The 72,089-nt window shown below is 43.4% G+C and overlaps 1 protein-coding gene across 1 annotated transcript; it reads right to left on the bottom strand.

The window, feature by feature from the left end:
• Positions 1–36,654: 36,654 nt before the first annotated feature.
• PTPN20 (protein tyrosine phosphatase, non-receptor type 20) lies at positions 36,655–54,211 on the bottom strand. Its single transcript, XM_004681046.1, has 7 exons — positions 54,073–54,211; positions 51,119–51,267; positions 48,327–48,417; positions 43,514–43,848; positions 39,753–39,968; positions 37,852–37,914; positions 36,655–36,763 (listed from the first exon to the last, which is right to left on the bottom strand). Exons 1-7 carry the CDS (start codon positions 54,209–54,211, stop codon positions 36,698–36,700), a joined length of 1,059 nt encoding a protein of 352 aa, XP_004681103.1. The 3' UTR covers positions 36,655–36,697.
• Between the last annotated feature and the right edge of the window lie 17,878 nt (positions 54,212–72,089).

Genomic DNA, 72,089 nt, shown 5'->3' with positions numbered 1-72,089 from the left:
ATAATGCAGTCTCCATTGGCCAGGAAATTCTCGGGTCCCTGTCCCACAGAAAAAGACTTCCAGAGAGCAGGAAGGGGAAGAGAGGTCCTGTAGGAGTTCAGTCCTGCACCAGAGAGAGGGGAAGCCCTGGCGCAGGTCAGGAAGCCCAGGGCACAGGGCACTTCAGAAGCCATCAGGTGGGAAGCAGGCCCCCTGAACTGGAAGCCTGAATACAATGTAGCCTGCAGACCCCACCCTCCCACAGCCTCCACACCCACACTTTCCAGCTTTCATACTAAGTGGCTTTCTATGTCTCCCAAGGGACACCGGGGGGCACAGAAATGAGGTGGTACAAACCCTAACCCTATCTGGGGCCTCTGAGTTTTTCTTCTTGCATAACAGGTAAAGACACACAGGACATCTGTGTCCCAGAAGCACTGGGTGCAGCTGTCAAGGTCACTTGGGAGAATATCAGAGTCAGAGAATGATCAACATCTTGGAGAAGCTGGGGAAACTGAGATCCATGAGCCAGGCATAACTCAGGAAAGTCTCAGCTGGCCAAGCTGCGTCTGGAAGCAGGCAGAAAACCACACTGTGAATAACCCTCGCAGAGCTTCTGCCACAAGTCCCTGGGCATGTTCCCCCCACATGGCACGTTCAGAGGTTTACAAATCATCCCAGCTCCCATGCCAGCCTCTGATGAAATGCCCTGAGCGGCACCTCTATCTCGAGCAGCCTCAGGAGCCCCTCGGTCCAGGCCACACGCCTGCGGGAGCGCCACCCCAGCTGTATGAAGCCAGTCTGCTGTGAGATGCCGGGAAATGGTCTGCGAAGCGTTGATATTTATTACTTTCCAAATTTACCACGGCTCCGTCTTCCAACACAGGAAAATATGGTTTTGATTTTATCGCCCAGGCTTCCTGAGCCTCGGGCTGCGGGTCCTTGAGGACAGGCCCCGCAGTGGGCAGGACTGAGGCTCAGACAGGGCCCGAGCCTTGCTGCACTGCCCTGTTGCCGAGGAAGATGCTAGCCTCACCCCCTCACCCGCTTCTCACTGGCGGAGTGCAGAAGGCCCCCCCCCAACCTCCAGCCACAGTGGCCCTTTCTCAGCACCTCCCCAGGCTGGCTGGGACCTTCCCGGTGTGCTTCAGCTGGTAAATGGGGAGCCACGGGTGTCGGTCATGGGGAGGGTCCTGAGCTCATATATGTGCCAGCACCGGTAGACCAGCGCCAGCCAGGAGCCAGGAGAGGCAGGTCCTAGCAGGTGGTGGTAGTGACCAGGTCAGGTCTGCAGGGGGAGGGGTGGGCACCCAGGTGGTCCTCCTTCCGCCTAGAAACCCGAGGCCACCGGGAGCCCAGCTGCATGCATCACAGCCACCCAGCTTCCCTCTCTCTCTGGTTCCCTCTCTGTCTCTCTCCTGTCTCCCCTCCCTGTTTCTTCCTTCTTTCTGTTCTCTCCCTCTCCCTGTCCTCTCTCCCCCTTCTCCTCCCCACCCTGTCACCTCCAGGCTCATCTCCCCCACAGGAGTTGCCCCGTGCCCCAGGCTATCCTGACCCTTGCTCAGCCATACGTGAGCCAATGCTCACCCCTAGTTCTCCCACCTCCAGGGCGCATCCTAGGTCACCTAGAGCCAAGCATGCTCCTCTCAGAGTGTGCCCGCTCCTTGTCCCTGCGGGCTGCACACTCCATCCTCCAGCTCCATCTTCTGCCTCCCAGCAGCGTGGGGCACAGAACAGTTGCTTAGATATCTGATATCTGTCCTGGAAGCTACAGTCTATCTGGAAGCTTCCGGAGCATTCAGGACCCTCATCTTTCCCTTTCTCTTCATCCCGCTGGGCAGATGGCCCGTCTCAGTGCTGGCAACATGTGGGGCAGGTCAGCTCTGGACAAGTCTGCTAGCTCCCGGAGTAAGAGACACCAGAGCCCAAGCCACCTGGGGGCCCTGGGGGCTGCTTCCTCCAGATTCCTGAGGAAACCCACTGAACGCTCGTCCTGGGTTTGGGAGAACCTCTCGTCCTGTTCTTCATGCTCAGTCCTGAGTCTACTGCCAGACCGCAGAGACCTGGGGGCCGGTCATGTCCCCTGTGTTCCTCTCAAGAGCCATGGCAACATTAAGGGTCATGAGCGAGGGGCAAAGGGCTCATGTTACCAGGGAGGCTTAGAGAGCCAGACCGCGAATGTACGCCGTGAAAGGGACCGCCATGGAGGGCGGTGGCGTCCAGGGTGACTCTTCCTCCAGCTAGACTTGCCACCAGGTGCCCTTTCACACAGTGTAGCCAGATCTTCCAGTTTTATAAAAGAAATTACAAATCTGTGTTTTTATATAAAAATATAGGAACATAATTCAGAAATTTGAGAAGCCAAGTAAAATACATTGACAGGATGGATCTGGCTGCATGCCACATTTATGACCTCAGCCTGGTGGCTCCCAATGCCCACCCTAACTTCCGACTACCTGAAGACAGCAGGGAGCTGCTTACAGGTACTACACTCCTACCAGCATCATGAGCTCTGCCCCACCCCAGAGCTCCGGGGATACTCGGGTCGTCCCCATGTAGGCACTCACTGCCATCGGCAACCTCCAGGCTTTTCAGCCTACTGGACACCTGCAGCCCCCTGGGCCACCCCCCTCTTGTTAGCCTGGTGGTCACAAAGCAGAGGCTTTATCTCCGGCAGCCAGGGCAGCATGCCCCTTGTGGGGATGAGCCCCAGCACCCCTAGGGAGGCTCCTCCCTGCACACTACTTTGTGCACCCATGAGGCTGCCTCTGGGACACAAGAGAAGCGTGTGTCAGGGCCAGTAACCTTCTCCATCCATGGAAACATTACTTCAAATGGCCCTCCCTGGTGGCACAACCGGGTAGGGCGCAGCACTGCAAGCTGGCTGCAGCTGCTTCAGTGTGAGTTCGATCCCCCCATCCCCGCCAGAGGTGACCCACATGGTGGCAGACCTCTCCTGTCTTACCCACTGCTCCCCTCAGCAGTGTACTTCGTTGTTACGCCTGTTCTGCTCCACACTCTGATTATGGTGAATCCTTTTACTGCCCCTGCACCTCTGGCCTATACCCCAGTTCTGTATGTATAAATAAATCTTAAAAAGAAAGAAAGGAACATGACTTCAAGCTGCATTAAAAGCACACAATCAGATAACTTGCTTAAATTCCCTCCAGCTTTCCCACCTGCAGAAATCCTGGAATAAGAATGGTTAATATTTATTGAGCTCGATTCTGAAAAAGGCACTTTATAAGGGTTTACAAATGTCACCCCTGACAGCTGTCACAACTACCCTGTGAGGGTTGTCACCCTCCCCCCACTTTCCCACTTGACAAATGGAATACCCCAAGCTCAAGACTATTCATCCCGAGAAATCCAGTTTCAAGAGTTTGTTTTGTTTTGATGTTGTATCTAGAAACACAAAATCAGGCCACCCTGGCGGGTCCCCTTTAGCCACTTCTCTCCTGCTCTAGAACTAACCCCAAACCTCCCAGGTCCTTCATGATGAGCACAACTGCTTAACACTCTATGAGGGCTGACATGAGCCTATGGGTCTGCCACCACCTGCTCCAACCAGCTCCCATTTCATGTATGCAACTCTGTCTGCTGGTGCAGCCAACTCCTATTCATCCTTCAGAACCCTGTTTAGATATACTGTCTACTCCAAGTGGTATCTGGCATCTCCCCCAAGTCTCCATGCTGATTTGAACCTTCCTGAGCTGTTCCCACACCCTTTCTTGTCTTAACAGAGACTTCTCTGGGTTCAAGTTTACAACACTGTGAGTTGTCTCTGGCCTGGGGCCTCTGCCTTGACCTGAGGCTCCCAGTAGCTGTTCCCAAGATACTCATTGGATCTGATGCTGCTGAAGTTGCTTTTCTGTCTCCTAAGTAAACTATAACCTACTGGGAGTCCCTGGGGCTACATAGTCTGTGAGGATGGAGGCCATGGTCTGGGCGGAGCATCTTGCCTTGGACACTGGGAAAAGCCCCCAGATCAAGTCCCCGGGTCTCCACATTCCGTTCAGCTCTTCCTGTGTAGACTGAGACACCTCCCTTCCCTCTGGCTTTATTTTTTCACATGGCTTCTTATCAGGGATGATGTTCCCCTTTCTCAGGACTGAGCAGGACCGAGGCGTCCAACAGCCCCAAGCTGCCCTGGGCGTGACATCCTGTGGTATTATTAGCACAGGAGGTGATGAGGTGAAGATGGTTTGTCAGCTTGGGCCAGGCCTAAATTACTATCTAAGAAATGCCAGAAATGGGCATGCACTCAAACATGTCAAAATATCTATTCCAGCTGTTGGAAGAGTTTTTGGGAGGGAGGGATGGGGGGATGGGGGTCGCTTGGTGGCACGGCGCCCCCTGCTGGCCATCTTAATGATGCAGCATCACTCCTGGACATCTGGCCAGGAAAACCGGATACGAGATGTACACGCACACAGCTTTTTTTCTTTCTGTCACACACGCGCACACATACACACACAGATGCCTCGCTTAGGGACTTTGTATGACCACTGACACCACCTCACGTGTAACCACACCGCTTGCCTCTCCCACAAGACCCCCACACCTGGAAAGACCCACTGCCCTGACTGCCATGCCGGCCCTCACCCTGGGCTCTGGGCTCTGCAGAGGCGTGTGAAGCTCACAGGCCCCACTGCCCAGTTTCCCAGGAAGAGCCTTTCAAAGGGATTGCATTCACAGGGGGCTCTGGTCCAGAAGGGCAGCGCCAGCCGCCAGGGCCACATGTCCGGGGGCAAGATGGGGCAGCCAGCAGGACCATTGTTCATGCCTGGGCTGCTGGAGCCGGACAGGTCCTACCCCAGTGCCACTGCTCCATTTGAAGAGGCAGCAGGAAAACAAGGCCTCAGATCGAGGGGCCCAGTGCCCATTTGAGCAGCTCCCCTCAAGCAGAAGATTCCCACATCGCCTTCCAGCCGGGCCACTGCACCCAGGCTTTCTGCCTCCACAGCAACGGCAGCCTCCTTGGCACCGTGTCCCTGCCCAGAGTGCAGGGGAAGGCCGCGGGGAGGGGGGTGGGGGACTCTGTAGGCGCAGCCTTCCCCTGAGGGCTACTCTGGACCTCAGATCATCTCCCTCCACCACCAGAAGGCCGGGGCCTGCGTGGGGCTAAGTCCCCTGGGCTTATTCCAAACAGCTGTGAAGGAACTTTTCTACCTCGTCTCTTCATGCCCTCATTGCTAAATCAAACTTGGAGGGCCCATGTGGAGACAGAGAGAATACAAGAATATGCCTGACAGGCCCAGTACCAGTGCCTGGTACAAGTGAGTTTCCTCTATTATGTCATCTTCTATTGTTTCCACCCAAAGTCTGTTTGCCTCAAATTTTAAATTCTTTAGGACTCAAAGCTCCCCAGTTGGTGTGGATGATGTCTCCCCTTCCCAGGGGCGGGCTATGTTTGGCCCATGAGGGCCTGCTCTCTCATCCTAATGCCCAACTCTCAGCGGCCTCAGGTATCCCACGGTGTGTCTCCTGAAGGGCATTTTGGGTAGTGTTTCCTCCTCCCCTGTCTACTACTGGCCCAGCACACCCGCTTTCCGAGTCCCACCTCTTAGCTCCACTCTCCCCAGCTAGGATTTGCAGCCTCTTTTCTACTGACAGATTCTGCTCCAAGTCCCAGTTCTCACCTTCCCATGTCTGGCCAGTAAGCAGGGCCAAGTCACCTCAGCAGACACTCTGACAGTGGGGTCTGTGTAGAACACCTAGGTACCCTCCAGCATGCACTTTAGGAGAGGACAGAGACAGCCTAGCAATCTGGGCTTCTTCTCTTCCTGTCTCCTGCCAACTGTGACCTCTCCCAGCCTGTTCTACTCCTGCTGTAACCTGCTTCCTCCTTCTGACTCTAAGAGCCCACAATCATGAGTGACCCCTGCCACTCACAAAACTCAGCCCTTGGAACCTCCCAGACAGGGGCTAAGAGCTCGGTGCCACCTGCTGCAGTCCCCTAGGAAGGGTCCCTCCCGTCGGGCCTGGACACACAGGTGGCCTAGCATGCACGGTGCATGCTGGGGTACGCAGGTCCCAGGATCTCTGAGCCCACTCCCACTGTCCATAGAGCCACTCCCTGCTAACAAAAGGAAGCAAAGCCCGTCACCAGGTTCCTCCACCCTCACGCTTGTCACCCTGATGTGACCTTGTTCCAGCTCTCTCTCTAACTTTTTTTTAAAGATGCATTTATTTATTTGTGCATACAGAACTGGGGTACAGGCCAGAGATGCAGGGGCAGTGAGAGGCTTCAACAGAGACAGAGTGGGGAGCAGAACAGGCAGATCAACGAAGTCCACTGTTGAGGGGAGCAGCGGGTGGGTCAGGAGAAGTCTGCTGTGCCATGTGGGTCACCTCCTGGGGCAGGCAGGGATCAAACTCGTGCTGAATGCTGAAGTGGCTTTAGCTTCTTAGTGCTATGGTTTAACCCGTTGCACCGCCAGCCCCTTCCTCCACTGAACTCAGTCTGGGGGTTTGAAAATCGTGACCTCCAACTCCCCTCGGGACTGTACGTTAGAGCTGACCCTTTGGCCTTTCTGCCCAGCGCATGCTCGGATGGTCTGCTCAGAGGCCGTTTGAACTCTCAAGGTCCCTTCCCCTTGGTATCTATGCTCTGGACAGAGGACTGTTCTAGCAAAAAACAGAAGTTCCAGACTCAAACACTGAGTCTGGCACCTGACCCTTGGCAGGGCCTCTAGCCAGACTCCATCTGTCTGCAGACTTTCAGGGGTCCCAGTTTCTGACAGAGGCAGGGAGACTCCACGCAGGTGCAGGTAGAGCTTCCCACACACACTGCAGAGAGTTATAAGGAGGATCTAGCCTGGGGTTGTTCCTGGTCATCATGGAAGCTGAGCATCGGGAGGGCAGATCCTGACAAGTGGAGGGTTACCCGGCAGAGGGCTAGAGGAGCAGGAGGAGGGGGCAGAAAGGCCTGGGAGGGAGCAGTGGGCCTGGGAGGCCACTATACAAAACCGAGAAGCGAGACAGAAAAAAGAAGACAGAGGACAGCGTGAGACATAGGATTGAGCAGGTTCTAGAAAATGCTGTGCAGTGCTGTGCTGTGCCTCATGGTTGTTGTCTCTCAAGAGGTGGAGAAAAAAGCCACAGATCATTACAACCAGAGTATCAGGCAGGACCTGGAAAGGCAGCAGAGGGTGGCTCTGGCGAGGTGAAGTAGAGAACTGCAATGGGTCCCCAATTTCTTGGAGCCTGCATGTACTCTGGGGGAGCCTGCATGTACCCACTTCCTGGGGGAGGTGGGAGGCCAAGCCCAGTAGCTTTGTGCCCCCTAGCATGCTGAAGGCACTGAGAATGGGGTGTGTGAGCCCTCCAGTCACAGGACTCTACCCTACTCTACCACCTTCCCCACATCACTCAGATAAGGTCGCCGTGCTCCTTCCATGGAGCCCAGTGCTTCCGTGGAAATCCTGTGTGCACGTGCTGCAGGGGCACAGGGTGATTCTAAGCTGTGGCACCAAGAAGCCTCCCAGCCCAGCCCCGTGCCGGCCCAGCCCCCTTGGAGCAGGACCGTTTCCACAGGCTTGTCACTCCAGTTCCGACTCGGGCAGGAGCTAGGAGCTGATGTGGGGCATCGGAACTGCCTGTGAGCCTGTGTTCAGCTCAGACAAGGCAGGGTGCCCTGCAGTCCCATGAGTCCTGGCCCTGCCCTAGAGTCACCCCCTTGTGGATCTTGATTGGCAGCTTCAGTTTACTCCAAGAGTCTGACAGCTCGCTCCTCTCTGAACACAGCTGGAGGGACACATTCTCACCAGCGGGGAAGCTAAAGGCAGGTACTGCTACAGGAAGGTCCAGGGATCCCCTGGAATCTTGAGAGGGGCACATGTGGGCCAGGGGTCTTGCCACAGGGTGCCCCCAGGGGCCATGTCCATTACAACACAGACTTCTGGCTGTTGTGTCCCCCCATCTCTGGGCCTGCTATGGGTTCAGGATCTCACCCTCACGGAGCCTCATGGGCAGAGGGAAGCAGAGGCAAGATTCTCCCATGGACAGTCTGCTGGAGGCTCCAGGATCCATGCCACCCAGGGATGCCCCATGCCACCCAGGGACACCCCTTCATGCCTACGGAAAGCACAGCAAACCCCAGGCAATGGCTATGGAGCCTAGAATATTTATTCCAATTTCCTCCAAAATGTGAACAGTATTTAATGTGACAGCTCAATTTCCGTCCAACAATGTGAAGTTTGGGGCACCCCCCTGACACCCAACCTCCAAGTAGAACAGTGAACATGCCTGTAGTCATCTGGATGGGCCCTAATATCTAGCTTCTACAGGAGCACCTTGGGCCCCCGAGCAGGAAGGGCCCCAGAGTAATGTCTGCCTCCTCCAGGCGAGTGTGCCCGGAACTGTGCCCATGGCACAGGACTGGCCAGGCAGAACCAGGAGGCCCTAGGAGGGGGGGTGGGAACCTGAAAGCCCCTGTGCTCCTCCAGCGTCGCCCGTTACTGTCAGAAATGCCACCTGCGCATTGGCACTTAGCGGGTCCACTGTCGGAAAGTGTCCACTGGGTGAGGCCAGAGTGGGGAGCATGTCCACCCTGGTGGGCCCGATTCCCAGCTGTGCTGGGTCTCAGTGCAGCACCCACGCGTGTCCACCTCGTCAACAGGGAGGAAACTGCGTCGGGACAACTGAAAGCTTCTCCCCAGGCCTCAGCCAAGTGGGCTGGGCGCCAGAGCCGCGGTCCAGGGCACCCCTGCCAAGTATCCAGGCTCTTGTCATGCTTCACTCCTACCCCGGGTGGCGGGGGGGGGGGGAACTCCTGCACTTTCTCACTTCTTTTGAGACAGATCAATTTGAAGAGAGTTGGCATGCCTCTAACACTAGGCCTATTTTCCCTACACACATTTTTTGGAAGAGAGAACAAATTATTTTCCTTCTTTTCCATAGTATGCTGGTGATGGGCTCTGGAGAACTGCTCAAAGCCACCTGTCGCTAGTTCCCAGGGCTAAGCAGAGACATGCAGACGGCCAACAGCCACAGCCTCCGTCATCAGGGAGAGAGCGCCACTTGGGTTCTCTCAGTCCAGGGGCACCGTCTTGCAGGAAACACGTGGCAAGATGAGGTGGGAAGGACACATGTCGCCTCTCCCTGTCCACAGCAGCTGAGCCTCTGAGCACAGCCTGGACCAGTCTGGACCAGGGACAGGGCAGAGTGAGCTGTTGTCCGGGCAGCCAGCCTGCCTGTAGCCTGCAGGAGGCACGCCCCTTCAGATGGACCATTTGCTCCCTGGTGCAGAAAGCATCATTTGACTGTCTCCACAAGGAAAGCTCCATGCTGCAGGGCCAGCCCCACTCGGGGTCTCCTTAACACCCCAAAGCAAGAATCACCAGCTGGATAGACATTTACTCAGGTGCCAGGTCCAGAGAGAGCGTGACAAACGCCATGGTACACAGGCAGTGAGGAAGCCTTGACCCAGTGAGCCTCAGTAGACAGCCCGCAAGAACAGGGGAGGTTTATTCCTGGAGGTGTCCACACAGAGGTCATGAAAGAGTTGTGGGGTACAGGCTAAACATGGGAACGCCTACTGTTTTCATCTAAAAAGAAGAAAATCATGTAATTCAATGTTACAAACCAGATCACATTAGACAGAAGTGGAAATTATATGGGTGCACAGTCCCCAATTCCGGAACATTCTTGTCTCCCCCCTCTTTCAAGTCAGAGGTCTTCTTTGAACACATGCATGCACACACACACACTCAAACATATACTCCCCACCCCCTCTCTGCTCTGTCGTTTTTCTCTCTGTCAAGTTTCAGCACCGATTGCAGTGATCCATACTGTCAGTCCTCCTTCCAATAGCCAGTTTCTTGGGTGTTTCTTGGGTGATGCTGTGGGTCCAGGCTCTGCTTCAACTACTCTCCTCATATCAATTCATTTAATTTATTCAGCACCCTGGACACAGGCATTGCTAAGATTGGCCCAGACAAGCTAAGTGTCCTGCCCTGAGAGACCAGCTAGCAAATGGCAGAGCAAGAATCTGGTTAGCCTGCCTGGCCCCTGGGATGTTGTGTATCTACATATAAGTTACCTAAGGGCTGGGATTCTTGTCTGTGGACTACACTGCTGTATCCCAGGCTAAAATAGCAACTTCATAAATATTTGTCAAATGAATTGATATTGACAATTATCAATTTGATATTGACAAATATCAAACTCCCTTCTGGAGTTTACAACCCATTACACCCATGCAGTGCATCAGGAAAACTGGTCACCCAGGAAGCACTCATCACAGGCTGGGGGTCATCTGGGAAGTGTCCCCATTGGCTGCTTCAGAAGTCCCTGGAATCCATGAAAGTGGCAAACCCCACCCTACCATGGAGTAATGGTCAAAATATGAAACTAGGCCCTCCCTGGTGGCGCAGCGGGTTAAAGCACTGCACTAAGAAGCTGAAACCACTTCCGCATGAGTTCGATTCCCGCCTGCCCCGGAGGTGACCACATGGCGTGGCAGACCTCTCCTGATCCGCCCGCTCCTCCCCTCAGCAGTGTACTTCGTTGATCTGCCTGTTCTGCTCCCCACTTTCTGGTGAAGTCTTTCGCCACCCCTGAGTCTCTGGCTTGTACCCCAGTTCTGTAAGCACAAATAAATAAATCTTTAAAAAAAAAAATATGAAACTAAGATGCAGCGTGTGTGTCAGCAGCAAGGCCTGTGGGTCAAGCAGCAAAGCATCAGGCCAGGTACGATCCAGCTCGTAGTGCCCATTCCGCTCACAGCTTTCTCCTCTTCCTAGCACAGCTGAGAAGTCAGAGGTATCATTGGAGAGACAATAGTTTGTTATTAGAAACCTAGAAGCAGTGGAGAGTGTTGAAATGGCTAGGTGAATCCGCCACCCCTCTTCGAAGCTGTGTGCTCTTTGGCCAGTGACCAACCTCTCGGAGTCCAAAACCTCTGGACCTGTGGACTGGGCTTTGAAAATAGTTTTCAAACTAAAAATTCATCTAATTATGAAAGGGCTGTATGACTCCCTTTGGAAAACTCACCAGCTGGCTGTCAGTGGACTTTGGATGTGACTAGGGAGGGCTCTCATCTTGCTAAAGGTTTTCATATCTGGTTGCTGTCTCCATGGAAAAAAAAAAAAAAGAAAAAGAATTTCTGCCAACACTGGCTTTATAAGGAAGTCGGTGCCTGGGACGTGTCTTGATAATTAGAAATATTTTCAGCATAAAACCTGCTATCAAAAATTTGTTTAAAAAAAACCAACTATTTCTTCGTTTGTATCAATATCTCTTGACAACTTTCAACAACAAAAAAAAATGTGTCACAAAAAAAGTCATGTGTCATCAGGATATTAGTGAAGTCAATCTAAGTATTGATTTGCAAGTGAGTTTAGGTTTTTAAGTATACTTTAATCTATTTGTCAATAAGAAGTGCATTAACTCTTAAAAGTCAAATAAACACAAAATATAAGATGCGGTAAAGATTGTATAGGTAACAATTCCCATGGATGGAATCCTACAACTGTCTGCCAGTTGGGCCTGTGATCTTGTGGAAACTACCTGGCAGTCTTAGTTTCTTACTCTGCCAGTTAGGGAGGACAACACCTATCTCTCAAAGTTGTTCATTCATTCAGCAAACATCGTCAGGGCCTCCACATTCTGGGTGGGCCCGCTCAAGTACCTGTGTCACCCAGCCTGGACATCCTCCCAGGTCTGGGCATCCTTACCCCACCTGCTAAATGATGACACACTGTCCCTCCATCTTTGAGGACAGTCCTTCCTCTCTTGTTACAACAGCAGGCTGAGCATCTCATGTACACCAGGCTGGGGCCTTTACTAGAACAAGTGAGCTCTGAGAGGAAAGATATTAAATGAATACACACCCCACATGCTTAGAAAATTTCCAGAAGAAAATAAAAGCAGGGTGAGGGAATATTAAGCTGAGTCCTAAGTCTTTTCTGACTTTCCTCTTAGAAGAATCCCCTCTGCCCTGCACAATCCTCTCCTCCAGCCACATGGAGCCCAGCAAAGGGGCTGACCACATGGGACCTTCCTCCCTTTTCACTAGCCCAGATGAGGCCATTGAAAGAACTCAGCCGGGGGTCACCTAGAAGAGCAATCTCAGTGTCTTCCCTGCCTCACAGACCAGGTGAGGGATCCCTGTGGGGTCCAGGTGGATGCTTGCAGCCCCCTGTCTGAGTCCAGGCAGTTCAGTAGGCCTGAATAGCACCCACCATCACCTCCCACTCCAGTAGACAGAGCCACCCAAAGGAGGCTGGGTAGAGGGGAATAGGCCACATTTCCACAGTGTCCAGGTACATGGGTGGATGCAGGTGTCTAGAGTGACTGTGGGGCAGGGCTCCAAGAAAGGGGTGATGTGGGAAGGCGTGTGCCACAGCCTGACAGCGCAAAGCACTGCAGCATTGGGGAGGAGCGTACCTACAGGGGCTGGACAGCAGTGCAGTCTGGTTCCTGTTTGTCAGCTTTGAGTTCATGGACGCACGGAGACTGAGGCCAGCCCCACCTGCCACATGGGTTCACCCAGTGCAGCCAGGTGAGGACTGCCCAACATCCGTGGGCAGCAGGTCGGGCTATAGGAACAGTAGAGGAAGTGGGAATGAGGAGGACCCTGGGCCACCAACTCAGGTGAAGCTAACCTGTGGAACTTGGAGCAGCTGCGCCTCCAAGGGGGGCTGAAGCCGGAAGGTCTTAGGCTCGATCCCACTCTGCCCCTCTCAGTGTGTGGCCTGCAGCACAGTGCTCAGCCGCTCACAAGAAGGGTTCCTCATCAGTCACACGCCCCTCGCAAGGCTGTCTCGAGAACTGATGGCATGGTGGACCTTAAACTTCTCACCCTAGCGGCGTGACCTAGTGCGAGCTGGTCAGCGTGGCTGGGCTGTCCTCCCCAGGTGTCCATCTGGCAGGCCTGGTACAGAGCCTTCAGGACCGACACATTCTCATCCTGTCACCTACCGTGCGCTGTTTATGTTAATGTCACGGTTCTAAACATTATCACTGGAGGCCATGAGATTTTAAGAAGCGTTTCCTTTCCAAAGCCACAACGCTCTTTCTATAATTAGTGCAAGTTTCCATGAGTGTTTCAAAAAGGCCAGAGGAGCTGCCTGGCGGGCAAGGTTTGTTAGTGTAAGGCATTCCTGGGGCTTCTGTGCAACCCAGGCTGTGCTCCTGCAGCCTCCGCTTCCCTGGCCCCTGCCCTCTGCAGCCACCAGGCCCTCATTAAGGGATTATCGACGTCAGCCATGCAGTGCCTTGGCTGGGTTCTCTGCTCCATCACCTCTGACCCTTCTCAGTGACCCCGAGCGATGTTTGTGCTGGGGAAATCATAGCAAGCCTTGGGCGGAAATGATGGACCACAAGTGTCACTCGCTAATTACAGACTCTGGGGTCAAGCATCAGGGAGGGGACCAGACTTCCTCCATTCTCTATCTCTCCGCTAATGGGATGTGAAAAGGCACAGCTGGGGCTGCAGTCTGAGGAAACCCATGTTGCCAAGGCTCGTGAGGGTGAGAACAACGTGGCACAGTCCCCTGGGCTGCGGGGAGGATGACAAGTCTGCTCTTACCCAAGGGCAGAAGCAAGGCCTCCTGCTGAGCCAGAGCCTTGCACGGTCTTCCACCCCGATGGCCTTTGTGGAGGGGAGCAGGGAGAGAGGGAGGGAGGGAGGGGCCTTGGGATGAAAGTCTCATGCTGCTAGTAACACATTTATGACCTAATGACGCTGAGGAGAGTTCAAGGATGAGTCTGAATAATGGAAAATAGCCAAACATACTGGGACAAAAACATTTTCTGAAAAGCTACTATTTTTTTCTGGTTCCAGGCTCTCGGCCCACTAGATTGTGAGCTCTTTGAGGTAGCGGTTCTGTCAGCATGATAGAATGTATGACATGATTCATGATCTGATATGACCTGATATGGTACGGGTGATATATGATATGATCCTTCTCTATCCCCTGCAGGATAGAGGCAGGTGTGGGCCCGGGGCCACCTAAGTGGCCACCCTTGCACATGAGTCAAGAAAGCATGCCCAGGTCCCAAGTACTGCTCTATCTGCCCCCCACAATCACTCAAGTCCTTCTTGGGACCCCAAGAGTCCCAGCCAAACATCACGCCAGCTCCCAGCAATCCTCTTCAGCCACAGCCCAGCTCCCAGGCCTTACCCCAGCTCCTAGCCCTCCCACCCAGTCCCACCCCACTTCCCAGCTCTCACCCCAAGTTCCAAGCCCTCACCCCTAGCTCCTTGTCCTATTCCTCCTACCTCACCCAGCCCCAACTTCACGCCCTGTGTCACTCCAGTTCGAGTCCTCTTCCCCAGTCCTTACCCCCAACTCCCACTCCCAGAGAGCTAGAGACTCCTATTGCTGCCTCCAAATAAAAGGCTTTCTATTCGGACCCCTCTGAGACCTCAAAGGTCAAGGTCTGGCCTCCTGATGAGAGCTGGGTGTGGTTTCCTACAGAAAGTGCTCGTGTGCTCTGGGTCTGGCTCCAAAACTTCTCATGGACAAGATGAAAGGTGGCAAAATGACAAAGGCACAGCCCGCCTAAGCAAGCATGCCCTCTGCTACACTTATCCACCTCTGTCCTCCGGTCAGGACCCCCAGAGATGGCACCTGCATCCAGTTCGGAGTGATGGTCAGTCATGACCCGAGATAAGTGGTACCCTACATGGGGGCTCACAAGTGACCAGCTCCCCTTTAGTGCCCAGGACACACCCCAGCCTCCAACAGCAGACCTGCAGGCCTTCAACTGCTCAAGGCAGGCTTGTCCATGGCTGGGTGGCAGCCAATAATTCTCTCAGGAGGCCTTCTGAACCCCTCCATCTTCCTTCTACCTGTTCTCAATGCCCACTTTTGCTGAATAAGTTCCTCACTGTCTTTATCATCCAATTCAGCTTCCTCTGAAAGAAAGGACCTGACATTCATTGAGCCCCTATTATTTTCTAGGAAAGTTTCACTAACTAAGCCCAATAGGCAAAATCCAACTTACTGTTTGTCAATAAAGCTTTATTGGAACACACATCTGTCCATGTCTAGTCCATCACATTTCATCATTGCTGTTTTCAGCCCACAACAGCGAGCTGAGTAATGGCCACAGAGGCAGCATGGCCCACAAAGCCTTAAATACGCACCAGTCCTTTGCAGAGAGAGGCCAGCAGCTTCTGTTCTAGAGTTGGTGACCAGTGTTCTGCTGTATCCTCATAAAGTCCTTGCGCTCCTCTTTGGTTTCCATCTGAAGAGAAGCCACTGACACCTGGCCTAGCCGGAGGGGACTCGGGGACTCGCAGCTAGTGAGGAGGGGAGGCGGAGCCCGACCTGTGCTCTTAGCTTTTGTCACTTCCCGGCTCCCAGGGAACCAGCCAGCACGCACTCTCGCCAGACCGCACTCTAGTGCAGCTGAAACGACCGCTCCCCAGGCTGTAGGATGTCTACTAACTACTCCAACTTTCAATTCTGGCAAAAAGAAAGAGACAAATGACCTTCGTTTCTCCTGAGTTTCCCCAAATTAATCACTCGGCCATCTAGCTCCCTCCTCTTCTCCTTGTGTGTGACACAAAAATCAACCAGCCATTCAGGCTCTCCTTCCTCCCTTTGACCTTAGTGAGTGAGGCCTTTGGGATCAGAGCCAGGTGGGTGAAGACCACATGCCCCCCTCTCCTCGTTGGGAACAGCAGGGGTGCTCTCACCAGGCAGGGACACTCTGATGTGGAAGCTGATTGGGCCTTAGAGAAGAGGAACTGCTGTGCTGCCCCAGCTGTGGGGTGCCCTCTGGGCCTCGGGGACTCAACAGACCTAATCTTCGATTCCTAGGACTCCCAAGGAAGCAGATGCATCAGCAGGGGGCAGTTCAGCTTGTTCTCTTTGTCAGCTGCCACACACCGGAATGCCCTTCTGCACTTGGACAGTGACCACAGCAAGAGCCCTGGGGGACACAGGCCACCACATAAAACTGAGCAGGTGGGTGAGCTCAGCCCCCTCCTGGCCCCCATGCCACAGTGGGCCACAACCCTAAACTCCACCATCCAGCAGCCAATTCTGCCAGGGCTCAAGGGCCACAGTAGCATCCAGGGCAGAGGTCCCAGCAGAGCAGTGCCAGTGGGTGGAGGGCCTGGGTCCCACCTTCCCAGCTGAAGCAGCCACACCTGCCTGGTGCCTGTTGTTCCCCAGTGCTGTGCACCAGGTGCCTCTCTTCCAACAAATCACTTACATCCAGCAAATGCAGTTTCTACTGAAGCTGAGCGGGGCAGAAGAGCCTGGAGAGATTAGGTGGCACATCTAAAGGGAGACAAATCGTGGAAGGCAGGTCTGGGATTCATGCCAGCTCCTCTGGATCAGCACCGGGAGTGGTGTCTATGACAGTGCCCACTGCCTCTCTGGCAGCGACACCACTCGTTCTGGAACCCAGGAGCTGGCCAGCACGGAGCTGTCCTGACTCTACCCTCACTCCCCAGCTCCTCCAGAGACTTTGCTGCTCAGGTCCCAGGGCAGCGTTTTTCATGAAGTCCTGCCTCTTTGGGAAACAGGTTCAAAATCCTGGAGCATCAAGTAGCTTCCAGAAATGGAAGTGAAATTTTTCATCAGGTGTGGAAGTGAGGAAGGGAGGGGTGAGTTTAGAAGGTGCCTGGCAACTGGACGTGAGTGGCCTGATCCAGGGGACCAGGAAGGGAGGAGATGGGGAGCCCAGGCACTTGAGGGCCTGGAAGACACAAGGCCAAGTCAAGGAAGGGAGAAAGTGAGCTTGTGGGTCCCGGCTTTTGTCCGGGACAAAGAGCTGGATAAGCCACCAGGGTAAGGGGGTTCAGGGGAGCTGGCAGAGGCACAGCGGTGTGGGGCAGTACCTGGGGCCTGCACGCATGTCAGTCTGACGGGGTCTGGGCGAGGGGTCTCAGATGTTTTTCAATGCCTGAAGCTTGAATGTGAGCTTAAGGTTGTGTGGACAGGACAGGTCTGGACCTTACCTCCTCCCTCTTACCGGCTGTGGCATCCTCCTGACCTGGGCCGGACACTGGGAGTAAGATCTGGCTGCTTCATTGAGGAGTCCTGGGCCTGGGTTCAGTCATTCAAGTTCAAGTGTCTCTTCTGGGGCGACTGCTGGGTTCAGTGTGGATGCTCCCCCAAGAATGAGTGTTCCCACCCACTCTGGGGGGCGGAGTGCGGAGACAGGCATCCCGCCTGGGGGCAGCCCCTGCTAAGACCTTCTCACACTCCAGTTGTGGCCCCTCACACGTGTCAGACCATTAAATTAGACTTCACCACAGTGAAAACAAATGAGTTTTTAAAAAGGATGTGTTCGCCTTGCTTTTGAGGAGAAACTTAAGAAATGAAGTTGCACTTTCACAGGCTTCCAAGTTGCCTTCAAATTTCTGCTGAAAACTTGGTCAGGGATCTTGTAACATCCTTGTCGACTGTCCTTATTAACTCACCATTTTATTGAAATTGCACTTAGCACCTGCCTCCAATTACTCGGCCCTGGCGGAGAGCAGACTCCGATTAAATGCTTAGCTCTGCTGTAGCGCAGCATTACCCCAGGCGAAGGCCCAGCCCGCGCGGCCTCATCTGTCTTCATCAAGCCCCATCCTCCAGTGGTCTGACAGCAGCCGCTTGGGAGGTAATAAGGACAGTTAGTGCTGAGAGGCCCAGATGAGAACGACAGCCCCCTGCCCTGGTGCCCAGGGAGCGATTTGTATTCATTACTGTTCTCCCCAATCACTGTCCCCGGGCTTATACGGGCTACTGGCAAGCAGGCACGGATGGCCTGGCCAGGCTGTAAATCCAAGGAGGCGGGGAGGTTAATGATGGCGATGATGCCTATGACAGTGAGAATGAGATAAGGTGGCAGCTGATGCCCCTGGTGCTGATGAAGCTGCCACTCGGGAACACCTGCCCATGCCATGAACGTGAGCCGATCCTTTCCCTGTCTCTCCGATAATAGCTTTATGAGGCTGGCATTTTGGGACTCATTTTTTGCTCACTAGCTAAGGAAATGGAGATTGGTTCATGTACATGAACACAGAAAAACTCAACCATGTCGTTTTGGCTTAAACCCCACCTGTAACTCCTCAAATGCCTGAAGAGTGGTCCTGTATCTCACCTTTCCCTCCCTGGAGACTTCCGCTTGGTGGGGCTGGCTGCCTGGCCACAGAGTTTGTGCTGGGAGACTCTGGTCATGAGTGGACACTTCACCTGAGTCCCAGAATGATGGTCTCTTGAGTATTGAATGTATTAAATGTAGTGTGTGTGTGTGTGTGTGTGCAGCACACATGTGCCACATTTTAGAACTGGAACATGGGGAGGACTGTGATTCCGGGGGTCAGCGAGAGTGAGGTGGCAGCTGCAACTCTATACTCCCGTCCCTAACCCCGGGCAGGTCCCTCCATGGGCTAAATCCTGCCTCAGAGCCATCCCCTGGGAAGGAGCCCCAGAGCTCAGCTTCAGGCCGCTAATCTTCCAGGCCACTTCATTCACATGAGACACTTCCCCTTTCTAGTTCCGGGTCCTACTGGTCCAAAACCCTGGCTCCCTCTCCGGCCACCCCTTCCTCTCCAGCCATCCCCACTCCGGCTCAGCTGCACCCTCCTCATGCTTCTCCCAGACGCCACCATTGGAAAAGTCTTGCTGAATTGTATGACACTTCCTGCATAAAGTCATTTACCTCATGGTACCATGTGCCACATCCCCTTGACTTGACCCTAGCCTATTCCCAGACTCATCCTCACCGCTCCCCCGGGGCAATGCAGTCATGAGGCACCACTGGAAACTCTCCAGCCTGCCCTTGGCGCCGTCCACCTCCTTGTGTTTACACCATGTGTTCTCTGGCCTGGAAGGTTCTCTCCTCTTCGTTGCCAACCCCGCCAACTCTCAAAATGCACAGAGACAGCTGTCCCCATGTCTGCTTCTGTGCCCACCCAAAGCCCACACTGTCTGTCCGCTGTTCCAAGTGTCCATCTGCCCCTCGTCACCACTGGACCACAGGACCTGTGACACCCAACCCACTGGAGCCATGGGCTTTGCTGTCTGACCCGCCCATGCTTCCCCAATTCTCTTCCATCACTCCTCAAAGCCAGAATGAAGTCGCGCTGGTGATCCCAGGGGCTGTGCTTCTCCAGGCCTCCTGAGCCCACACCGCTTCTTCCCAGGCTCCCCGGGAGTCCTCCCACCCCTTCTACACCGCCAACTGGTCTTTCCTGGCACCAGAGCTGCATTTCAGACTGAAAGTTCGAGGGGAAGCTCAAACTCACCATGTCCCAAACTGAACTCATTATCATTTCCTCCAAACATGCTCCTCTTCTCATTCCCTGCTCCAAAGAAATGACATCACCACCAGCCTGTCCCCATGCCAGAAACCTGGGAATCATTTCAGATGTCGCTTCACCCCCATTTCATCAATTAGTTAGCCTCGTAGATGATGTTTGCCTGTTTCTCAAGTCCAGCCACAGCACCCCACCAGCCTTTCCCCAACCTGGACCTTCATGGTCTTTTGCCAGGACTCTAACTGCCCTGCATCCTAGCTGGCCTTTCTGATTCAAACTGGATGCCTGCCAGTCCACCCTCAACACAGTTCTCAAGATGATCTTTCTAAATGTCTAACACGATGTGTCATGCTGGCTTCAGATACATCAGTGGTTCCCCATCTGTTTCAAGGAAAGAAGCCTAACATGGCTCCTACCTGCTTCTTCACGTCCTGGCTTGTCCCTCCCACGTATCCAGCACCCTTTTCATTTCAGCACATCGGACCCTCATAGGCAGTGACTTTGTCCTCTGGCCCAGCAATGAATACTGCTGGGCCACTCGAGGGGCACTCGAGCTTGGGAGGGTCCATCCGAATCTGTAAGCCCAGTGCTGGGGCCCCGCTCCCCCCTGAGTCTGGGGTGGGGCCTATGAACTTGCATTTCCAACTTGAAAGTCTTGTGACGCTGCTGGTCTGCCCATACTTGGAAAACCTCTGCTACAGTTTCAATAGCTCTCAAAAAGGCCAGTGAACACTCAGTTACACCAGCTGAGTGGATGGATGAATGAATGAGAGCATATATTCTAAGCAACTGAACTTTGCAGGCAATCGTGACTCTGTTGCTCTGATACTTACATGTATAAGTAATCTTGCCTGGAATTTCTAGTAAATAAGAGACAAAGCTACCCATGTCCTTGCCACAGTCTAGAGGACTCGGTTGAGTCTCTCTCCATGATCCAGGTCTCGCTGTGTGCCTGGAGGAGTCAGGAACTTTGCCAGGTACAGTGGTAGGAATCGGGGCACAGGCTTGGGGTTGCAGAGTGTATCCCTATTACATCATTTGGACTTCTTTATAGACTAGAGAGTTTACAACATCACCAAGACACATGTTTTTGTGATTTTTCTAATAGCCTTGATTCCTGCTACCATGTCCTGTTCCCCGGCCACTGCCAAGCTCCAAAATCCAGCAAACATCTGAGCTCTCAGCAGCACACAGCATATGCCTTCCCAGGGTGGAGGGGGAGAGAAGGAAGGGTGGGGTTAGAGAGTGGAAAACAGACCATGAACGACCCAGGGCATGGAGAAACTGTTGTGGCGGGGCTGACCTGTTCCGGCCAAGTAGTCACTGTGGAGACCCACGCACTGCAAAGTTCTGGTCAGCATAAAGAGGACCCCGGAACCCGGTACTGCCACGCTGGCTCCTGGCACCTCTGCTTCAATGTCATGAGACCTGAGCCCCAGACTGGCCTGATCTTTGAAAAGGAGAAACAACCACAGCGCCACCCGTCATCCCGTTTCCTGGGCGATCTTAGCCCAGAGTGTCCACGTGACAGGACAGTGTGCAGGGACCCTATACCGTGTCTGGGTGTCCGGATGGACCCCACGCAGTGTCCGGATGATGGGGAAGAAGACAGGAGGTGAGGCCCGAGGAGGAGGCTGCCATGCCACTGCCGCCGGTGTCTACAGTTCAGTTCAGTTCTGGGACTAAACACCGAGTGCGAGCAGACCCCACAGGGTCAGAGCCACATCCCACAGGACTGTCCCCATCTCAGACACCAGCCATGTCTCAGCTGTCACCAATTTAGCCACACTCCTGGCCAGCAGACGATACATTTGATGGTTCCCAGGCCCCACACCCAACATTTGATACTAAGCTATAACTACTGCATTGTAGAAACACCATTGATCAGCTGATAAAGAACATAAGGTGTGGTCTCGGGCTGGACACTGAGCCCCCCCAGCCTTCTGCTGCTCCCCCCTGCCCAGCACAGTTACCACATGTTCAACGTACATTATCATACTCCAAGGCCCAATATTATATCTCTTCTCCAAAGAGAAATATAAAGGCCTTTCTTCCCTTCTTGACAGGACACTCAAGGAGGTTATTACTTACCTGTTCTGACCCCCCTCTCCTGCTGCCAGACTGTCCTGGTGAATAGGATGGAGCCCCTCCATGGCTGGTGGCTAGACACAGGCAGCCCAGGGGAGGCGCTGGGGTGAGGGCTCTCTGGGTTCGCAAGTCTTACAGTCACCTCATCTTATAGAAGCAGGCAGGAGGATCACGAAGGCCCCTGCTGCAGAAGTCCCATTGCCTCTGGCCTCTTCTTCTACCCCCACATAGAATAGGGACTAGCTCTCAAGGCAAGTCCAGCTTCCTGCACCTCCGTGCTGTGTGAGCCGGGCAGTTGCTGAAACTCTCTGAACCTCAGTTTCCTTACTTAACGTCTAGTTGTTAAGATCCAAAGCAGTAATATATGTAAAGGGCTTAGAGTGAAGCAAATGCTTCCCTTCCTCCCTGAAATGAAGTACAGCACAGTGAAACATTAAGCCCCATGATCAAACAGGATTTGGTTCTTATGTCGGCGACTTCAAGCTGAGGCTCGCCTATTGACCAGGGACTTTTGACCCACAACAGAGCAGGAGATACAGCAGCTGAGAACTGAGAGTGAGTGCTGGGAATTCAGGGAACCTGCCTGGCAGGACCTGACCTGGGCCCTAATGTGGCAGCAGCACGAGCAGGCAGCGCCACCTAGTGGGCACAGCTATTTGCATGGGCACAGGTTGCAGGTTGATGACAAGTCCTGTCTCTAACACACACACGCATCCCAGTAACTACACTTGCACCCGCATACAAATGTTTCCCAGACTCCTCTGCACTGGTCCCATCTAGGAGCTGGCTATCAGCAGCTACAAAGCCACATTAATGTTCTCTTTCCAAAAACTGATTTGGTGACTGTGCGAGGAGAGCAAGGTTGTCTGAAAAGGAAACAGTGAGGTCACACATTCTAAGGGCCTAGCACAGGCCAGCCTTCAAGCTATGAGGTAGGTGTCACTGTCACACGCAGCGTGAGTGACTTACCCAGCCCACCCAGCCAGCAAATGACTCCAACCCCAGCTGTGGAGCCTTTGTTCCTCCAAGTTCCAAAATATTCCATTTTTTAAAATGGTTGCTATGGATCCTGTAATTCCTTTTTGAACTGGGGTTCTGTTTGAAACAGAGTCATTGTGGCCCGTAATTCAGTTTTTGGTTCTAAGATGATTTTTCTAAGTGACACCAGAAACTCACGTCTCCGTACTCGTTGCTGTATCTATCACAGTCGCAGCAACCTCCCAGAGTAGTGAGGGTGTGTGAGTGTGAGCAGGTGTGTGCGCCCAGCTGGAGCATCTGTGGGTGTGTCTGATGTGGATGTGTGTGCGTGTGAGGGGGCAGGGTTTGCCGCACAGGTGCTGCAGACAGAGCCAGCCCAGCTCTGCACGCTAGTCCCCGCTGTGCCTCCATCCCCACCGCGTCCAGTCTTGGGAAACCCACACCTTGGCCATGGTCTGATCCTGTGGACTTGTTCCTAGGAACAGAATACGGCAAACGAGATGTGAGGTCACTTCCCAAAGTAGGTTCAAAAAAGACTGGTGGGCCTACGGTACAAGGGGTTAAGCTTCAGCACTTATAAAGCTATTGGCAGCCACTGCAGACCCAGTTCCATCCTCTACCAGGCACAGCAGGCCTCACCTGTCCAGCCTGCTGTTCCCCTCAGCAGTGTATTTCAGTAGATCTGTTACAGGGTAGCCCAGAGTAGACTTGGGCTGCCTGTCTGTGGGGCCTCACCTGCCTGCTCAAAATGTAATTTTGAGAAAGGGTAGTGGGCTTATTTAAAAAGGGGGAAAGGAAAAGGGACAACCTAGGGAAATAGAGGGGGATACAAATTAGCTGGAATATCTTACCTGCTCGGCTGACTTGGAGCTCTAGTCCCACACTAACCCTGCCAAGCCCCAGTCACACGATCTGAGAGCCGTTACCCCAGAGAGAGAGAACCGTTACCTCTCCAGAGCCACAACTGGAAAACCTCTCTCTATTTATCCCCCAAAGTCCCAGAATGCCTGCTTAGCTACGCCCTTGGGTCCTCGCAGTTCTCTCCTTGGTGCTGCTGGGAATTGTAGTTTCCCAATCACTGGAGTAGGGGGTAGAATCCAGAAAGCTGGAGTAGGGGTGGAGTCCACCAAACTGCAGAGTCTTTTAGGACATCCTTCCCCTGAACAGATCCTCCTGTTCTGCTCCTCACCCTGTCTCTGGTGCATCCTCTCAACCCCCACACTTCTGGCCTGCAGCTTGGGTCTAGTATGCATAAATCAATAAATCTTCTGAAAGAGAATTAAGCCTGGATTCTGAAAGGTGTCAGCTTAAAAAATAGCCCCATTCAAATGCCTCACCTTCCCATGGCCAGGAAATTCCACCCAGGTGTAGTAGCCTCGCTGCATTTTCCTTTCGAGCCCTGTGGTAGACCAAGACAGTCCCTAATGCCTTATCCTGTATTACCTCCTTTCCTCCACATAGGGAAACTGGTGAGCATGAGGAGATTCTATCCCACGATGAGGTTACTTCTATGGCAAAGAAATTTGTCGATGGCAAGAAATCTACTAATCAGGTGATGGGGAGATTTTTCCGGTGAGCCTAGACTAATTACACAAGGCGTTAAAAGCAAAGTTTTTCCAGCAGGTGGCCGATGAGGTAGTTAGGGAGATTTGAGTGTAGGGGTCGCCTTTGCTGAGATGGGGGGGCAAGGGAAACAAGCTCAGCACCAACTCTGGGACACCCACGGAGAAGACAGAATTTGCCCCCTATTTCAGAAGCCCCTCTGTGCTTTGGCGCCACCCTGTTATCTGTGTCTACTCCACAGTGGTGCTTTGACCACGTCACTGGAGAAGAATGCCACCTCCTGTCAGCACCAACCCTCCACTGTCTTCTTGTCATTCACTGTACTCCTATAGCGCCCCCTCTTCTTAAAGTGTGGGAGCCCTAGATCTACAGCATCCCTCTTGGCTCGCCCTCCAGCCATTCATCGCTATGCTGGAGTATAAACAAGACCTCAAACTTCCTACTGGTGATTCTTCTGGAACTCTCCTCGCCAGGCACTGTGGTGGGCTCATGCCACTCTTTTCAGCAGGACATTTGTGGGTCTCCTTGGGTATCTTCATTCCCAGGAATCACTGCAGCGCCAAGGTCTCACCGCCTTGTTGACCCTTCTCCCTCTCCCCGGTCCTGTTCACCTGCTTTCTGTCCCGTAAAGATCGCCCCCTTTCCAACCTGCAGGTTCCTCCTGAAATCCTTAAGCCCTATTCTCACACCCAGACCCACATCGCTGGCCTTCCTGACACTTTCCCCTCCCCGCCTGATAGGCGCCAACACTGGCTGAGCCTCCACCTGCTGGTCTTCTCCCTCCATGCCCGAGGGACAAACGGCAGAGCTGAGTGTCCTGGCTCCCTGACAAGCCAGGCCTGACTGAGATCCTCTGGCCCTCAGGGCTGCTGCTCAGCCCAGTGCTTCCTCCAGCGTATTCCCCCAGCAGCTGTTCCCAATCTTCCTCCTCTTCCGAAGCCCACAAACCCACCCCCACTTCCTGAACTCACAGCAGATGAATTCACTTCGTAATTTATTGAGAATTTCATCCCAGAATGACGTTCTCACCTCTCTCCCCTTCTCCTCAGAATGTATCTATCTCCCCCCGGTGAGTCTTTTGTGAGACTAGCCTTCCTCATTTCAAGACAAACTTCCCCCCGTGGACTCTGGATCCCTCACCATCCCAAATCCTTCTTGACCTTCTTTCATTCTTTATGTCTTATGACTTCATTTTAATTTTTCAACTTTTATTGAGCTATACTTGATGTACCGAAAAACATGCCCACATTTAACTTAGACACCTTGATGAGTCTGCACATGTGCATTTACCTCCGATCAAGTCACCACAATCAAGGCACAAAAAATATCCTCTACCTCCAAAACTATTTCCTAGTGCGCTTTTCCTTTTGAGTAAGAATACTAGTGTGACAGCTAGTCTTGTAGCACATTTTAAAGTATGTGCATTGTTAACTATAGGTTAAAATTTTTTAATCTAATTTTTTAGGATTTTTCTCAAATTATGTTTACTGAGGTAAAGAAAGTTTACATCTCTGAGCCTGTTCCAGAGGTTATAGGTTTAAATCTCAGCACACGTGTCTTTTCATACCATGCCTACCACCAGTGCCCCAACAATCCTCCACCATGTGCCACTGGGCCCTCTCCTCCCCCTCCCCTTTCTGCCACCTTCCCCCCAATGGTTGCCTCAGTTTTGCAGGCAAATGTTAAAAACTTACAATATTGGTTTGGTTTTGACTGACCCTTTGCAATGTTTCTCTATATTCCACATTTAAGTGAGGCCATCTGACATTTGTCTTTCTCCTGACTTACTTTGATTAGCACAAACTCTTCCAGTTTCATCCATGCTATTGCAAATGGCTGGACCTCATCCTTTTTTATAGCTGGGGTAGTGGTCCAATCTGTGTGTGTGCGCACGCGGGTGTGTGTGGGTGTATGTGTGTACACACACTTTTCTGATCCATTGCTCTGTCCTGAGACACGTAGGCTGTTTCCATAGTTTAGAGATTGTCAATAAGTTTGCAGCAAAAGTGGGGCCAGGAAGGGAACAGAGGTGAGGGGCTTTACTGTGGCTCCCATGGGAAATTTGAGCTAGGTAGGAGAAGCAGATTTAGGATTGACTAGTTTGGATCATTCTGGTGGATTCTGGACCATATTTGCCTGGACCCGCCCCAGGCATGGTTAGAAAAGATGACGGTGATGCAAAGTGTGAGAGCCAGTGAAAGTGTCTAGGGGTGGAAGCTCTACTTCCCCTGGTTTGCACTTGAAGAGCATACTCTTGAGAGAGTTGGCTACTGACTTTCAGAACTGGCTGGTCCTGGCAGGGGCAGCCAGGCCCCCCCAGTGTTGAAGCATGAGAATACAAATAAAAGACCTGGTTAATACAGGAGTCTATTACAGGAGTCTATGGGGTGCCTGGAGAGTACGCTGAGCTGCCGATGCATGGGCCACTTCCCTGGGGTGTGTCTGGAGAGGAAATGTGAGACCCGCCCCTTTCCCATCACTCTGCCACCACCACTTGTGCTGACTTGACACATCTCATACCTTGACACCACATCTGCTTCCTAGTCCCATCTCCCCCAGGGTTCTGATCTGGTGTCCCACCCTCTGCCTGATGCTGCATTTTCGTCCATCTTTTCCCTTACCTACAACACTGTCTCCTTCAACTCCACCTTCAAAGACCCAAATCCCTGTTCAATGCTGTGTCCTGGACACTCGTCCCTGTCGCTCCAGACGGGGCCCTGCAGGAGTAGACGCTCCAGACTTCACAGCCCACCCGCAGCCACACCCATCTCTCTGTCAGTGTGGGAAACTCCTATCGGGTTTGCCTGGGGGGATTGAGGGTTTGGGGAACACCCACTGGGGAGATGGTCACTGGTGAAAATAGATGCTCTTCAACTGAATTGTGCTGCATTCCCCAGAGCAAAGCATGTATGTTCATGTGCCAACGTGTTACTCCCTGGCAACAGATTTAAATGAGAACACTGGTCTAGGGAAACATGATACTCTAGTGAGTGTTTTCCATAATACATTACAGGGAACACCAGCTTCCCAGGGAGGCAATAAGCATTATGCAGAACAAACAAGGTTGACTCTGGGTTAAACACAATTACAGCTTTGCTGAACTGCAAAACTTCTCACAGCTTTAGATACCAAGGAGTCTTAAATAAAAGACAGACCTTCCAAGTGGAGGAAAAGGGAGTTTAGAACTTTTTTTTCTTTTGCGACTGACTTGGCTGTTTTTTCTCAGACTCATGGGAATGGTGGTTTTGAGCAACATTGCTTTGGTCTGAGAGAAGTGCCTCCGGGAGGCCCGGATGGTGCCTGCACAGGTGGGCCTTCAGCACCTTGCAAGTCACATCAGCTGGACCGTCACCTATTCACTGGCGTGCAATGGTCCCCAGCCTCCAATTAAGGTGACCTTTGGCCCGAGAAGCTAATATGTCCCACCTGCTCTTCCTCTGGGATCAGCCCCAGGGACGGAAGCTACGCCGCCCTTCTCCCTCCCCCATGACTCCAGTCAAGCTAAGCAGCTTGCAGTTTCCTGAACACACCGCTCTGCTTCTCGCCTCTGTGCTTTTCCTCACATTACTTGCTTCCACCGAGACTCTCTCGTGCATATATGCAACCTAATACATATAACCATATATGTACAGATATGCAGATTTTTCCATAAATATAAGCATTGCCATGCATATATATTCATTTATATAGTTATAATCTTGCTTATATTATATAAAAGTGGCAAAGCAGACACAACAGGACATAGGGATTTCACGATGGATCCATTATTTCAACATCTCAAATGTGCTGCATTTCAAAGTTACCGTTTTTTCAGTCAACTTGCTCTCCTGCCCCTAAAATGACTATTTCTGACTTCCACTCTATGGCAACCTCCCTTTGCTACACTCTAGTCAGTCCAAGGTGACCCTGCCCCTGCTTTCCAGGAGGCACATTCATGGCGCCAAGTCCTTCACTCTCAGCTCCTGCCCTCCACCCTCACTCTTCCAGCCAGGCTGATCTTTCAGTTCTGGGGACACAACCTACCACACCACTCCCTGCAGCAAGGCCTGCTGCAGCCTGCCTGGCCCCTCTGTTTGATTGTCCAACCTCACCCTCAGCAAGGCACCTCTCCTTCATCCTACAGAGAAAGCTTTGAGGCCTGGTGGGGCCTGCTCTGGAGCCAGACAGTAGGCCAGTGCTTCTGTCCAGTATTCTCCAGACACTATTCCATACCCTTTGTCTCTTCAAATAGTCGTGATGAGATTTTGAAATACAGGATATGCATGTCCTTCCTGATGAGTCTGAAGGTAACTTGCGAGCAGGAACCTTAGCTACTTCTGGTTATTATGTTGCCCTTTCACTTAGGAAGTGCTCAATAATATGTACTAAGTAGAAGTAAGTGAGAAAGGAGTAGGCAATGAATGCATGAATGAATGCATGAAAGTAGAGATGTATTGCTGTATGGAGAAACTTGATGTGCTAAGAAACAGGCGTGTAGCTTGCAAAGTCACCCTCCTTGGTCAAATTTCACTTAGATGCCCCTGATTCATCTTCTCAACTCTGCCGCTGACCCAGTTTAATGAGACTCTCCCACCTTGATATCTAAGCAACTTCCTCTTAGTGATTTTCCATCCACTGACCCCCCACTTGCCCTTTGGCTATAAATCCAGTGCTGGCTTTGCTCTATTCAAAGTTGAACCCAGTGAAGCCTGTCTTCCCTGCTGCCGTCATCCAATAAAGTCTGCCTTGTTGTGTTAGACGAATGCCCAGTGTTAACACCACATTGACAGGCAGAAAGAAGGCCCACTAGACCTTAGTCTAGGCTTCCCTCAGCTGTCTTGGGGCAAGCCTTAAGCTTTCCAGGTTGTCATTCTGACATCTATGAAATGGATATACTGTCCATTCGGTGTTAGAGGAAGGGACTCAAAACAAGGTCCAGAAAGTGACCTTTCACATTATGACAGTGTGTCATAATGTGATGCGTAGCCATCATGTCACCCTGGATTTGAAGGGGTGTTTCAGCTCTTCCAGTGAATACTATTCTTCACACCAGAACTGCGGCTGAATCTGCCTGGCTCAGAGAAGCAGTGTCTTGCTGAGCTGAGTAGAGCCTCAAGTTGCCAGAATAAAAGATGGCTTCTCTAGCATCAGATGGGCAACAAAATTGAGAAGAGAGGTAGTAAGCCCTGGCTCAGCACCTATCATGTGCCTGACGCTTTCCATGTGAACTCACCCGTCTCGGCTAGTTTCAGTTTCTTAGAGTTACAGTGAAATGGGTTCTCATCATGTGTCCCCATGTGTCCCCCTTTTTCACATGGTCTCAGTATTAGCCTGACCTTGTTTCTTTACAAAATGGTGCTCACTTCCCCCGAAAGAAGCAGAAACTCTCGGTGTTCTGAAGTGTCAAACCCAGCAGTGGCTTAGAATTGTCACTCTGCACATTTTTATTGGTCAAGGTAAGTTAAAGATCCAGCCTCAATTCTACATGCCAGGGATTAATAGTGCTCTCCTAATACAGCAGTTTATAGGGGGTGGGGGGAGTTCATGGTGGCTCTTTGGAAGCCCCTTACAGCCCACCCGGAATGTTGGGGTTCTCCTTGGAAAGGCGCTCCTGGTAGGGGTTCTACTCACTGCATCTAGAAGCACAAATGGGATTCCTAAGGTGATCACGGGCGAGAATTGTTACATTACACGTACCTGAGCCAGGTACAGGGATGAGAGGATTCAGTACTGAATTCCAGGACAAACACACTTGCTTACAGTCAGCCTACATGTCCCATCCAAGGTGGCCCTGGAGGGGCAGCCATGACCTTTTCCTGCCCTAAGTCTGGCTAGTCCTGGGCTACAAGAGCCAGCTGGCTGGCCCACGAGTTGCCTGGGGACTGGTGGAGTGGCCATTCTCAGGGCTCGCTGCTGAAACTGGCAGGCTGTGGGGACTTACTGGGTTCCAAGCCTCACCTTCCAAGCTTTCCCAGAATAGAGCCTCAGAGGCAAAAACACCTCCTGGTTGTTCTTTGTTCCCTAAACAGCTATGTTTTATGAGGTGTAAAGTTTGGGGGGAAAAAAGAAAAGTTCTCCAGCTGTGGACTTAGCTCTGCTGAAGCATGGCGGGTGGGTGATTTATGATCTGCTGAGTGCCAGCAGCGTGCTCAGCTCCACGAGTGAGTGGGTTTGTGAGGGGAAAGGGCTGCCCAGGGCGCTGCAGCAGCACCTCAGGCGTCACCTCCAGCAAGACCCTCGGGGTTGAGATGCCCTTGTGAGTTGTTGTTTCCCACCTGCCAGGGCTGTCTCCAAGTCTCGTAAGCTATTGGCCTGCTGTTTCAGTCATTGTGAGAGGTTAATGGTCCATTAGGACAACTCAGAGCATGGTCTTGGCGCTTGGAGATTCTCTGGCTTAAGCAAAGGCCACCAAAGTCGGAAGGCAGCTGTCCCTGGCCTCAGACACTACAGCTTGCCACCTTCTTGGCCAGGGTGAGCAGGGCCTGTGTGTCCCTGCAACAACCTGGTGACCTAAAAGGACACTTAGTTTGCCAGCTCTCCCTCCTTCTAGACCCAGATGGGAGGCTCTGCTGGTTTCCTTCCATGGAGGCAGAAGGCCATGCTAGCTGAGAAAACTTCACAATGGTCAACCAGGGTGGTTTGAACTTACAGATTTGACAGTGGGGAGCACACCAGGTTTTTGAGCAGAGCACCTCTTTACAGGCTTCCTTTAGAGAGGTTGCCTGGGAAGGACAGGCACATGTCTACTATGTGTCCACATGTGGGCATGGTGTGTGCGGGTGGGTGGAGGGGGGTGGTGATGGAGGCGGGACAGCGCTTAGGGGCAGGAAACCACTGCAAGGTAGTTATAAAAGATCTAGGTGAGGCTTGATCCTAAGTCCTTCCACCTTCCTTCTTTTATAGTTCGTATTCCACCCTCTCAAATCAGCTGCAGACTCCCCCACCTGGGAAGGTATCCACAGCACTGAGCCTGGGGTTGGGAGGGAAGCAGCCGGGAGAGCAAGTCCTACTGCCTGAGTTGGCTGTAGGTGCCATCTGGGTCACATGCTTGGTGCTGGACGCAGCTGGGCTCCACAGTGAGGGCAACTGGCAGGCAAATAGCAGGTGCGCACAGGCAGCCCCAGCAACCTGTCAGCTGAATGGGAGACCATCATCAGGCAGAAAGGACTCCAGCAAGAGACTTTAATTCCCATGCACACCATGTGCACACAGTCCCCTCACTGGGACACAGCAGAACCCTAAGCCCCTCCAGGACAACAAATGCTGAGCAGACAGGTAGAGGGACAGAGAGCCAGCAAACATCCCCAAACAAGAAGCAATAAACTTGTCTCAGGGACAGCTGGGAGTATCCTGGAACCCCGCCTTCTGCAAGCAGCTGTCTCCACACACCCCAGGGGTGGTGCTCATCTCCTTGACGGTCATGTAATTTAGATTAGGATGAACTCACCAGGCTGCCCATTCTTATCTAGGACTTATTTATTCACTCAATTAACTTACGTTTCTGGGAGCCAGAAAGTATATCAAGCACTGACATTACAAAGTGAATATGGCAATGTTGGCAATATATTTGACCAAAGTTAATTTCACAGATGAATAGTGAAATGATCACCCCACCCATAAGCTTTTAAAACTGGGGTCTGTTCATTTTTCTTTTCTTGAATGGGAAGTTGATTTTCTGTAAGAGGAAAATTCACGTGGATTATTAGGGCATAACAGTTCTGAAAGGAGCTGCACTTGTTCTAAGCCTGGATAACTCCTGTGGGTCTGAAGGGAGGGGACCTCAGATTAGAAAGAAGTTACCCCATCACCAGGAGACAAATGAAAGCTGATCCCAGCCACCAGGTCCCAAATCTTCCCCCTCCACAGCCTGGAATACAAGGATGCCATGTTCTGGGTGCGTCATATGCTTTTGACGTGGGGAAGCCATCACACCGCCTGGGCCTCCCTGTGGGTGAGGGAGCAGCCACTTCTACTTCCAGAAATGCCACAACCCTCCTCCCTTCACAGCAGCAGCACAGGTACAACCACACCCTCCAGGGAGGCCCAGTGTGCAGGCCAGCGGGAGGCCAAAACACAGAGCCAACCCCGGGGGAAACTGGCAGACCCCTAACAGCAGTCCTGAGAAGGGGGCTGTGTGCCGGCGAGCTCCAATTTTGACTCAAGAATAATCCCTTTCTCTGTGCGGCTGCTGGTCATGTGCCAGTGAGAACAGAGCTCTGGAGCACACGCTCTCCGTTCACCACAGCGCTGTCTTTGTGTCAGAGACACACAGGCCAGGGGTTTATAAATTACCTATCTCTGTGAGAGTAAATGAGGGAGAGTTACAAAGGCACCTGTGACTTACCAGGAGCAGTCACAGTGAAGCCAGACTGCAGCAAAACCAGCTTCCTAGACTCGGAGATGCCCGTAGACCACCCCAGCTAGGCTCTCCCAGACTGATTCCCGCCCAGCATTACCCCATCATTCTTGACACCCCCTGCCCTAACCCTGACCTTTCAAGAGCGCTGCATGCAGCCTGCACTCCTCACACTCTGACTTCAGACAGAGGTTCAGATCCAGACCTGGTGTCGTCATTACATCAATGACCTAAGGACTCTGCTGATGATGATTTCTAATAGGGTAGTCTCAGGTTCTTTTCAAAAACAACAAATCTTATTGAGGTAGCACTGGTTCACCACCTACGTTTCAGGTGTGCCGTGTCACTCAAGACCTGTACACATGACATGATGTCACTCAAGACCTGTACACACGACATGATGAACCAGCTGAAGTTGGTTTCCATCCATCAATGTACAACTGATCCCTTTATCCTTCTAAACTATTTCTTATTGTACCGTTTTATGAACTGACTTAGAGGGTATCAGCCATCTACCCAGCCTCAGATCTAGGTCTTGAGGAAAGAGGAGCCACCCTGCTCACTACCCGGCCTCCCTTCAATTCCCTTATTCATGGTCCTTGGCTCTTGGAAGAAACCTTGGCAGTCTCTACCTCCTGGACATCTCTCCCCCACAGATTTGACTTGAGAAAATAAGGTGTGAATGCTGGGCCCCAACATTCATGGCACGTAGAGTGTCACTTAGCTCTGGAGGCAGTGACCAGTGTGAGTAAACAGGGGCATTGTGTCAAGAAGTCCTCGGAACTCTCATCATGTCAACTGCTCCACAACATGCCAGGCCAAGAGTCCTGGGCAGGCCTTGACCTGATCCTCAGGGCCATGCAGTGTGGGTGGTCACTGTGGGACCTGGGTGCCATTTTGTTCTGAAGGACCAGTAAGTTCCAACTCTGGAATGCTGTGCCTCTTTAATTTGACCTTTGGTTGCAAATGGCTTTAACATTCTGCTTCTTGTTTTCTGCTTTAGGCAGGCAGAGTTCCCTGAAAATAAGCACTGGAACACTACAGCGCTGTGTTGTTCAGATGTGTTTTCCTAGAGAATATTGCTAAATGTGCAGTTTCACAGATTGGCCTATGAGATATCTTTTTGTACACTGGGTGCATAAAAAGACTGGTTCTGGATAACATTTAAGTGGTAATCCTGAACAGAATTTTGAAAGGTGTTCTATGGAGTGTAATGAACTAAGTCCACATGCCCTGGCAAAGAAGAATCACCACCAGCAGGGAAGGCATAATCTCCTGTATAAAGCACCTTTTAGTTGTTTGCTTGGGGTTATTTTCTCTAAGGCTGACTGTATGGTGGACTCAGTTTTCCTAGTTCTGTTCCCATTTATTTTTTAGAAGTTAAGTCATCCAGTCAAGACTACTAGAATTATATGAGAGGAAAAGTGTTCTCTTTTTACTATCAGTGAATGCCTGCTGCAAATTTGCTGTGCTATCTGCTAGCACATTAAGGTAATTCCCTTAATTTGCTAAAAAATGTTTTCCATATCCAAGAATGGATATGATTTCTTCAGAATTTTTTATTGATTTGTTCACAGAATTTTCTCACAGAATTGTTTTTATTAGCATGACTTAATTTTATACATTATACATTTAATACATTAATTTTATAATGCTAAACCAATTTGGCATTCCTAGAATAAACCCTACACAATCATGAGGTATTATCCTTTCTATAATGCCAGGAAAAATTGTGAAAGTTTTTGAAACAGACCAAAAGTATAACTTGGGACTCTACATGGAAAACTAGAAATTTTCTAATTTTAGGTGCTCTGATTTTATGGGGTTAGACTATCCTTTTCATAGTGTTTGAACTATTTCAAGCCCTATAAATTGTAAGTGAATGATAGCAATGCAAATGATCCATATTTACAGACATGCAAGCTAATTCTGCCAAGTGGAGGGATAATCAATTCTTGGTAAAGGCCAATTTATCTCTAGTTTTTCACCTCCAGAAATGATGTTGCTCTTAGTTCTAAAAAAATTGATTAACACATTCAAGTTTCAGATATAATAGTTGTATTAGATGCCTTCTAAGGTTCTTTCCAATAGGGTTTCTTTCATTATGAGGTCATTATTTACTGTGTTGTAATATAAAAATATGAGGCACACATTATTTACTTTTTGAGTGTCACTGTTGACAAATCGAGTACATCCCACTAAGTAATCCATCACTGTTGAATGCCACTGATCAATTTAGTGCTTAATGGATACTTTCCAAATCTCCTGGTTCAATTACTCAAACCTTAAGATAACATAGGAGAAAATTAATTCTTCCCAGAGAATAAGAAAAATAAATATGAAACTTCTTTGTTTTTCTGGAGTTATTTTCCTTTATTTTTCAACTAAAAGAAATCACTAAAGTGACTTTTCAGTAGTAAATATAAAATTGATTATTCACTAATATTTTAGACATACAGGGATGAACAGTCCTAAGAAAAATAAGTTTTTAAGACTTACATGAGAATAAAACCTACAATGTATACTTCTGAGGAGCTTTTAGTTTAACATTTAAGTTTACTAAACATATACAGCTTTTAAAATATGTATTTAAAGTTGAAAGCTAATGTTTTTATGCTTATATTGAAACACTTTTAAAGTACCTCTTAGTAAGTGTACATATATTCACAGAAGAGTCCATGGAAGTTTCTTATTTACACCCTAGGCAAAGATTGATTTATTTCAATTAGTCAAAGATTTTCAATTTAGAATTAATATATTTTCCAAAAACTAAATAAAAACAAGTGTAATCAACATTTATGTGTTTAATATCCCTGAAAAATTAAAAATTAGCCTAATTATAAAAGTGAGGCACACATTACAGAAGAGACATGTTTACCATAAAGAATTGTTGAACTTTCCTTTATAATAACACCTCAAGGCCAAATAATAAGAATGCCTCAGGCAATACATAGTAAATATTTCTATTTAAATAATAAAACAGAATCATTCTCAGGAATAGTATACATTATACCTGTTATTATACAATAACAGAGAGAAAACTAAGGGTACAAATATTAGAGGCCAATAATCAAAATTAAATTAATGTTTAACATAGACTATTATTTATATGAACAATGTAAATAGGTAGAACCATCAATTTGCTTCAGTATAAAATACATCTTTGGCATATAATAATTTTTAAAATGAGAATTATCAATTTTAATTCAACGAAGTCAAGTATTTCTTCACCTGAGGGAATAAAATAAGGCTTGTACACTGAAAAAATTTCAAGATTTACAGATTATTATTACAAATTTTCTCAATACATAGAAAATTCTGATCTTCATTGACTTACACTAAACAAAGGTCAATTCCTTTATAGATTATCAAATATAATTGATTACCAAAATTCCACTGCAATTACAATGTTATAAGATATACATATTAGATGTTACAACCTTTTAAAAAATGAATATGGAACTTTTTATTTTCAAAACTATGAATTTAGTTCTGGTTCCCAAAGCCAACTTCTAAATTTTACAGCAGAGGTGAGGCAGTAATGGAAAGAGATGATTTAATGGAACTCTGAAGAAAGAAAATAACTATCCTAGATCTTAGTTTGAAAAATATACCTGGTATAAGAGACACTCAAAAGTATGTAATAATGCTTATATCAAAGTTTATTGGTTAAAGGGCAGAGAGTAAGAGTCAAGTAAAATGCAATATTTACTTTTAACAAAGCAGACTGAGTAATATGTTAAGTGTCAGGGTGGGATAGGAAAGAACTCAAGCCAGGCAAAAATTTCCTCTTGGACTTTCTATATAAACATCCATTTTAGTTTTGGACAGTCCACAAGTGCACTCATGTGATGGAGAGGAGAAACTCTGCCTACCCATGAAATGTTTCCCAGACCAACAGGTCCTTGTCCAGCTCCTCTAGAAGGGCAGTCCGTCTGCTGAGGCCTCTAGGGTCCCCCAGGGGACCCTAAAGCACAGGAAAATGAAATCCAATTATCACAGACAGTTAATGCACCCCAACTGGACCCTTCAGTGAACTGAGTTATTTAAATATCTCCTAAAAGCTTGACAATATGAACAAATATCTGTTTGTACACATCCGTAAGAGATTATGATAAGCTTCTGCAGTTTACCGGTCCCACGTTTCCCAGACTAAGGACACTATCAGGTCCTGGAAATCCCAACTCCTTTAATCGTTTTTCCAAACAACATCTTACTGAACTTAGTTTATGTTATTTATGAGTCCTGTAATCCCTTCAACAAAAAAGGTTACAAGTATTTTCAAGTAACTTTTGTTACACTGGAAAATGTGAGAGGATATTTTGAATCCATCTATTAAGATCAACGGGTAAACACTACTGACTCCAACCAAATGATGCTACCTTCACGGAGAAGTCAGGAAGAAAATCAACTGATACGCAAAGAAAGTACATTGTACACATCAGCAAAGCCCGTCAGCACAGCTTGAGCATGTTCTTTATGGGGAGGCTCCAAGCCACGTGGTCACTTCCAGTATGAAGCAATGGAAGCCTTTCTTAATTGACAGTCTGAAGCTTCTTAAGAACTTCAAGCACAATTTTAAAACAAAAACAATACTGCTCCTATATACATATAGATGAAAAACAATGGAATGTTAAATAATTGAACACCAGTAACAACATTCAGAGAACACACGTAATTTCAAATCACAAAGTTCTTTAAGCAAATATTTAACCAAGAACTTTTATAATTGTATTTTTTTAATATCAGAAAGATAAAGGTACATGAACTAGTTCATGGTTCACAGCCATTTAACTGAAGGGGAAATTTCCTCTCAATTTCAATCTCCTAATCTCTTTTCTAGATAAATCAAATTTCATCATTTTTTAGGTGTAGCCTCAAGTCTCGAGGTAACCTTACTTTAAATAAAACACTTGGGACCTTCCTGGTAGCTAGGGGTTAAGTCTCAGTGCTAATTCCTGAGTTTGATCCTGGCCAGGGAGCTGAGCCACATGGCCCAGCAGACCTCTCCTGTCTTGTCCACTGCTCCCTTCAGCAGTTCTGAGGGGACTGTTCTGCCCCCCACTCTGTCTCTGGTGAGTCTTCTTACCCTCTGTCTCTAGGCAATCTACACTCCACCTCTTCTGCACATAAATAAAATCTTAAAAACCAAGTAAACCCTTTATATCAGCAATGACCTATAAAAATGTCAACTTTTCTTCGAAGATTTAAGAGTACCTGCCCATTGTCATTATTCAAACTCTCCAGACTCCTCCCTTTCTTTGCTCTGGACCCCTCCTCCCTTTCTTCCCATTGATGAGTAATCTGTGACATAGCAATGTCTCCCTATGACTTGCCAATGACTAAATTTTTAGTGATGAGTAATTACCTCAGATTGCTATTTAGAAATTTATGAAAAGTAACCTTAGATGTATTACTTAAATAACATGGCATTATGGACAGGTGTGTCTGGCATCAGGTGAGTTTTAGTTTTGGCTCTGCCACTTGCTAAGTGATCTATCTCATGGCACAGATATCATTGTGCTGACATGAAGTACTTCATCAATACTACCAGAGCAAATCTAGCATCAACTCAATAAGAATTCAATTAGACCATGTGGATAAAAGAGCTGAAATTGTAATACGCAATACACTCTCAATCATTACAGTCATTACTCTTCTTACTGGAATTTATTTGGTGACAGCTTACCTTTGTTTGAATCATGCCACGACGCTGTTCTCTCATTTGGGCCACAATATTCCAGATATTAAACTACAACAGAATAACAGTAATTTTGTATTGTGAATAATGGGGAAAAACTCAACCCCGGAGATTGCCAAATGAGTACTCCACACTGCCTTCCAAAAGAGATGTCAAGATTTAACCAGAAAGGTCTCATTTTCAGTCATAAGAATATGCGCTATTTTTAACAGTCTAATGGATAAGGAAAAGTCATTTAAATGGGTTTGCAGGAAAAAGCAGGAAGCAATAACTTAAAATAAGAATTGCTCTTCAAAAGAAATAACAACAAATTTGCCCTTGTGTGTACCTTCCTGCTCTCCAAGGGGAGAGCTTAAAACAGATTGTAATTCTGGAAAAGTCTGAGGCAAAGAAGAGTTTTTTTCTGGCCACAATAGTAACACAGCTGTTTTTCATCTAAAGAGTCCTCTCAACTCAAGTGGAGACCCTGAGCGACTGTTGGCCCCAAACCAGATCCTGCACCTGCGCGTGGAAACCAGCACTACCAAGTGTGGTCATCATGCTGTGCACAGCCACAAAGAGCTGTTGCTTGTCCACAATGAGATGAGTCCAGAAACTGGTAGTAAGTGTTTAGAAACTGTCATGGCAATGTGACTCTGGCCTTGTGCTGAGCAACATCGCCCTGGAACAGGATAGAGAGCAGCTCAGATATCGCTGAACTTGCCTGGAGAATCTGTGTAGATCAGCTAGAAGACCAACTGTGAGCACTAAGAGCATGCTGACAGCTTCTACTGTAATATTTATCAGAAAGGTCTTGCGGCAAAAAAAAAAAAAAAATATTTCAAATGCAGGAAACAATGTGCTCAGTGATATAATAAGATTTTTGTTAATTATGTAAGATCAATGTGTTAAGTTCTGATTAGTCACATCATTCTACGATGACAATATGGTAACTGGTAATTAGCAACTGCCACTGCATGCTAAAAATAAAAAGTTGTAGAGCAGCCTCAGTTTTGTCAGTTACTCTCACTGCAAGATAAGAATCACTATTGTTCTCAATGTTTTAAGGATTTTAAGCAGGTTTTGATTTTTAAAAAATTATGTACATACACATAACAATAAAAAGAAACAAATGATTTCATATTCTCAGATTTTCATATCCTTGGAGTTTTAATTGATAAGCCAATCTTAAAATGTCACAGGTCATGACTCATTCGTGTTCACACAGCTGATAGGCAATTTGCAGCATGGAGATGCCCCCACCCGTTGTGAGCTCCACAGCCGGCAAACTGGTCTACACCCTACTGAACAAGACCAACTCGCTGCTCATGCGCTCGGATGTCACAGCAATATATCAAACTGCTTTCAAAGTTCCTAAATGCTTACTCTCAATTTCTATAAATTTATCTTGCTGCAGATAACAAACATCCACAGATTGATGCTGGTCCAAGACCTTATTTTGAGTAGCTCTGGTGGACAAAATTTCTGAAAAGAGTAGAGAGGAACACCAATAAGAATACTTGACAATTTAAAGCTTCATGGAAAGCCAATAAGGAAGCAGGACTTATTTCCTGTTTATAAACCTATATCTCTATTCTAATTATAGAATGTAGCATATCACTAGGAAATATACCACCAGTTAAACTCAAATTTATTGTGTACCTACTATGTTCCAAATACTGTCCAAAGCCACTCACATGCACTTTGTATTTTAATCCTCACAGCCACATCCAGGAACCTGCAGCAGTTAAGTACCAAGCAGCTAATCTTTCAGAAGTAGGTACTCAAAGCTCCCAAGTTTCCTATTTACTAAATTGCTTTTGAAGGCCACATACTGTCTCAGGTACTAGAGGCTGTTAAGAGTAGTGTTGTGCTAATAGCATTTGTGTACCTACTTAGCTCACACTTACTGGAAAGTTCTTTTCAATGGCACAGAACACAACATCCACACACAGGAACACCCCTGTCCGGCCCACACCAGCACTGCAGTGAACAACCATGGGTCCTGTAAGGTGGCTCTTCCTCACGTAACGAACATACTTTATAAAGCCATCTACTGAGTCAGGAGTGCCATGGTCTGGCCAGTTGGTGAACTGCAATTGTTTTACAGAATGACTCTTTCCTGTCTGGAGAGAAAGGAGGGAGAGGGAAGAGAGAGAGGGAGAGAAGAATCAATTTCTTATAGTAGAGATCTGATTTCAATTTCATATATATATATATATATATATATATATATCACTACTGCTACTACTACTAATAAAATAGCTATATGGTAATAAAAATAAGAATACTATTAGGTAACATGAATCAAACACTGATTATGTGCCAGATATTGTGCTAAGACTTCACATTCATTATGTCACTAATCCTCACACCAACACTGTCAAGCAGGCACTGTTTCATCCTCATTTTACAGCCGAGAAAGTAAGAACTGGGGGACTGAGAGGTGGGTGTCAGGTCAGAAGGCTCTCACATGTTTAGAGATGGGACAATAATGGAGGCCTCTTGCATCCATGAGACTGCAGAAAAACCAAGACCCTTAAAACCTCTCAGAATGAAAGGTGGTTAGCAACATTGAGAACAAGACGGAAGGCAATCTGTCTTAACTTAAATATTATGCTAGTAAATTTAAGAATAACATACAGGTGCTGTCAAGTTGCCTGATGAGGTGGGGAGAAGAGGTATTTGCGGAGATACCAACCTCATCGAGAATAAAGTGGTAGTGGCCATCTAAATTCCCACTCTTATACTGAAGTCCCTGAAAGTAAAGTCATGAAAGTACCCTCAGAAGAAAAAGGATTTGTTTCATCCCTTCCAAGAGATCCCCCACTGTCCAATGAGGAGTCTTCACAACTCCACTGGGGCCCCTTATGGGAAAGCCAAACATCTACCCTATTTCTCCCCAATGCACCTCCTTTTCCTAAGTTCCAAATAGAAGTAAGTTATTTTAAATCCCAAAGGGAAAACTCAAGTTTGAATCCTAGTACATGAGAATGAAAATCATGTGATGGTATCAAGTTTAGGAATGCTCTCACTCTGCCGAGTATCAGGAATGGAATTTCTCCCACCACCACTGCCCTCTGAGGCCCTGCGCAAAGGCAGGCCTTTCCACCTTCCTGACTCATGAAGACAGAAGCCCTGGTGAAGATTTAACCATGATTTTGAGGCATGTGGGTCTCAGCCTGAAGAACACCATTCTAGACTCCATGCCAGGACACCACAAGTAGATCCCAGAATTTGAATCCTGGAAGACAGGTCATTCTTCTGTTCCTTCTTCTTCCAAGCAAGCTGTCCTTCCCCACCCTAGAATGTACCAAACATCACTAGGAACTAATGTGCTTGGTGTCTTCCCCGACTAGACAGTATAGTACTCTAGAAGTTGAGATTGTATCCTTTCTATATCCAGCATCTGGCACAATACCCAGTTAATAGGATGCAATCAGCGAATACTAGAGAAGTAAGGAACCAGACCAATCCAGGTGTACAAAATAAGAATAGTGTCTAGCACATAAACAGCAAATTCTCCAATCATTATTATTGGTGTAAACCCCACCACCACCACCACACACACACCTCACTCCCCAGTCACCACTCTGTGCTTCAGGCCTCCTACTTTTCAACTTCTAAGTCTTCAATTTCTCATTTTTCACTTAGGAATCCATCCCACAATAAAACCCTCACTTCCCTATATGCTCATCCTTCCCTGTCTTCCAAAGGCACTTCACTCCTTTACCCTCTCTAATTGACATCACCTATTTTCTGTGTTCCTGGTACCAGGATTAAGTTGAATTCTCCTTGCCGTCCACCTGTTTCCAATTCATTATTCCTTCTGTTGTATAAAAACCCCTCTTACCTCTGAGTTTCATACCACTTCATTTCACATCCTCGATTTTATCACTTAAGGGCTAAACCTTCAATTGATCTGTCACATTCACTGAAGATCCTGACCTTCACATTCTGACATCATCCAGAGCAAATTCAAGGTCTCAATAGCCCAACAGACACTCTAAGATCACAGCATTTTTCTTTCTTGCAGAGGCGACCACTCCTTTCTAGTGTCCATAGTGACAGCCACTGCTGGCAATACCATCACTTTTAATATCCAGTATCAAAAATCCTCCAAGTTCTTAAACTCCAACCTCACTTCCTGACCAGAAGGACACCTGTCTTGGACAGCCTGATTTGTGTTTCACTCAAGTATAGCAACAATGTAACCAAATGGAGCTCTTCTGTCCCTTCTATTCTTGATTTACTTCTAGTTGACTAACCCCTGAATCCATTCATTTTCCTAAAAAATTTAAACTACATGCCTAATCCCACAGTCAGCCTGCTAAGAAGAAAATATTAACATAGTTTCATATTTTATTGCTCTTACAAATTGATGGGTTCCAAACTCAGCAACCCTTTTCCTGGTCAATGTCATCACTCCAGTCAACATCTTTGGTGATGATGCCAAATCTCATCACTCTTTTCAAATTTCATCACCCCCTTCATTCCACTGAGCACATGCACAACCCACCTGCTAATCCATCCATTTAGGGCAATGTGACTCACTACTTTCTCCTAAAAAATATTCCTTCTCTATTTTCCAAAATTATTAGAGCAAAAAAAAAAATCTATGAACTATACTAGACCACCAGTCCACAACAGGACGCTCAATAATGACTACAAATGTGCTATATCTGTGCTTCCCAACATGGTGGCCACTAGTAACATCTGAAATGTACCTCTGCAAGTGAGGAACTGAATTTGCTGTTTTACATAAGTTTAAATAATTTAAATTTAAGTTTAAATAGCCACATGTGCCTACCATATTGGATAGCATACTTTTGACCACTCCTTCTGTCACTTGTAAGTCATAAGTCATGTCATATTAAAATCTGCCAATGTTACCTGAAAAACACCAAGGTCTCTGATTTATATCTCACTGCCAACTGATTATGTCACCTTCTTACCTTCATTGTCTTCCAATTACCTTCATGGTAAGGTTCATTTGTGCTCCTTAGCTGAAATCCAAGACATTTCATGCTCTGATTGATCCCAGTTTCTTTTCTATAGCCTCATCATTATATTGCGTTACTCCCTGTCATTGAACTTTTACATTTCAAAGACACTGAACTAGCTATATTTCTCTATACACATCCCATGTTATTTTATATCTAAGAATCTGCTTCTTCTCAGAGTTCTCCTTTGAGTAATTTTCAATTAGTTGTTGCCTGGTACAGCAAACATTCCCCCAAATCCCAAGTAAAGTTAATATACTTCCTTTCTGAACCCCAAAAGCACCCCATACAAATCTCAGTATTACCACTGAGATCAGTATCAGTTCCAATGGTATCAGTGAGTACACTAAACTCTCCACACTCAGCAAAGATAGGACCTGGCACAGTGACTAGCATGCCTGAAGGACGGAATCATATCTCACTCTCAGCACAAGTAGCCCAGGATGAGGCAACTATCCTCTCTGCCCCAACTCCCCTTTTCAAGTTTTTAATCTCTCCAGTCAGAGTTTGGAGGTGGTAGTATCTTACTCTCTGGTACTAAGAAGTAAAAACAAGTTATTTAAAAGTGTCTCTCTATTCTATATCCCATCCTACTTTTAACTTCAATACCTGACGTGTGTTTATATAAATACGTACACATATATAATACTTATTTTTTAAATACTTACAGACTTCCTCATAACTTGAAATATTCGAATGATGAAATATTGAAGTATCTGGTATTTTTCCAAAGAGATACGACAGTTTTTCAATTCCAAAGGCTTGTCTATAGCAATGGGCCAGTAATGGTGGCATTTGGTAACTCCGCATTCTGTCTCTCTGGTTATCATGACAATAATATTAGAGTTATTTTCTAAAACCATTTGCCAAAAGTCTTCTATGGTATCTGGCAGTGGTCCTTGAGTAGCAATATAAAAATACTCTTCTTCAGAATTGACTATTCTAATATAACTAGCATTGATGTAGTCCTTGTTTTCCCCAAGAGGAACCCGTGTTGAATCATCTGTTACAAAAACAGAAACATCCAGTAGATAAAAGGAAAAGCAGGAGAGGCAGACATTACAAAAGCCTTTCACACAGGTAAATCCATTTCTCTCTTTGAGCAATAGAGATGATGGCATGGAAGTTTCTTTTCAAAAGGATTAAGTTCATAAATTTGCATTTTTCCCTTCCAAACCTATTGGTATGCTCTAGAAATAAACAATTAGGGGAATTTTCATTTTGTTTTGTTTTAAATAATGTTCTGCTAAACAGAGGATACCATCAGTATCTCAACACTGAAATATATCAGTTAGATGTAGCACAGGTAGGTTTGGGTTAAGGAGGTTCCTTCTGGTCTGCAACTCAACACAGGAGAGGAGGAGCCCTCTGAGAGAACAAGTGGATGGTATTCTTTTACAAGTTAGAAGGATCTGTACACAAAAGTGAACCTGGAGTAATGGGTTCCAAGATAAAAAGGGAAAACAGTCTCTGATACTTGGTCAAATACAAATATTAGGATTAATGGAATTTTACCAATGTCCCCACATAAGGCAGCCATCTTTTTTCACCCTCTGCCTTCACCTGGTGATGTGGCTATTACAGAAAAGGTATAGTAGCAAAAGGATGCAAAGAAAGGGGTTTGCTCCAAATAACATGGGACAAATTATTACAACAAATGTTAAAGGGACAAAAGAGAGAACAAGTGGAACTTCTCAGCTCACTAATAAAATTCACTGGTCCAGGATTAGTCTTCACATGGGAATCTTTTCCACTTTACAAAGATATCTGGAGCTGCTGTGACTGCTCCCCACACACAGAATAAATGCCTTCAGCACAGGGGGGGTCTCTCCACCATGCAGTAGTCTCAATACTACTACTCTCCCCTACTCAGTCATGTGGATCACTTACCTAGAAAATATGGTCTGCCCAGGATAACTCACACAATTTCCGACAAAACCCTTCTCAAATTCTAACACAGAAACATATTCCTTATGAATATTTAGGGGAAACAGTCACTAGATATAGAAAGATATCACAAAAGGAGACCATTCTGAGAAATGGCAAATGTTTTCCTTTCTATATAAAGGAAGAATATCTTAAGAACTCCTCCTTATATTCTAAATGAAATCTGAGAAAATGTTATAATGTTTGAAAGGATAATGTTTAGTGACATAATTATGTAACAAGAGGATTTAGAAAGATCATTCTCTGAGATCCATCTGTTTTTTCCACAGGTTAAGTAGATGCATTGAATGAGGGAGGATGTGGTGGGAGTCACCATCCCTGCATCTTTTTAAGACCTTAGCACTAGCCTCCACATTATCCCCAGGGATGCAGTATTGCCTTTATTTTACTAACTTCCTAGTAAAAGCAGTTCTGTCAGCTTCCACTTGGCCTTTTCCACCACAATAGTCCTTACTACTCCACAGGTCACAGAACCCATGTGAGGAACTGGCCAGCTACTGAGTATGCCTGCTCCTATGACACAAATTCTAAAACTAGGAAGATAACTACAGAGATCAAGACTCATTGGGCCCACTGTGAAATGGAATTGAACGAAAACTCCCATCAGTTACTTGACCTCCAAATGTACCTCTCTAGCTTTATGTGTCCATCTTCACGTTCATGTTCAATTTCCATTTTTTCACTCAGATTTGCAACACCATTCATTCTCAACCAATGCCCTCACTTCAACATCCTGCAAAGCTGGGAATTCAATTTCCATTGTAATTCAGTCATTTGCAGAATGAGACCTTGGGTTTGATTTTCAGACCCATATCTTCAGAAGGTAAGGGTTGCCTCCAAGCAGACAAAAGTTCTAGGACATTTATGTGGCTCTTGAGCTACACATGTGAAACCCTAAGAGCATCCTTTCTCATCCTCACTTTGCCCAGTGTAACTAGAATCATCTAGCTAATTTCATAATAATTCCTACTTTGATGAAAAGTTCTAGGGCATCAAATTAACAGTCATCCAGAACTTTGCTTCTTGTGAAGTATTGCGGTGATATTTTGTATGTCTCCACTGCTACATCACACCACAGACTACCAGTCTCTCTTGGCACTGGAAAGAAGAGTCATTCATTCCTTTTAAATTTTATCAGATTAATGAAACAATTCATAATACTCATCCTTAAGATTTTGTTTCTGTAGAACAGAACCACTCTCGGTACCAAAATTTGTATCAATCAGTTTTCCAAGAGAAATATAATCCATTTAGTATATAAAGAGTGAGAGAGATTTATTTTAAAGGTTTGGTTCACATGACTGTGGGGGCTAGCCATCTTGAAATTTATAGGACAGATTGCAAGACTGGAGGGAGAGAGTTGGTGATGAGTCTTGAGTCCAAAGAGCCTGGAGACAGAATGCCTTATTACTTAGGGGAACTTCTTTTTCTGCAACTGGAATTGTGTGGCTGAGGGACTGGAGTCTATCTAAACTGACTGAAAGCATGCGTGTGGGCGCTGAGCAGAGCAGGGGCTGCTGCCCTCACAGTGTCCTGAGCTGTGTGAGCCCCCCAGTGAGTATGCTCAGCACACTTCTAACAGAAAAGAAAATTATCCCTCTGATTTTCCTGATGTGATTTTTCAGGAGCTTTCTCTATAAGTTAAAAAAAAAAAAGTGTGGGAAAGATATCAAAGAAACTTTCTATGAGTTATCTCTTAAATTGGCTAGTTTTTAATTACACTGAGGTATGAAGTAAATAACTCAGTGGTCTTAAAAATATAACTTGGTTGAATTACAGTTTATTCTCTTTTAAGAGAAAAGCAAAAGGCTTACATGATTTTTAGTTTTAATCATTTAACTCTTTTTCATATTTTTGCATCATTTTAGCTGACATTCTTCTTGTACTAAGAATAAAAAGTTCAAGCCAGATGAAATGCTAAATTCTCTTATAATCCTGAGAGATTCATTTGAAGAGCAATTGCATCCAGTCTCCTTGAGAGCTACTTGTACATGTAGGGGCAGGAGTAATAATGGGAACATCTGAGCACTCAGAGTGGAACCCAATCATTTGCATTCTCTCTTAAAATGTCTAATAGCAGCCCATCATTCAGATTTCAGAAATATGCACTTCTGCATACCTTTTCCATCATGGTAGCAAAATAAATAATTTTATCTTGGGAGGTTATTTATTACACTTATAATAACAAAGTTATTTTAGATTGGAGTGAGCCAAGTAAGTAAGAAGGTGTTTAGCCTTAGATAGCCATCACTGTGTTCTACTCTGGCATCTATGATAACTACATCAAGTCTAATAGGAGAAACAGGAGAGTAAACAGATAATTAAAATATACATTTTTGGTGAGCAGAAGAAGGTATTCACAAGATGCTTTAAGGAAAACAAGGAAGGTCTAAACAAAATAGCTCTAAGAGACAGTAGGAATTACCTCATCAAAGAGAGGTGGATGGATGGGATCACAGGTTCAAAAGCTTGGAGACAAGAGAAAGAGATGATACATTGCAGAGACCAAAAGCAGCTCCGGGGGAGTGAGGATAAAGAGATGTAATTTATGACATGCTATAGAATTTTAACATGCTGGTAACAGAAAGCCAAAGAAAAACTCTAAAAGGATGTTCTGATTTACATTTTGAGAAAATCATGTCTGTAGCTGCAGTGAGAAAACAATACTGGAGGCAGTGAAAAAGTCAGAGACAGGCTGAGAGAACAGGCTCAGTCTAAGTTGGCAGAATCGGGAATCAAAATGTGAGGGAAGATTCTAGAGGCATTAAGAGAGTAAAACAAAAGTACCTAGTGACTACTTTTGGATATTGCAGTTTCCTGGCTTGGACAAGTAGGTGCTTATTGCAAGTAAGATATAAGGACAAAGATCAAGTTGGAGAAAAGAAAAATGCCAAATTCAATTTGGGAATAAACTTATCTTGAAAAGAATGAGAGGCTTGAGATTTTCTGTCTCACATTAAAACTGTGCTGTATTCTGTTTCTGCTTTTTGGATAATCTGAGATAAATTCTATGAGAATCTGTGGGTGTTGGGGGAGGATGGGGTGCAGTGTCACTAGCTTCACCCAGTAATGTATAAGGCCTTCTGTGGAGACAATCCAAGAGCAGCCTCCTGGCGGAGAGTCGTTTAACAGCTTTATTGACCAACACAAAGGATAAAAACAGTCCCATTATACTTGTGTGTCTAAACAAAGGGACAAGTAGTCAGGGATTTAGATACCAAATATGACAGAAGTCTCAGACTATTAGAATTTATGTTCTAGATGGTTTATGACCTGAGAAGTAGTGCTGCATAGGAATTAGGCTGAAGGATCGCTATAAATAATTCTCTGATCTTGTCTGGAAGAAGTACCTAGACTAGTATATCCATGTCCTAGTATATCCAAGAATATGCCCAGCCCACCCATACCTAGCTATTTGTCGGAACACTTCATCATGGTCATGGTCAAAGGCCTCATACTGAAAGACATACAATCCATTTTTTATCTTTTCCCAAAATGTCAACAGGAAAATAATCAAAACCATTTTTAGCTTACATGGAAGAATATCCCGATATCTGTTTTTATCTCTGTTGTTTGGTTCATTCCCAGAGTTGAACTCACCAGGCAGATTCGTACTTTCTAAAGACTTTAAAAGGTAAGAGATATAAGTCAAGCATTTACTATAACAAATAAAAAGAAAAAAATCTGCCTTTGTTTTCTGTTCATGATCCTTAAACCCCTATAGGTTATGAGCTGATGTTAAATATATTGTATAGAGAAGTCAGAACCCTATTAAGAAAAATATTATATATTCTATTTCAAATTTGATATGTCAAACAACAAATTGCTTGATAAAATGTAAAATTTTTCCCTTGCTCCTCAATATTTGTCCTTTTTCACACACAAAAAGATAATAGAGAATAATGAGTAGGACCTACTCATAAGTCTATCATCTTATAAACAAAAACAATAAAATAATAGCAACTAAAGTGTATGTATATATAAAGAAGGAAATACAAAGTTTAAAAAAAAAAAGTCTTGCCCCATGGGAAAAAAATATAGCTAAGCTATACCAATGAAGGAAATCTTCCTATTTAAAAATATATGTCTTAAATAAACAATCTTAACCTAACTGGAATGTTTCCCATAATGGCGATTATAATTGTAGGTTCTTTTTAGTCAGATAATGTCATTTTTCTAAATCTATGCAGATACTTTTAAAGTTCTTATTTAAGTAACATGGCAACAAAGCATTATGTACATTTCAAATGTGTGTTATTAAGAATTTTATTATTTTTTGTTAATAATAATAAATTTATTATTATTTATTAAGAATTTCTTTACCAAGTATGAATTCAATAAGCATTTATTAAACTTTAGCAATGCACTCAGCACTGTTAAGCTTTAACAATGTACTCAGCACTGTTCTAGATACTGGAGTACAAAGATACATCTGAAATGTGCACATCTCTAGATGTGGCCACTGTAGAGATGCTGGTACAGAGCAGAGGTAGCATCAGCTTGTGCCTGGAGGTGGGGGAAGGAAAGCTCCAAGAGGGAAGCAGTACTTGATAACTTCCCGAGTCATCAGAAGTTACCCTCTGAGCATCTGTGTGTGCAAGGAGAGCGGAGTGAAGGTGCAGCACACCACCTGGTGAGACAGGAGTGGTGTGCGTGTCCTCGCTGGGATCAGGAGCCATGTGGCAACAAGTGCATGCAATCTAGTCCAAGGGACTCAAAATTAGTTAGTAAGACCTGGTCTCATCTATAAAAGAAACTGAGATATATTCAGTTCTACTCATATTAAAATATTTGTGAATAAAGTCTGAAAGTCTACATTTTAAAAGCTTTCATTAACCCCTGAGTAGGCAGCTTGGCACTTCAGTCATTAAATAGCGGTGGTGTACAAAGCCATTCCCCAGTGGGGACTGAGGAGCCAGTGAAAGTTTTAAGCAATAGGAGAAGATGGTAAAATTTTCACCATTTAAATCTTTATGCAAACTAATTCTAAAATTAATCTGAAAAAATTCTATAGGAAGAACCAGAGTAACTTTGTAGAAGGAGAGAAATGTATAAAGATGAGTCTTAACAAATGATAAAAGACAATAAATGCTATGCTAATTAAAAGTTTCGCATACTGCATGAATAAGCAAATCAATGAAAAATATCTGCATATAAATTAAAATATAGTGCATGACATAAGTGACAGTTTAAATGACTAAAGAGAAATTTTAATAGGCTAGTGGGCAACTGGATAGCTATATAACATTTGGTTTACCAAGTACCCTATCTTAAATTGAATATAAGGTGAATCAAAGACTTTGGTATTTTGAAAAATAATAAAAGTAAAATACTTTTACATTTATTTAAAAATATGACATGTTATTATGATGATCCCAGAGAACGCCAAGGGGCATTCCCAAACAACACAGAAGACCTGAACTCCCAATGAGTTACTATGACCCTGATATATTAACCACTAAAGATTAGCTATTTCCTCTTAGTAAATGTATGGGTGTGCACACACATGTGTAACACAATCAACAAAGTGTAAAAATTTACCACATATAACAAAAAGGAAATGGGTAATGTCTTCTTTATATAAAGTTATTGATTTTAAAATGTAATAGAAAGTTGGGCAAAGAATTGGAACTAGCAGTTCACTGAAAATATGCACGAAAGACTTAAAACATATGGAAAGTGATTCATTTGTTCTCAAATAAATACCAAGGAAATCATCAACAACAAATTGTTATTTAAGCAATAAGCAAAGTTCCAAAACTTTAATAGCACAAAATACTACCTTTGTAGGAATTTGTTCTAAAGAATATTTATTATATTATCAGGCATATGAAGAAGAGAGATAATTGTTGTTCATAATGACAGCAAGAACTAGAATAATCTAAATGTCCATCGAAAGGACTGTTTAAAGAAGGTCTTTATCATACAATTAACTACCATGTAACATGCAACACGTAAAAAGAATGAGAGCTGTTAATATATTTAGAAATTATTTTGAATGTGAATTTGCTTTTAGAAGAAAGGACAGAATAGTGACAAGTCCAACAATTTTATATTTCATATGTAAGTATATATGACAAGCTTACTAGGGGGAGGGACCCTCCAAAGGGTCCTACAAAGTCAGAAGAAAAAGTGACACACTATCCATTTTATAATCTTTTACGCTACCTGACTTTTACTAGATATACACCCATTACTTTAAAAATAAATTTTAAAAACATTAGCAACATACTTAATCTGAGTAACAGAAAAAAAAACCCTCATAGTAATGTGGAAAAAGAAATCACATAGAAGTTTTATTGCAAGTATTAGAGGAAAACACATACCAAGAACTCCTGGTTGATCTCGCTTTCTACTACTTTTCTCTCAAATGTTTTTAAGTATTCCTTGATAGCTGATTGCTCATGAGACGTGAATATGAACGGTCGAATCTGAGCCAACTGATTTAGTTCAGCTTCAGTAACTATTTGCATGTCTAAAAAAAGAAAAATTCACATTTTTAAGTTATTTTTATATATGTAAAAGGAAATTTTATTTTGTTTTCTCTTAATTAAAGTCGTTTAAAAGTTAACAAAATTTATTTCACCAAAGAAGGGTCTACTACTTTGAAAGGAAGAATCCCTATTTTGGAAAATCATGACTATCTAATTTTGGAATAAAAAACACCCACTATTCTAGGAGAAAACTGCTCAGTGCTATAAATACAACAGCTGAAGTGAGCTGGTAAGTGTTCTGTTTTATAATGTTGGGTTCACGAATTGACAGTTATTCCAAGGTAAGCACAAACAAGACGTGGATGAGAAATAGAAAGAACTTCGGCCCTCCCTGAGCAGAAGTCCTTAGAGTCAGAAATGAAAACGTGGAGAGTTTAACACACCTTATTTTAAAACAGATCAAGTACATACACACACATGCATGTACATATAGATCACATACAATCCAAGTATAGAAAATACCATATACAATATGGTATTTACAAAATTTAAAAGTATATAAATACAGCATATTTAAAAGTATATAAATACAGCATCTAAGAGATATACTACATAACGTAATATAAAACATAATACAACACAATTACATTATGTATTGTATTTCATTATGCACTTATAACTAACAATAACAGAAAAGAATACATTGTATTTAATAGTACACATAGAATCTTTTTTGTAAATAATAACAGTGTAGGTCACAAATATTTGAAATTTTATAGATCATATTCACTGGCCAAAATGCAATAAATCTACAAGTGAATAGTAAAGTATTATTTTAAAAAACTTTTGAGATAAAATGTTTATGTGAAATGAGTTCTCAGAAATTTCTTTCCCAAGCGAAACATGAACAAAAGTTATATTAATGCCAGAAAAAAATACATACAAAAAGCAGTTAAAGAACAGGCACAAAAAAGTGGTATAACTTTCTAAGAACCTGCCCTGGGAAATTCATCTTGTCTCTGAACCCTACTATTCCCAAAAAGCTCTTGGTAGGGGTATACAATAGAGAGACTTCTGGCTGCAAGGGGCAATCATAGCAATCCTAACATCTTGCAATATATCTAAATTTAGTATGAGAGGTGGTATAGGATGTACAGAAGGGGATAAAATGAACTTCCATGAGAGTAAAGCCATTTTAATCATATTGGACCCCTAACATAAGGGGAAATTTGAAGAGAGGTGGAAATTATAAAATCCAATAGAAGTGTTATTAAAAGAACACTCTTTGTAAAAGAATGTTTTCACTGGGTTTATTAGTAGACTTAACACAGCAGAGAGAGTCAATGAGCTGGAAGATGGATTGAAAAAAAACTACCTTAGCTGAAACTCAGAGAGAAGAAAAAGGAGAAAAAAGTAAAAACGCTACTGATACAGACATTTTTGGAAACAGTTCATCTGTTACATATTTATGACTCAGAAACCCAATTCTAGACATTTACCTCAAAGAAATGGGAACTTAAGTTTGCACAAAACCAGTTGTGAATGTTTGCAGTACTTTTATCCATGATTCCCCCAAATCTGGAAACAACCCAAATGTCCTTCAACTGGCAAATGGAAAAACAAATTGGTGTAGATATACAATAGAATACTATTTAGCAATAAATAAGTAAATACTTATGCAATGGCATATGAATGAATATTAAAAGTATGATGCTACATGAAAGAAACTGAACTCAAAAGGCAACATATTTATGATTCCATTTACATGACACTTTGGAAAAGACAAAAGTAAAAAATAAGAAAAAAAACAGATTACTGGTTGCCAGGTGCTAATGGTGGGGTGAGGGGTTGACCACAGAAAGCACAGGAGAAATTTGAGGGGTTGAAGGAAATACCAATGTCTTGATGGTGGTGGTAGACCCCTTTGCCTACTCTCATAGAACTAAAAGGGTGAATCTGCTATATACAAATTGTACTTAAATGTTTAAAAAGTGTCTTCTCTGATGTCTTGTTAATTTGGTGTGAGACATATCTGTGCAGGAGTGACCCTATGACTCTGAACCACATACAGTGTTATAAACACTAGTCCCTCAATAAATAAATGAATAAATGAGCATTTCCTTAAAATATTCTTGTGCATATGTATTTACAATAATTGCATAGTACAGTATTGCCTTATTACATCTGATATTTTTCAAATTAAAAAATTACTTGAGAAAACGTTCTGGCACTTGATAAGAGGTTGAGATAGGAGATCTCTAAGATCCTCTTAAAGTCCAAGGTTTTTAAGTTACATATGTGATTCCTCAAATTCACAAAGAAAGCTTTTATTATATGTGTGTATATATGTGCCTGTGTTTGTATATACAAATATATGTCTGTGGTTGTATTTACAAATGTAAATACATCTATATAGAAAAAAATAGAATATTCTTCAGTATTATGTTTTACTTTACTATATATAACTTTTCTTTTTGTTCCACATGTAATTATATGTAATCTAAAACAAATTATTTTATTTACAAAGTATACACTGTATCACAAATAAAAACTAAGGAAATAAGGAAGCAGGTCATATTCAAGTTTACATACATTTATAATCCCTAGTTTAAGAAAATAAAAAGTCATTTTACTAAATTGGCATATTTGATAGAATAAAATATTAAAGACAGCCTAGAAATCTATCTGCAAGCATGTAGGGTATAGAGCATTTTCAACAGAATATCGTATTTTAATTGTTAATTGTTCCTAGATTTTTCTTGTATTTATTTTAGAAAACTCTTTGTGCATACCTCTGAAGCTCAGTGTCCTTAAGAGTCTGCTATAAAAACAGGGTAAAGTCCTACCTTCAAGCTGTGGGTTGGAAATCCGGGAAGGTCCTGCAAGCTCTTCAGACTCACTGCTCCAAAGGTCTCTTTGATAGGAGTCATTGGTCAGCCATGTGCTGCGTTCACTCTCACTTAGAAAAGAAATTAAAACATACATTTATGATCTTTGAACAAATGTAATCATTTAATAAAGATCTCAGATACTCCATATTAATAGTTCAACTGGCATTCACCTCCCTTACAGTTCAGCTACCTGCTTCCACTGTCAGCACTGAGAATTGGCCCCCTTCCAAATAGAACATTTGAAAGTCCCAGTCTCTGATCACAAACTCCCATTTCGCCCATGTTTACGTGGCTTGCAAACAAGTTGTTTGGATCACATATTCACCTGCCTTCCTCCTTTCCCCTGGGTTTTTCTTCATATATTATTAATCTCTCCCTATATACAAGTTCTTCCAGATGTGAGAATACTCTGTTGTCCCTCATCTTAATAAATAAATAAATAAATAAATAAACTTTATATCCGATGTAGCTACAGTTCTCTCTTGGGATTTTTCAGTTATTACCCACATTACTTTCTGTTTCCTTTTGAATTTCTCTCTAATCAACTGACTTACTTAAGCTAAAGGCTGCCACTTATGGCAACGTGCACCCTCACTTAACAAATGTGTTTTAACTTAATTTCTGGGTCTAAGATCCAATATAAAGGAAATTCTTCCTGAAATTTAAATTTCATTACACCTGCCCCCCAACTCAGTGTTACCTTAGCGCAACCTGCTCCCTTCTAAGAGCTGCAAACACATACATAAAGTTTGGAACTGTAAAGCTGCTGAGACAATAGACTAACTGAATTCTTTAGAACAACCTTTTTCTTGTGTTAAAACCAGTTATGAGATCACAAATATACACTATGTCAAGCCAAATGCAGTCATACTTACTATAATGAGCTATAGCTTAAAATGATTAAAAATTTGAGGGTCATTACTCACTGTCTCCACTCAGAGGACTAGCTGTAATTATGAATAAGCAGAAAACTCACTAAATAAACAGATCAGTTATACCTTCCTGTGTCATCTTTATAAAGTCTCTCATATTTACTATGTTGGAATTTCTGAAGATAGTAATCTACATCCTCCGAGTTAATATTATCTTCAAAAACCTAGAAATGTAAGGAAACAAAATTATGGCTGTGATTTTAGGATAGTTTGAGAGAAATATGATCTCTATGGCTTCTTAAGAAGAATAAGGTCTTCAATAAGAGAGTTAAAACCACAACAGTGTTGCTATTATTCTTAGAAATCACTTCCAATGTGCATTTCCCTATTAACAAATTCCCAATCTGTCAGTAGTACAGAGTATACAGTAAGATGTACATACAAGTGATTTGTATGAAATCACTCATATTATTTTCTAAAAATTGATAAAAGTAAGCTTCCTTTTTCTTAAAATATTAACACAACCCAAATTTTGGAGTGGCTGCTTATCACATTTAATTTACAATGAATATAAGATTCCTAGCACCATATTTATCACTATTAATTTAACCCAATAATTCTAAGTATGTCTCTGCCAATGGGATTTTGTAATGCTTGAGGGAGAGATGACTTTGTTGCATTTGCAGCTTCCTGTAAGGCACCTGGCTCACAGGTAAACAAAGTTGAATATATTCAAGGGGAAAAACTCACACTGAAATAAAAGAGTCAGTAATCAATATTTAGTCCTCAATTGTGCTTCAATTAATCCACTCATTCATTTGACATTTCTTTTCTTGGGGCCTAGTATGTGCAGGTATTGTTTAAGTGCTACAGATAAAACAATGAACAAGAAAGGCTTCTATTCTGCTCTTGTGCAAAACAGAAATTCTAATCACAAGAGAGAGAATACACCAGCAAGCAAATAAAAATCACAACTGGTGTTTTTTTTTTTAAAGATTGATTTATTTATTCATACAGAACTGGGGTACAGGCCAGAGATGCGGAGGGTGAGAGGATTCACCAGAGACAGAGTGGGGAGCAGAACAGGCAGATCGACGAAGTACACTGCTGAGGGGAGCAGTGGGCGGGTCAGGAGAGGTCTGCCACACAATGTGGTCTCCTCCGGGGCAGGCGGGAATCAAACTCATGCGGAAGTGGAAGTGGCTTAAGCTTCTTAGTGCAGTGCTTTAACCCACTGCGCCACCAGGGAGGGCCTGGTGTTTTAATAAAGTAACAGAAAAAGGTGATACATAAATTCCACATACCTAGAAGGTAAAAGAAAAGGCTAAGCAAAGAGGCAAAGAAATACTATGAGCGAAAGGAAGAGCAGGCCAAAAATCCTGTAGGACCTCCGCAGCCAGGCCTGTAGCTAATTTTCCCTCTTCACCTCACGCTGCTCTCTCCCACATGCAATATTCCCAGCCACAATCCAAGTCCTGTCTTTTCAACTGTTTTTGAAATGTCTTTCAATAACTTTAATTTCATAAAAACTTATTACGCTTTTCCCCTCTTGCTGTGTGTATGTGTTCTGTTTAATTCCATGAACCTTCCTAGATCTGGAATACCTTTTGTGGGCTATCATTCCAGAACAAGGTTTAATCAATTTCAAAACAAAACCATGATTTGGGAATGATATTAACAGCACTCCTATCATATTTATTTTTTCTGAACAAGTCAAAACAGGTAACTTAAGTCTTTACCTAAAATAGGTACACATTAACTGAAATGCGAGATTAAATTACATTTAGAAATAATTTAATCATCTCAGAATATATTAAATTCTAATTAATTAGCTAATTGTCATTTGAAATAATATATGAAACATTACTTTTTTAGAAAAGAGTATCAACTCTTAAAGTGTTTAAACTTTGCTATTAGTAGTTGGGAATTTAATCCACATAGAATCAATTTCAGTGTAAAGTGGACCTGACCCACTTTGCTCAACCACCAAAAATGATCTTGCATTCAACTGGACCTTCACAGGGTCCAATCGGTCACACCTGGTGTCAGGTGACCTTTGCAGAAACACACAGAGGAGGAGCTATGCAACATGTCAGCAGGGCACCCTCAGACCTGGCCTCATCAGGCTCAGCTCCAGGCTCAGCTCTACTGTAAGACAGTGAGCCCACAGGGCGGTTGCCCCGGTGACCCTGGCTTAGAAGACACAAACTACACCGGATCTGCATTTCTTTTAACAACCCAAAAATAAAACATTTGGTGATCATGGCATGGGGTTCCCTACATTCAGTCTACTTGTACTTTCAACAGGACATATATCTCATTAATAATCTATCATAATTCTTCTAGTGTAGGAGTCATTTTTTACCATAACCAATGCTATCTGGTAGCAGAACTGATATTCTATTTTTATCAGGTTTCTGAAGAAACAGGGTGTCAAAGGTTAGCACAAAATCATTTTGTTGACCTTTACTCACAGGTAGTACTGTAGTTTTATTTGTCCTATTTGAATAATTATTTTTCTACCAGCACCGTAAAAGAGAAGATCATTCTGTCCACAATATCACCTGTTACGCTAAAAAATAATGTATACATACATGGAACATTTTCTATAATCTTATGCAGTCTCATTGTTCTAATTTACCACTCCTATACGGTTACCAAAGTTCTTTTACACCTATAATTAGAGTCTTTTACACCTATAATTAGTGTTGCTCTGTGTATTTTAGTTAGTTGAATTATTTTATATCACAAAATCAAGAGGAAATGTCCCCCAAAGATTCTTTCTCATAATCTACATGGATGACCATTAAATTAAATGACTTAGACCTGAAAACTAGCTTATTAACACTAATTGGTAAGAAAAATCCCTAAAAATTAAATTCACAATCATTAAAATAAGAATGTGGAAATTGTGAATAAAATGGATGGAAGAAAGGAAGTAAGAGTCATATCACACCAACATGCTCCCTCTCACCTCCAATAAGACATGTTTAAACAGCCATTTGCATATAATTGATTTGTGAAGTGACACCACCTGAATGAGAAGTCACAGCACAATTTAAAACCAAGACATATTTCAAGTCATGCTTGAAAATCTACTTGATTATATTTATCAAAGAAGCACACTATCCTAGATGGCTGCAAATCAAATTAAAGGTTCACTTAGGACTCTAATATGTCTTTGAATGAGATGTGATTTGACTAACAATGCCAAAAAGACACAAGGAGAAACACACTAAGTTATCAAGGTGTCAGGTCTTTTAGAAACTGATCACTGAATCAAATTATGTCAAGTTAAAGAAAAGCTAGATAAATGTTTCTGAGGAATCTAAGTTAGTTTTTCTGAACTGCATATGCCAAAGATTTATGAGTACAAAGTGAAAGTAGTAATACCAGGAGACAGAAGCGTGATTTCTACTCTTTTCTGTGTGGCTGAAGAGATGCATGATCAAGAACAAAATATCAGCTCTCTAGGACTCAGTTTCTTCACGTCAAAAATGAGTGTTGGACTAGAAATTTCTTGATCTATCCTCCAAATCTAACCATCTGCTAGTCTATGAGTCTACACAATTCCTCGGGCCACATCATAACCAAAAGGCCATTATATGCCTATTTTATCAAATTAATTGCTTTATGAAACATAATAGCAAATTTTAATAAAATCATCTAATTTTCTCCATACACTCTAAAAAAAAACTATATAGAAATATCCTAAGATACTTGTTTTCTAAAGGGCCTCTGATAGCATATCAAAATTCATCCGAGATAGGTTCATTCATAAGATATAGGGGGGCCCAAACCATAACATGTGCTCAGTTCCAGAAGGAAGTAGTATATGGTATACAAAGGATCTACTCTATTCAGGACATTGCTCTCTCCCAGCGTCTCTGCTTCAGAACACTACCATGAGGAGACAAAAGTTCCAACAGTGGGACCAAGAGACCCGCACCAGAGGCTGCCAGTTAGAGATGGGGTGGTGACCTTGAGCAGCCACCTTCCACAGTAGAGGGGTAGACAGATTCCTACAGAGACAAGAGCCAAATTGCAGTTTTATTTTTAAAGCAGCAGCAGATTCGGGTGAAGGCGCAGCCAATCTGGGAAAGCGGGGAAGGCAGTGCTTTAGCTCTATGTTGAACTTACAAGAAATGAGTATAAGGACAGCAAAATGATCTAAGTCCCTAAGTTTCAGTAGATCAGGTAAGAGGATGGAAAACAAGAATAAAAACAAAACAAAACAAAACAAAAAAGGTGCACAAAAGCTGTAAGTGCTCCACTTCTGACAGTATTTCCATGTGGGAATTTTCACTGGCTTTTCATAGCCCTCTCCTTTTCCATAATTTGGAGATACTGCTCCATACTATCCCTATCAACTAAAAATACCAACAGCAATATATTTAAAGCTGCTTCAAATTGTATGTGAAATTCACCATGTAACCCTACCAGTAGCACAAAATGAAATTAGCTATAGAAGGAAAATATTCAGGACAAGGCCGCCCCGGTGGCATGGGGGGTAAAGTCTCAGCGCTGTTAAGCACTCACCAGCCACTGGCATGAGTTCAATCCCTGGCCCACATGGCGCAGCAGACCTCTCCTGTCTCCCATCACCCCCAGCACCATGGCCTGCACCCCAGTTCTTGTATGCATAAATAAATAAAAATAAATCGTATTAAAAAAAGGGAAAATATCCAGGATAGCATCAAAAGGAGTTTTCTTTAGCATTGTGAAACGTCCCAGTCTCTCAAACCCCTATTTTGGTTATCTTTAACATCAGAGTGACTTAGAACTGGGAAATTATTGTATTAATGAGAGCAAGATAGACACCTGATCCTTAGAGAGCTTTGTAAGGGATTTAGCTATTACTAGTCTATCAGCAAAAGCCCTCTTCTAGTTTTACCTCATAAGCCACTGATCTAGTTTTCTTTTTCTGACTTGATGAAGTCATAGTGCTCCAAGATTTCCGATCTTTCTTATCAGAGTCATCTCCCTCCTTATCTTTTCCTGAACAAAGAAAAGAAAGAAATTGATCAAATGCTGACAGAAAGACTGAATGTTAATGAGAAAATCAAGCTGAGGGGACTTTTAGCCTAATTTTCCTGTTTTAGAATCATCTCATCTTTATCTTCTATATTAATTTTCTCTGTGTTGAAAAATAAGTTAGTGGAGATGATTATAGAATTCTTTTAGAATTATTCTCAGGAAGTTGGTGTTTTATTTTATTTTATTTTATTTTATTTTATTTTGCATAGAACTGGGCTGTAGGCCAGAGGTATGAGGGTTGGAGATGGTGAGAGGATTCACCAGAGACAGAGTTGGGGCAAAACAGGTGGATCTACTGAAATACAGAGCTGTGGGGAGCAGCAAGTAAGACAAAAGAAGTCTGCGGTGCTATGTGGGTCACCTCCCTGACTGGGGGATAGCATGAAGATCTGACCCATCAGCCACCAAGTTAGTGTTTGAGTAGTCCCTTTATTTCTACCACCAAGTTATTCAACAGAGCACTCGAGGTAAATTTCACTCAACCAACAAAACTATGTATTTGGGGTCTACAAAATAAAATCATTCTTTGTTTCAGAAACCTGGACAAAGAATAGCAATGTTTAATAAGTCTTACTTGAATATCTTGTACTATTAATAATAAATTAGCAATATGCTAATACATATAAAGAGTTGTTTTAGGCTTTACTGGTGAATGTAATAAGAATCATCTCAAGGAAACTATTGCTAGTTTTATTATAGGACTGCTGCTAATTATCCTGTTAATTTCACTGCATAGTCTATTTTTCTCAAATTTTATTAATTTTTCAGTGATGGATATAACTATGTAACTTTGGGGATACAGCTTTATACCTCCATGTATGTACATGTTTGCGTCACCTTCCACCAAAACTCCTATGCCAAAGTACAATCCACTTTCCTTCCCCTATTGCCTACTTCCTCCCTCCCTAAGCCCTCTAGTGAAAGTATTTTTCACAGATCTAAAAGTATTTTTGCTTTACTTTATCAGTTTGTTTCCTTTGTTGTTTATATTTCACAAATGAGCTCTACTGAGTCAAAGCAGTTTGTGAATACAGCACAGTTAGTTACAAATAAGAACTAAAATACTAAAGGCGTAGGTCAGAAAAATCAGAAGTTATTCATTTATTATCATTTGGTTAAGCTGGCTAACAGGATAGGTTACAGTTCCAATGCCCCACACAGCATTCACGTTTTATTTCTAATTCAGCAAACTTATTTCAAAATGCATTTCCTAATGGATGATATGTACCTTGTTCCTCAAGATGCTTTTTTCAGCCTTTCTTTAAGTAGCCTCTGATTATCTAGTGAGTTGAATAAATTATTTGAGACAAGTCCTTTCTGTGTGAATTTCCCTCTAATATAATATAGTTAAATGAACTCACACTTAAATGCAGGGTGATTTTTCAAGCATGATTTTTAACCTTCAAAGAGGATTGTGTCTACTTATAAAAAATGCTTTTGAGAATTTTGTCATATCCAAAGCTTTCAAAATTTGATTCAAGTAAATGGAAAGCACTCCATTTCATTCTCTAAAGGAATGTAGGGCTCTGTTAAGAATTTTTTTTAACTAAAACAAAAACTTGCTAGATGAACAGATCCACTTTCTTATTTTGCCTATGTCAATTTCCTCTCATTACTTACACAATAAAATATTTATTGCCATAATGAGACCTTATTGTTTAGTTAAATTTTACATTAAATAGTATCAATCCCTCAAGAGACTGTCTTGTATAATTCCATCATTACTGCATGGGTTTGTATTAGACAATCATGACTTCATCACTGAACAACACAGGACATTAATGGGTGAAGTAGAACCCCCCTGTAATCCTCGATCCACTTCTTCAGTCTGGAACAGCACAGAGTGCTGCAGCCCTTCCCAAGAGCTCTGGGGACATGTTCCACTGGTGTCTTATCTACTGTCATGTCTCTTCTCCAGCCTAAATATATCTACTTTCTGATTCTGCTCCTTTAGCTCCTTACTTGTTCTACAATGAAAATAAATGTGATGACACTTACTACATGTCTGAGAAACCCTTTATTCTAGCTTCCAGTGAGATAATTTGATGCTATTCTCATTCCAGAGCACTTTCCTTGACATGTGACCTGTTTTAATCATTCTCCATTGGAAGCTTTCAGGAACTTTTCCCCATGTACAGAAATTCCAAAGTAATGTGGTGTTTCTTTTTCCTTACATTTTGTTACTTGAACTTACTCTCAAACTACCAACTCATTTCCTTCAGCTTTTCTCCAATAATTTGCCTCTTAATCTCCATTTCCCCCTGGGTTCCTATTAAATGCAGAATGTCTCATACTCATTTTTTGATCATGTTTTTCTATTTTCTATCTCTTTATTATTTTGTTCTAGTTTGTGAAAGACATATCCAACTTTATCTTAAACTCTAATATTTAAGAGTTCTTTTTTGCTTGTTGAATAGTCCCTGTTTTAAACATCCTGTTTATGTTTCTCCATATATAAATTTGCCATAGATCAAAATTGTTAACCTGTCATTTCTCAAAGAATGACAATATAGAAACTGCAGGTTAATAGTACTTCTATTCTCTGCTTTCTTCTACCACTAAAAAAAGCTCTAAGATACTATCAACAAACATTGATTAAACATCTAAATATACATACTACTAATCTTGCTTAAGCAAAGAAAAAAATATACAACCTTTATCCTCAAGGAGTTTGCACTTCTACAGGGAAAGTAACTTTAATATGCCACTACAAGCAAGTCCTCTAAGAAGGATATAAATAAAGCCTTATGGAGTCTAGAAAAGCAAATTCCAACTGGAATTCTAAGAAAACTGCACAATCCTTTAGTAAGTGATTTGGGATTAATTAATTTAAAGTAACTTGGTTCTTGCTCTATCTATCTGTATCTTTTGAAATTAAATTCATATATATATTCAACTTTTCAATTTTACAAAGCATTTTGTTTCTCTGAAAAGAAAACATTCACTAGGTGGCAATAAAGAACAAAACTATAAATTTCCTTAACATAATGTAGTATTGTCTGAATAGAGAAAAGTAAAGATTCTCAGAATCTCTGCCAATAAAATATGAGCATTGCTGTGTTCACCATAATTATCTTTAAAGAAACCCACCCAGTATGGTGATCCTGCATATTAATTTGCAAATGTCGTATGTAAATGGATGCCTCACTATCTTTCTGTGTGCTGTCTTTGTCCTTTTCATAGAAACTAAAATAAAAATATGGATTATTTAGAATAAAGAAAAGAAGCTAAGTCAAATTGCATTTTAAAATATTACAAAATTTTTTATGATGTCAACACATTCTTAAAAAGAAGGTCAGAAGATAATTAATTGATAGAACTGTTAATGTGCATTGCTGCTTAAAAAGGAAAAATATCAAATATCAGATTTTTTTAAATCAAGTTACCCATAAGGAAATAAATAATCCTGAATAATCTGAGAAATGTAAATTAAGCTAAACTCAGGACATCATTCCATAATAAGCAAATTACAACATTTCTTTTTGCTGTAAAAGTACCAAATAATGGTAAAGATACAGTATAATTGGTATGCTGCTATAAACATGATTAACCTTTTTCAGAAGATAATATGGCAATAGATAAAACACAAAATTAAGATTCATTAACTCAAAATTCAGATCTTTCTGAAAATTCATCTTAAAGAAGAATGCTCCCCAAAACAAAAATCTCTAACTATTGAAACATTATCAATACTCATGTCTATAATGGAAGAGAAAAAAAAATGAAATAACATATATGCTGTTGATAACTCATATCACAATGAGAAAGAAAGTTGTCTCTAAGTCTTTCAAAGTGCAAAAATGGAGCCAGAAGGATGAACTTGTGGAATCAGGGGTAAGGTCAGAGAAGCAACCAGGTAAGGACTACACTATGCAGAGCTCTGGCTTAAACCTCTAGGAGAGGGAGCACCGCAGGTGGTGAGGGAAGCTAGAGGAAGGAACAGCAGTTGAGCTGAACAGGGAAATGAGGAAAGGTATAAAAGCAATGGCTTATCATGTCATTGAAGCAAGACAATGGCATGATGAGTTAGTTGGGAGACAGTTAATATGTAATTAAAACAGTGCATTAGTGTCAGGTACCAAAAGACATCTTTGTGTTTTTATACTTTTACATATTTTCTAAATTCTCTACAATTGATACATACTACATTTATATGGGAAAAATGTTATATGGGATAAAATGCATCACAAGAGTCTAATCCTGCTACTCTACATGTTCTGAACTGTTCAAATGCAGCATCTTTGGTTCCACCACAGATAAGCGAAATCCCAGAATCTGCAACTTAACAACCACTCAGATGGTTCCCACACATTTTATAGTACGATAAACGCCGCTCTCTCTACAACCCCTAAAGTGAGCAAAAACAATAGAACCTACCAGAACCTGCTACAGTCTTCTTGAGTGAAGACATGTTGTCCCCATGCCCAGAGGAGAAGGGTAAAAGGCTTCTGCAGGTATTGAGCCTGTGTTCTGAGAGTCAGGCAGAAAGTCTAGCGGTAATTCTGGAGCTAACACATAATTGTTATTTACCTGGTCAACCAATGAAAAGAATTCCTATTAGACAACTTCAGTTTTCACACTTTTGATATACTGTCATTCATTCATTCAATCATTGTTACTCAGTGACTTAAATCTCTTAATGCTCACACATAAGCTGAATTAAATGCTGGGGATTCAATACTGAATGGATAAGAATTAACCACAGAGCTTGTCTTCGGTTGAGTTCATGCTCAATCTATTAGAAAAGTCCTGACACATCAAATAAATATTTTTTTTCCTTTTCTAATCTTTGCCATAATAGGCTAATAAGCCCATGTTATATTTCTCTCATTGGTTTAAATCTAAAGTATTTTTGTCTGGTGACAAATTTCTAATTTTAAGGAGTCATATTTTCATTTTTTTTTTTTGAAAAATCTACTTTGTCATAGAAGGAAAATATATTATTTTAAAACCAGGAGAGCAGTGGCCTTATAGCTGGTATGATAAAGGATTTAAGAGATGAGCATATCCAAAATATACCTGAGAAATTAAATGCCTCATTGTAAACCAGTACTAGTAAGAATGATGCCCAAGTTTCTGCTACTCAAATACATGAGTGGAAGTTTTTTGAATGGTACAATCTTAATTAAAGACAAATGAATTTCCTTTTGAAATTATGTGTCAGATAATTTCAAAATACTCCTTTAAAGCTAAATATATTCTTACTTATTTAAATGCCCACATCTAAATAAATACTAGCTGCATTCTACCAATTAAACAAAAATTATCAGAGTATATGCCCCCCAAAACTTACCTTCTTATACACACATACACACACATTAAGATCTCTCTAGCACACAGATGAGTAGACTGAAATCCAAATTAATCGATACCACAGTCAGCAGTTTTAAATCTCCCATAAGAAACAGCAGGACTTCCAGAGCAAACAGCTTTGATCAGAAATGCACACCCACTTCTGGTGTTTGTTAGTGCAGTGAGTTTGAAATACTCCTATAGAAACACAAGAATGAAACCAGATGAATTTCTCCTTTCTGACATTTTCCATATCTTAGAACAAACAAAATATCAACATTAAGCTGATTAACATTTAACACAATGTTTGAGTTGCAGCTACTGTAGCAAATCAGTGACAGTGGAAAATGATACAATTCACATCAACAAATGTGTACAGAAGGCCAGACAGCTGTCTATCACTTCTTCAAAAAATAATGTAATTAATACAGAATCTTATTTATTATGAGTAAAGTAACACTTGTCAGGACTACTGTGAAAACTCCCACCACATTACCTACCTCCCCCATGATTGGCTAAGTCAATTCCCTATACTTTGTGATTTTTATAATGATTGCTGGTCTCACCTCCCCACATTGGCCTATTAGCATCTTGAAGCAGAACTATAAACTTTTCATTTTTATATATTCTAGAAATTCAGATATGTCTAGGGGATTAATGGATTAGTGAAAATATATTATGTATAATGAGGAAATCTGCATAATCATGTCAAGAATCATGTCATGGGAAATCATGAAAGTCAAATTCCTATAATAAAGTATCTCTCCAATTTCCTGGAGAAGGTGTTGTAGTGTAGGAAACAGGGAATCCTGAGAAAGAGGATACCTAAAAAAAAAGAAAAAAGAAAAGTATTACTTGCTTTATGACATAGTAATAAGGATAGGGGGTGAAAAAAGCTCCAGTATGGTGCAAAGTGTTTCTGTCTGATTATAAAAGGAAGAAAACACAAGAGGTTTACCCAGGCAGCAAAAGCAGGATATTTTCTTCAAGTGTTAGAATGACATAGAAGAAACAGTGAATACTATACATATTCAAATGCTCAAATTCTTAGAGCATAATTTTCAGTCTATGTCCAATTTTCTCAAAACTAAAGCAGACATTAGCAAAAACTAGTTTTTTAGACTGGACTTCATGATGGTGCAGGTGCTGAAATGCAGGAATTTGAAACAACATGCTGAGCATGTCATTCTGGCATGCTGACTTCTAGGGCTGAATACACTTAAAAACTTCTTTAACTATTCTTTTTTTTTTTTTTTAAAGATTTATTTATTCATACAGAACTGGGGTACAGGCCAGAGATGTGGAGGGTGAGAAGATTCACCAGGAACAGAGTGGGGAGCAGAACAGGCAGATGGACAAAGTACACTGCTGAGGGGAGCAGTGGGCGGGTCAGGAGAGGTCTGCCACACCATGTGGATCTTCTCCGTGGCAGGCAGGGATCGAACTCATGCATGAGGAATTGGCGTAAGCTTCTTAGTGCAGTGCTTTAACCCGCTGTACCACCAGGGAGGGTCTTAACTATTCTTTTATACTCTATTCTCTGAGACCTATACTGGCCTTATGGAAAGGGAATGAAATAAACCCCACTGGCCAATACTGAGCTAGAGAAAAAAAAAATCAAATAAAGAGGAACAAAGAAAAATTCAGACTTCTTAGCTGAAATGATTCAACTCAGAAGACAATAGTTAATATTTTTAAAGTGCTGAAAGATAACAACTGTCACCCCCAGAATTTGATTTCTAGCAATAATATCTTTCAAACATAGTACATGTTCCTAGATAGAAAAACTCTGTATTATAATACCTCTTTCTTCCCAATGTGATTTCTAGAGTCAATGCAGTTCCAATAAAATCCCAGCAAGCCATTCTGTGGGTCTCAACAAACTTACTCTGAAATGGAAAGGCAAAAGATCCAGAATCGGCAACACAACACTGAGGAACAAAGCTGGAACAGTGGCACAACAGGACTTCAAAATTTACTGTAAAGCTACAGTAATCAAGACAGCAGGGTAGTAGAAAAATAACAAATAGCTGAAAGAAACAGTATGAGGTCAGACAGACCTGCACAAATCATTCAACTGACCTTTTAACAGAGTTAAGTCAATGGGGAAAGGGTATTCTTTGTGACAAATGGCTTTTAATCAAATCCATATGTAGACAGAGAATCTGGACAGACAAACTTTTCAAAAAGTTAGTCAAAACAGATAACATACTAAAATATAAAACACAAAACTTTTAGTAAAACATTCAGGTAAACAGTATCTAAAAGAATTTTATGGTGGTGCCCAACAAAGTACAAGTTGGTAGAGGGAATTTTATGGGGTTACACCTAAAATTCCCTCTACCAACTTGTGGAAGAAACCAAACATTTATAAAAATGAACAATGATGTAAAAAAAATCTATTTATAAAAAAATGAAAAAACAAAGTATAAGTTGATAGTGTCAAGTGAACACTCAAAGCTCAACAATAAGAAAAAAATCGATTTAGTCATAGGCAAAGGATCTACAAAGATTACACACAAATAGCAATTAAGCACATGAAAAGATGCCTTATCTTACCCATCACTAGAGCACTGTAGAATGCCTAAAATAAAAAAAAAAAAATTAAAACAAACAAACAAACAAAAAAAACCAAAAAAACCCCACAAACTTAACAATATCAAATGCTGAGAAGGACATGAATTCATTATTAGGAACACAACAACACTTTCAGCACCACTTCCAGCTACTCTGGAAGAAGAGTTCAGCAAATTCTGATGCGTAAACATAGTACTGACATGATCCAGCAAATGCATTCCTAGGTAGTCACCCAAAAGAAACTTATATCCACACAAAAACCTACATTCTAATGTTTATGGTTTTTCTATAATCATCAAAAACTGAGAGTGGTTAGGGACTGAAAGCAACCAAGATTTTCTTCAATAGCTGAGTGGGTAAACAAACTGGTACATTCAAACCATAGAATACTGTTCAATTATAAAAAGTAATTATAACAAACAATAAATAGATATGGAGGAAACTGAAGTAAATACTGCTAAGGGAAAGAAGTCAATCCGAAAAGGCTGCAAACTGTATGAATAAAAATATAAAAAATATTTTATTAGCTAGAGATGCATTTTACAAACATCTTCTAGTGTGAGGCTTTACTTTATTCTCTTAACAACATATTTCACAGAACAGAAGTTTTTAAATTTCATAAAGTTCAACTTACAAGTTTTTTTCTTCATGGATCATTCTTTTGGTCTTGTATCTAAAACTCACCAAAACCAGTCACCTAGAGTTCTCCTATGTGATTACTGTGGGTGAATTGTGTTTCCTAAAAAGATATTTTTAAATCCTAACTCCAATTACTTGTGATGTGAACTTATTTGGAAACAGGCTCTTTGCAGATGCCATTAAAATGGGGTCCTAAATCAAAGACTAGTGATCTTGTAAGACAAGGGAAATTGTTGGACATAACCCAGAGAAAGAAATCTACACGACAAGAGGGGGCAAAAATAGGAATGATGTATCTGCAAGCCAGGGAACATCAAAGATCCCTGGCCATCCCCAAGTAGAAGCAAAGAAGGAATCTTCTGTCAAGCCTGCAGAGAAGGCATGACCTTGCTAACACCTTAATTTCAAAATTTTGTCTCTAGAACTATGAGCGAATACATTTCTGTTGTTGTAAGCCATCCAGTATAATCACCATAGTATATACTTTTGTTATGCCAACCCTAGGAAACTAATACGTATTTTGGAACCAGAAAGTACTACTACAATAAATATGTTTTAAAAGTGGAATTAAATAATGGGAAGAGGCTGGAAGAGTTTTGAAGTACAGGACAGAAAAAGCTTAGATTGACTTCAAAAGACTGTTGGTATAAATAGGGTATTAAAGGTGAATCTAGTGAGGGGTCAGAAAGAAAAGAGAGCAAGGAATATATATATATATATATATATATATATACACATATATTAGTAACCAGGGGAGGGGGTGAAATGTTGCTAGAAATATAATAGAACCTCAAAGGTTCTAGGAAGGCATTAAAAAAAATAAAAATATTACAACATCTGAAGAAAAGTGTTCCTTGTTACAAAGTAACAGAAACTTACTGAATTATACTCTGTTGGGTGGAAAGGGAAACTTTTAAATAATGAGCCTGGATATTTAGTGGTGATTTTTCTAAGCAAAGTGTGGAAGATGTGGCCATGGTATCTCACATGTTTACTGTCTTCCTCCCTCAGTATAACGAGCATGATGCTGATGCTTGGTGTGTCTCCTCACCATTCTCTCAACTCAGCATCAATAAGAATGATACAGAACAAGATCCTCAATATATAGTTTATGAAAGGCAAGGAGCAGCAAGGATGCAAATATAAGTGAATGTATGGAGGTGAGGAACCCAGACCAGCAGTCTACAAAAAGACAGCCTGTTGGTGTAAAGGATAAACTGAAACCATCAGGAAGCCACATGGTGTGATACTGTGGTTGTTAGTCTCCGCTACATTAGAATCATTTGGTGTGCTTTGCAAACTCCAGATTCTAGATCACACCAAACCAATAAATTCAGAATCTGAAAATGGGACCCAAAGATTGATCATTAAAGGCAGAGAACCACCAAGCAAGTATCCGTGGAACCTGGACTTTAGAGCTACCAACAGCTGCGAGTAAATCTTGGGCAGGTTATTAACCTCTTTCAGCCCCCAAGTTCTCATCCATAAAACAGAAATAACAGCTAACTCCCAGAGTTGCTGTAAGAGTGAGATTAAATTTAAAGCTCTCAGTAAATGTTAATTTTCTTATGCAGGGCAAACTTGATGAAATCTTCATTGCTAAGTGTGAGAAATGCTAATTCAATCATCAATTCATATCTTTCATTGTTACCTGATTAAGCTGAACATTTGCATGGAAGAAGTTCAGAAATGCCAATTTATTTTCACTTTCCTGATAATAAGAAGCTGCTTACAGCGATGTCTATTTTAAATCTAGGAGTAACTAACTATGGAGGAAAATCTAGCTGGTTATTTATGGTTCTGAAACCTAGTTGCAGATTACAGTCACCTAAGAACTTTTTTAAAAATACCACTACTATGGTAACAGTACACGGGTGATTTGGTGATGGGAAGCCCACGGGGATTACAACTGAGATGGAAAAAGGCACAAAATGATGTAAAAACAAACTATTATATTATTTTTTAAAAAATTGAAAACAAAAATACCATAGAATCAATCCAGCATTCCCCTCCCCCCCCCAAAAAAACAGCAGATTAAAAAACTATATAATCAAAATAAACTCACACATTAAAAGAAAAAAAACTAAAATAAAAATAAAAATACCACTACCAAATGTTCAGACCTTGCCCAGGCCAATTAAATCAGAACTCCTGGGTAGGCCGAGAGCTTCAGTGCTTAAAAAAAAAATCTAACTGGTGAGTTTAAAGCACAGGCTAAAAAGCTTTGACTTTAACTAATGACATCCCATACTAACTGCACATTCAAGTCACTCAGAAACTCTTTAAAAAAGATTCATTCCAGGACCCTGCCAAGGCTTACTGATCAGAATCTATGAACGTGGAGCCTGTCATTCTGCAAGGCATCATAAAACTCCCTTGATGATGCTGATGCAGACGCACTGGGAATCACTACTTAAATCATGCATTTATGCACCCCGCTGTGTGCCAGAGAAAATCATTTAGAACTTTCACAACCTCCCCTGCCAGGCCTGCCCATTGCTTTTAATCAGTAACTGATACAATACATCACAGTAAATGCCAGTCTTACAGATCTTTTCAGAACATTGTCACGTGCAGCCCGCTGACCCACATCATTTACCATATGTATGCCCAGCACCTCTGGCTTTCCTAACCAAATCCCACTAATAAGCTGCCGATCTGGGAGTGACAAAACAGAATCACTTTGTAGACCAAGCCTAACTTCCCCTTAAGTAGTATGCCAGCACTAACAAAATGAAACTCACTGGTCAGCTGAGTCTAAATGAAATCTAAGTTGCTTTCTTCCCCTGGAAGCAAATTGTTCTGTTTCCCTCAGAGAGATAACAAAAGCAAAGGAAACAAAGGTGATCCTTGAGCAGAAATAAAGTGCTCTGCAAGTTTTAGACTACATAGACACTATAAAAGACCCTTAGAGACTTTAAAGGAGCCAATAAATCAGTATACATACCACCATGCTGGCACTATCAGGCAGGTAACAGCAGCACTTAAACAACCAGGTACTATTTTAAGCATATTACATATATTAATTCATGTGATCCTCGCAATAACTATATCAGACAGGAACCAGTATCATCCCCATTTCAAGGATAAAGAAATGAAGACACACAGAGGCTAAATGATTTGCCTAAAGCCATAGAGCTACAAAGTGACAGCTAAAATGCTCTGTTACAGTGGTGATGATAGTAAAGCCATCCTCTAAAAAATGTTTACATCTGTAGCAGAAACTGTAAGTCATAGTATGTATATTTTTGGCAAGTTACTAAACCTGTCTAAGCCTATTTTTGCATCTTAAAAATCAGGATTATAACAGTACTTAACCTCATAGAGTCGAAGCGAGGATTTAAAAGTTTATGTGCCTGATGTGATTTGAACTTGGCAATTTTAAGAGCTGTCAATAATGTCAGCCATTATTATTACTTATGTTATTATAGCCCAAGTGGTCAGGGAGAGATGACAATGTATTAAACTGAACATTTCAGATCCCCTGATCCCAGATCCATAGATTATATATATAGAGTCCCAGTATATCAGATCCAATAAGAAATGCAATAAAAA

The sequence above is a fragment of the Condylura cristata genome, unplaced genomic scaffold (genome assembly GCF_000260355.1).
Source record: "Condylura cristata isolate star-nosed mole 26May11 unplaced genomic scaffold, ConCri1.0 scaffold00011, whole genome shotgun sequence".
NCBI lineage: Eukaryota > Metazoa > Chordata > Mammalia > Eulipotyphla > Talpidae > Condylura > Condylura cristata.
This window is presented reverse-complemented; position numbering and strand designations above follow the sequence as displayed.

Excerpts from the sequence above, each read along its gene's own strand:
- PTPN20 (XM_004681046.1), bottom strand. The coding sequence starts at position 54,211 with ATGTATGTTTTAATTTCTTTTCTAAGTGAGAGTGAACGCAGCACATGG. Across the intron at positions 37,915-39,752 it reads CCATTGAAAAGAACTTTCCA|TTTAATATCTGGAATATTGT; the intron begins GTAAGTGTGAGC and ends ATTCTGTTGTAG. Across the intron at positions 36,764-37,851 it reads GTGGCATGATTCAAACAAAG|GAGCAGTATTGTTTTTGTTT; the intron begins GTAAGCTGTCAC and ends ATATGTATATAG.